Source organism: Anomaloglossus baeobatrachus, chromosome 7, assembly GCF_048569485.1.
Source record: "Anomaloglossus baeobatrachus isolate aAnoBae1 chromosome 7, aAnoBae1.hap1, whole genome shotgun sequence".
NCBI classification, from domain to species: Eukaryota; Metazoa; Chordata; class Amphibia; order Anura; family Aromobatidae; genus Anomaloglossus; species Anomaloglossus baeobatrachus.
Window position 1 is genome coordinate 266,696,993 of NC_134359.1, and position 72,089 is coordinate 266,769,081.

Sequence of the window (72,089 nt, forward strand, 5' to 3'; positions counted from 1 at the left end):
GTGGGGTCCCCTGAAGTGACAGTCGGGTGCGAGTAACCGTACCCATTCCCGCTCGGGCAGCCTGAACCTGGACTGGGGTCAAGGGGTGCTGCCCACTTCTTAGGGGCAGCATCAGGGCTAGGTTGCTTGGGTGGGAGAGCGGAAGACATCCGTCCGTCTGTGATTATTAAAAATGTTTTTATGTGTAACGTTCAAGTGACCTGACAAAAATGCCTATGTTTTATATGTTTACATGTTATTTATATTTTACAGTTTTGAAAAATAAAACCAGTGATGGACGGGCAGCCCGCGGACGGTCTGCATTTCACCAAGGGGGAATGTGGCGCCCTGGACTAGCCAGGTCGTCACAGGTAACACACACACACACACCCCCCCCCACTAGACAGTAACATTATCCAAACACAAAACCCTTGTTGCCTCCCTCCAGGATCTGATGTCCACACCAGGTGGGGCGGAGCCAAGCGGTTGGCCCCGCCCACCGAGGAGTTCACAGGCCTGGAGGTGGGAAAAGTGTCAGAACAGTTCAGGAGGTTGAAGTGAGAGGAGTAAAGTGGAGAGTGTCTGGGTTGGTGGCCCAGGCACTGACAACAAGGTTGGCATACGGTGGTGGCCGTCTGCAGGAGTGGTGGATCGACACGGAACCGTAGGACCGGGGTCGGGCGGTGGCCCGCCGGTACCGACCGGGGAGCGAAGTGAAGCCAGCACACACAGGCAGGGCCATCGGACCCCGACTAGGCTTGGAGTCGCCGTCAACAGTCAAATCCGAGTGTGACAGGAACCCCAGGGGTTTCCTAACAACCAAAGACCCGTTAGAAGGCAACCGTCCGCACCGTGAGGGTATACAGCTACCGCCAAAGGCTAGAGACCCAAGGGCCAGCGCCTGCGGGCAAACGGGCTCCTCCGGCATCCATACACCGGGGAGCGGACTACCGTTGGGGACCCATCGTAGTCAAGACAGTACACAAAGGTGCAGGGAAAGACAGCCGCCATCACCTGTCCGGGGAAAGACACTGCAGCCGGCTGCGGGACCCGTCCATCCAGCCGTTTGGTTTACCGAGGACTTTGTGCATCTCTTGCTGAGTGAGTACACCCGTGCCATCCGGCACTGCGCCGCACTATCCCTGCAACCCTGCACCTCACCTACCCTGCCTCCCCGTCTCACCACCGGGTCCCGGGACCACCAACCCCTACCCACGGAGGGGGAAAACAACATCCCAGCTGCTCCCTACCATCGCTCCCGGGATCCCCGTCACCAGCAGCGGTGGTGCCCATCTTCACCACGACCCGTGGGTGGCGTCACGGACTAAATCCCCCAAACCAACCACCCCTTTCACTCATGGGCGAGGAGCGCCGCTCGAGTCCCCGGATCCGGCCCACCTCTCGAGCCACCGAGCAGCAGCCGCAGCAGTGCCGGACCCGAACGTTAGCGAGCGCAGCGTCCCCTCCGCCTGCGACAATATCTTATTATACTCCAGAGCTGCACTCAATATTCTGCTGGTGCAGTCACTGTGTATAGATATTACATTAATGATCCTGTACAGATTCTGTATTACCTCCTGTATTATGCTCCACAGCTGCACTCACTATCGTATGCTGGATCGTAAGGTGTAAAGCAGGCTTTAGTTGTAGGTTTATTGTAGGTTTAGTTGTAGGTTTAGTTGTAGTTTAAAGGCTGCTTTACACGGTACGACCGATTGTGCAATTTCACAATCGATCGTACCCGCCCTCGTCCTTTTTGCGTCACGGGCAAAACGCTGCCCGTGTCGCACAAAGTCGGTAACCCCTCGTCACACGTACTTACCTCTCGTGCGACAACACTGTGGGCGGCGAACATCCACTTCCTGGAGTGGGAGGGACGTTCGGCGTCACAACAATGTCACACAGCCGCCGGCCAATGGAAGCGGAGGGGCGGAGATGAGCAGGACGTAAACATCCCGCCCACCTCCTTCCTTCACATAGCCGGCGGTGGCCGCGTGCCGCAGGTGAGCTGCTGTTCATCGTTCCCGGGGTGTCACACTGAGCGGCGTGTGCTACCACGGAAACGATGAACAGCTAAATTAAACTATATTATGGAACCTAGCGACTAGTACACGACTCACGATTTGTGAGCGATACTGCGTCGCTAGGAGGTGTCACACAGGCCGGCATCGTCAGCGATGCCGGATGTGCGTCACAAAAACCGTGACCCCGACGATCTATCACACGATAGATTGTCTGGTGTAAAGCAGTCTTTAGTTGTAGGCTTAGTTGTACGTTTAGTTGTTGGCTTACATGTTGGCTTAGTTGTATGTTTCGTTGTAGGTCTCGTTGTATCAAGCTCCCAGAAATTGTCCGTAATCGCCCAGCGAGGAGCCCTGTGACTGTCCCCTCCTGATATGAAGGACCACATTGGCCCCATATATGGGCCTCGGTTAATCCTAACTGCTGTTTCGCTCACTAGTAATAAATTGGCCTCATCTTTGCACCACAGGTAGAATGCCTATAATAAGACTTCTGATGGATTTGTCATCTACTCATCTACGCCTCACAAAGTCGGCAGAGGTGGCTAAGATTGTCATAAAAATACCAAAAGTCATAAGATGTTTGTGCTACTCTGCGTTCCGCAAAGAGTTTATGACGTTTCGAGGAGTTTTCCACCAGAAAAATGGTGAAAATGGTGAAAATTGCTCAATGTATTGTGGACATAGTGTTTTAACTGTATGATATTGATATTTTCTGTTCTTCCCTACAGAGCAGATGATATTATTGAGGAATATACAGAATGAGTGACACTTGAAGTGTCTTTAAATCCCCGGGAAGCCGGTGTCATATTCCCCCCACGCTCCCTCAGGGCTGTCCCATGGATCTGAAGGCAGCAGGACAGCCCCTCATTACATTACCTTGCATTCCTCTGCTGTCTCTCCTTTGCCCCTTCCTAAGTGTGGCAGATGGTAGCTACAAGGAACGGTGACCTATTAAACTGCCATCAGTCACCAGCCCAACTCAAAGACCTGTGTTTGTTTTGCACTGTAAAAACCTGAGCGCTTCCTACAGCTTGCAGCCATTAGCGGGCGGCTCGGCTATCCATCTTTCGTTGGGTTTCAAACATTAAATTAGTTCCCATCGTATTGTGAGCCCAGACCCTCCACTTCTCCGCGTTACTTATACCTCTAGGTTAATGGAAGGGTCGGCAACCATCAACTGTCAGGAAGCAGCGCAAAAGCCCATCAAACCCTCCAGATGGCACATGGCACTTTAGGCAAAAAAAAATAAAATAAACAAAGCAATAATAAAAGCTAAAAAAAATTGGTCTCCATTTTTTTACATATTTCAGTATGGGTTTACATTTTACTCAAAGATTACTTTGTGATCAAATGGAAAACATAAACAGCGCCACCACCAGGTATCTGATGTACTAAGCAGGACATGGCTAAGGAGGGTGCAAAAGTAATATAGCCTGGAGGTCCAAAAGGGGCATCTGGGTTAGAAAACCCAATTTCAAATACCCTACTATGAGCTTTTATATGGGTGTCTTTCTGGACCCTCATGTTTTACTCTGGAAGATCCGAATGTACAGTTAGGTCCAGAAATATTTGGACAGTGACACAAGTTTTGTTATTTTAGCTGTTTACAAAAACATGTTCAGAAATACAATTATATATATAATATGGGCTGAAAGTGCACACTCCCAGCTGCAATATGAGAGTTTTCACATCCAAATCGGAGAAAGGGTTTAGGAATCATAGCTCTGTAATGCATAGCCTCCTCTTTTTCAAGGGACCAAAAGTAATTGGACAAGGGACTCTAAGGGCTGCAATTAACTCTGAAGGCGTCTCCCTCGTTAACCTGTAATCAATAAAGTAGTTAAAAGGTCTGGGGTTGATTACAGGTGTGTGGTTTTGCATTTGGAAGCTGTTGCTGGGACCAGACAACATGCGGTCTAAGGAACTCTCAATTGAGGTGAAGCAGAACATCCTGAGGCTGAAAAAAAAGAAAAAATCCATCAGAGAGATAGCAGACATGCTTGGAGTAGCAAAATCAACAGTCGGGTACATTCTGAGAAAAAAGAAATTGACTGGTGAGCTTGGGAACTCAAAAAGGCCTGGGCGTCCACGGATGACAACAGTGGTGGATGATCGCCGCATACTTTCTTTGGTGAAGAAGAACCCGTTCACAACATCAACTGAAGTCCAGAACACTCTCAGTGAAGTAGGTGTATCTGTCTCTAAGTCAACAGTAAAGAGAAGACTCCATGAAAGTAAATACAAAGGGTTCACATCTAGATGCAAACCATTCATCAATTCCAAAAATAGACAGGCCAGAGTTACATTTGCTGAAAAACACCTCATGAAGCCAGCTCAGGTCTGGAAAAGTATTCTATGGACAGATGAGACAAAGATCAACCTGTACCAGAATGATGGGAAGAAAAAAGTTTGGAGAAGAAAGGGAATGGCACATGATCCAAGGCACACCACATCCTCTGTAAAACATGGTGGAGGCAACGTGATGGCATGGGCATGCATGGCTTTCAATGGCACTGGGTCACTTGTGTTTATTGATGACATAACAGCAGACAAGAGTAGCCGGATGAATTCTGAAGTGTACCGGGATATACTTTCAGCCCAGATTCAGCCAAATGCCGCAAAGTTGATCGGACGGCGCTTCATAGTACAGATGGACAATGACCCCAAGCATACAGCCAAAGCTACCCAGGAGTTCATGAGTGCAAAAAAGTGGAACATTCTGCAATGGCCAAGTCAATCACCAGATCTTAACCCAATTGAGCATGCATTTCACTTGCTCAAATCCAGACTTAAGACGGAAAGACCCACAAACAAGCAAGACCTGAAGGCTGCGGCTGTAAAGGCCTGGCAAAGCATTAAGAAGGAGGAAACCCAGCGTTTGGTGATGTCCATGGGTTCCAGACTTAAGGCAGTGATTGCCTCCAAAGGATTCGCAACAAAATATTGAAAATAAAAATATTTTGTTTGGGTTTGGTTTATTTGTCCAATTACTTTTGACCTCCTAAAATGTGGAGTGTTTGTAAAGAAATGTGACAATTCCTACAATTTCTATCAGATATTTTTGTTCAAACCTTCAAATTAAACGTTACAATCTGCACTTGAATTCTGTTGTAGAGGTTTCATTTCAAATCCAATGTCGTGGCATGCAGAGCCCAACTCGCGAAAATTGTGTCGCTGTCCAAATATTTCTGGACCTAACTGTATATAGTACCAGGTAGGATTTACATTGGTTCTTATACCCATTTGGGACTCACAATCCAATAAAGTCCATCTATAGAGTTGACTTTAATGTGGGGGTTCCACACAATATGAAATGAGATAGAACCATCCAAGGCTGGGTATCTTCTCTTCAAGTACCCCATAATAGGGATGAGCGAACTTGAATATTAAAGTTCTGGGTTCGCAACGGGGCTCAAATTTGAATACGGACTTCTCACGGAAGTTCAGATGCTGAATAAATAAACAAAAAAATAATGTGGGATCCCAACTGTTTTTGATAAGCAGACAAGGTAAAGCAGACAGCTAGGGGCTGGTATTATCAGGGTGGGAAGGCCCATGGTTATTTAGCCCTTATCATCCTAAAAATAGAAGCCGGCATCCACCCCAGAAGTGGCATATCTATTACATGCACCAGTTCTGCTGCTTTACCAGGCTCTGCCACTGCACCAAGGCAATGAGGAAATGGGGGTAAAATTTTTTGGGGTTGATGTCAGCTGTGAATTGACAGCTGGCATCAAGCCTAGGGGTTAGTAATGGAGAGGCATCTATCAGACACCCCATTACTAACCCGGTAAGTGTAAAGTTAAAAAGAAACACACAGGAAGAAATAGTTTATTCAAATAAAGATTCAAGAGAAATTCCATGCATGGTGCTGACCGCGAGTGAACTATGGAGCCTTGTTTTGAGAACGAGGCTCCATAGGAGGTCGATGGACGTCATGGGATATTACACCATTGGATTACGTCGGAACTTCGAGGATTTTTTAAAATTAATAAATTGATGAACGAGGGAGTCTGGAGGAGTCTTTATTCAAATAAACTATTTTTGCAGTGTCTGTGTTTTTTAACTGTACGCTTACCGGGTTAGTAATGGGGGTGTCTCATAGATGCCTCTCCATTACTAACTTCTGGGCTTGATGTCAGCTGTTACTTCAGAGTTGACATCAACCCCAAAGTACTACCCTGATTATCACGGCACCAGGGCAATCGGGAAGAGCCGGGTAAAGCACCAGAATTGGCGCATCTAATGGAAGTGCCACTTTTGGGGTGGTTGTGGGCTGCTATTTTTAGGTTGGGAAGGGCCAAATAACCATGGGTGTTTCTAGCCTGACAATACTAGCCCTCACCTGCCTGCTTTATCTGCACTGGTTATCAAAAATGGGTGGAAACCCACACTGGTTTGTTTTTTTTCACATTTTATTTCCTATTCACATTTGTTTGCAGGGCAATTGTCCTGCTCTTACCCACATTTTGCTTCCTTTTGTAGCCCCCTAGTCCTTACTACAACCACTTTACAGCCCCAAAGTTCGGTTCTCCATTGACTTATATGGAGTTCGGAGTCCGGGGTCAAGTATGGATACCAAAACGAACTTTTAAATAAAGTTTGGCTAAACCTGGTGAACCCAAACATCTGCTCATCCATACCCATAAACTCAAATGGTCTCCCTCTGTGTTTTTGAAGAACTGTGTAATTCCTCTTTTCACCTGCGGTGGCACTGTGGGTGAACTGAACACTTGCTGTCGGAATTTCTCTACAAAGAAGAACTTTACTTACCAGGAGTTCCACAAGCAAGTTACACACAGTGGGGAAAAGATGGATAGTCCAAAGCGAAAAGTCCCTTTAAGTGAGTACATATCTGAAAACAAGAAAAGGGTGCAGTTCTTTAGAGGAAAGAAGTCATTCAAATTATGCTAAATATACTGAAATACACTTAATATACCTAAAAAATAGATATACAATCTACACAATCAGAAAAGCAAAAGACTAACAACTTCTCGAACTAGCTCTTTTTTTTCTAGTTTTGCAATTTTTTAAATCATTCTCAGCATCTTCTTCCGCTTCTGACAGTTACATTTAGAGATGCTGATATAGAAATAATAGCCAAATCTGCAGACTAGAAAAGATAACGACTGTTCCTGTCACTAACTGTCAGGAGCTGTAACTGATGGTCAACAGACAAGAGCTTATCACTTCCACACATCCTACCGGTGAACTCTTACAATACCGGCACAGGGCCGTGACATAGTCATAAAGATCTGGAAAATCTGTAACAGGACCCCCATCCACCAAGCACCTTTTTAACACCTTGTGTTCTTATATGGTAGAGCACGTTTGGGTACCCCAGGGAGCAACTGCTACTAGATGGCCATGATTGGGAAGAATCGGACAAAGACTCAGACATATCCACAGTGGCAATGACATTTTAAGTGGGACTCCACTAGTACATACGGTGAGGATCTTTTGTGACTTATATAGGCTTGTATGGTGAGGGCTGCACCCAGCCATGCACACCTATCTATTGACGTGTTTGGAGAATGCTGCACCAGGAATTGGCAACCGAGGGTCATTGAACCTCCATTCTTCTATGATAGAACCCACACCTATTTTAGAAGACAAGAAAAAATTAAGTGGATTTGTCCTATGAAGAAGCCAAAAAGGCGAAACACAGGATGCTGCACCAGGAATTGGCAACTGAGGGTAAATAGACCTTCCATGATAGAACTCATACTTATTTTAGAAGACAAGTAAAAAAAATAAATGGATTTGCCCTTTGAAGAAGCCAAAAAGGCGAAACCTAGGATGCTGAATGTATGGTTTTATATATATTTATATAGAAGCAGCACACTGTTTTTATATATATATATATATATATATATATATATATATATATATATATTAGAAGTGAAGAATAGGAAGAGATTTTCAAGCATTTTATATCCATCTTTCAGAAAAAAATTTTGAGACGCTAACCCACTGCAAAAAAATCTTAACAAGTGTCCAATTGCATATACTCTAAATGCACATTTACAACTTCACGAACCCCACTTATATTGTTTGTTTTTGAATGAGAAATTTTTTGTCTTATATTTTTCTATTCAAATTTTGGATTTTTTTCACTTGTCCACTTCAGAAGTAAACTAAATAATACTAAATGTGGCTTATAATCTACATGGAGATGTTTTTTGTCATTGATGTGTCTGATAAGAATTTTTGAATTTTCAATCTTTGGATGTAAATAATAAATGGTGGCAAAAAAAAACTTGAAACATTAAGGGACAAATACAGAACATATTTAAGAAAAAAAATGCTTGCAATTTAGTGGTACAATAATTAGATTTAAAACTGTCAATAGATGAAGGGGCAAAAAAGTAAAAAATATGTGTGTCATTGAGCCATAGGGGTACTTTGCACACTACGACATCGCATGTGCGATGTCGGTGGGGTCAAATCGAAAGTGACGCACATCCGGCGTCGCTGTCGACATCGGAGTATCTGAATCCTTTTTACTACGATTAACGAGCGCAAAAGCGTCGAAATCGTATCATCGGTGTAGCGTCGGTCATTTCCATAATTTCGGAAGGACCGATGTTACAATGTTGTTCCTCGTTCCTGCGGCAGCACACATCGCTGTGTATGAAGTCGCAGGAGCGAGGAACATCTCCTACCTGTGTCCCGGCTGCAATGAGGAAGGAGGTGGGCGGGATGTTTACGTCCCGCTCATCTCCGCCCCCTGCTTCTATTGGCCGCCTGCTGTGTGACGTCGCTGTGACGCTGCACGACCCGCCCCCTTAGGAAGGAGGCGGTTCGCCGGCCAGAGCGACGTCGCAGAGTAGGTAAGTGCATGTGAAGCTGCCATAGCGATAATGTTCGCTACGGCAGCTATCACAAGATATCGCATGTGCGACGGGGGCGGGGACTATCGCGCTCGGCATCGCTACCATCGGCTTGCGATGTCGTAGTGTACAAAGTACCCCATAGAGTGTTAGGAGTGTGTCATGGCCTGATGTGATCTCAGGGGGGATGTGGGATCAGAAGGTCAAAGTGTATTGTTGGTTACCGATCTTCTTTAGTGCACACTCATTGTTGGAGCTTATTTAATTCCATCCGGTGCTGAAGGGGGTAACGCTCCCTTCTATCCTGCAGTGATTGAACAGGTGATTGTGACCTCCACATTGATCTAACAGGTAGTTGTAACCTCAGCTACAGCCGCTCCCTTCTGCTATAAATATCGGATACTCACTCCTTCCTATGTCGGTTATAGTTCATTCTATACTATCCTCTTTGGAGGAGAAGCTTATGTGTTCGTCCACATTGCAGCTGAGAAGTTTCCTGCTGGAGAAGCCATGGGGTGTTATTTATTGTGTTTTTCCCCATCTGTTTGTCTTCCTCATGTTACTAGTATCTTGCTGGCATTCATTAGTGAGGGTGAGTTCAGGACCAGCAAGGACCTAGGCATGTGACGGCGTACTGCGGGAGGACCCATCTAGGGACGTTAGGGAGTGCAGGGATCAGCCTCAGGTGAGTATTAGGAGGTGACCCCAATCCCTCTCCCTAGCGCCAGGGCCGGGTTTTCCCTTTTCTGTTGCGTTTCTTCACTGGGAGTCCTCTTGCTCCCAACATGGCATAGACATTCTGTTTGCCGCCATATGGCGCCTCTTTTTTACTCATATTTTTCCATTTACGTACACTTTTATTAAAAAAAATAGTTAAAAATATGCTGAAAAAATACTGAAATTAGTAATATCGAAGTCAGACGGCACTGCAAAGCCCTGTAGAGTTCTTTGGGGTTGCCATATGACGGCACCATTGAAGTTTGTATTTTTCTTTATAAAATTGTTGCTGAAAAACAAAACAAACATTTGGAACGTTTCTGGGTTTCTTGAAGGTTCCCGACGCTGATCATACAAATACCTTCATCATTTTTAATCGAAGCTGCTACATCCACGTCCGGCTGTAAGTGTAATGGGCGGCTATTTATCTAATGAGTCTTCTGCCGAAGATAAACAGCTGGAAGGAGCGGAGAGGCAGACTCGGTTCACACTCTCAAGACACATTTTCCTGACATGATGTAATGTGGGAAAAGAGAGATGCTCAGCGCTGTGATACATAGGAGATTGAGTTTGTCTCCTAAGTGTTTGGTTGCACATTTTATGTCTCTTAAGGCCTGGGATTTCTGCTCATGGAGAAGTGATTCACACCCTAATGAAAATCAAAGTTCTTAATATGTGGCCAAAACATTGTTATGAAAAAAAACACTTCCCACCGGATTTTTTCCGCCTCGGAAGACCCACAAGTGAGACTTTCTCAGGATGCTCAAGTCACTGGGACATGTGGAAAGCATAATGTTGGTGTTTATTTTTTGGGATTATTAATTGTGTTTTACTATAATTTTAAAGGGAAACTACTAAGTAGCATGAGAACCAAACTATGGATTTCACATAGCAAGTCATGATTATGGGTGGCACCTCTCCATTAATTCTCCACCTGGATGTAGCAGCCAGGAATGAAGGTGCCCAAACGTCTTACATACCTATGGGCAGAATGCTTATTTGGCCAACACCTATTTCTGTCAATGTCTCTGTAGTGCCCCTGAGCCACTCAGGGCACTACAAGGAACTGCATCCTCTTGGAGATTCAGGACCTACCTCCTGGGACCTGGCGTACCAGTGCCGATACCACCAAAGCACAACCAAAATCCTAGTTCTACACTTCACACCGGGACTAAGGGGTTAATCAAGTAAGGGGATGGTCGCCTAGAGTTAGGAACGAGTCCCAGGGATTAGCCAGCCTGGTGGGAGGGGACACAGAAGAGAATGGTGGCACACAGAGAGGTATGCGGACATGCTCAAGCTGGGTCCATGCAATGGTGACCCGGGGGCACAGGAGAGAGGTCGCCAGGGCGGGTACAGACAAGTACCGCTGGGACCGGAACACGCATGGGGCACAGGGCCCTAGATGAGACACCAGTTCTACACGGCTTGAAAATAAACCTGCACGGTGTGGACACCTTCATGGACTTCACCGAACCAAATAATCCGGGGGCATCAGCAATAAACTAGGATCGGGTTCGGACACTTACCTCCCCACAGGGTTTGCACTGCCCACCGTACGGAGAAGGAGACTGATACCTTAAAAGGGACAGTCAGGCCCACAAACACTCTATGCTTTGGGCACCCAATCAACAGAGAGTGTCGGGGATAGAGCAACCTGGGTCACTACATTGGCACTGATACTCCATGGGACCTGAACCAGTCATCCACGGGTCGGAGTAAGTAGAGACTGTTCACTACAACCTTGTGTGGTCTCCATTATTGCCCTTTACAACTCCCAGGCACAGCTCTACCTGCGAATGGCCCAACATCATTGCTGCAACCACCACCAGTCCTGGGAGTATGCACATTCCGCAGAGGCGGTTGTACACCCTTAACCGCAACCCGCAGGTGGCATCACGTACACTAACTTTCATCCCTACTTAAAATAATTCCCCTTTTACAAGAGAAGCCCCAGGGCACGGGACTGGGCAACGGCCACTAGAGTGACATTCCCATTTGCAACCGCCCGGGACCGAGTACCTCCTTCCCTGGGCGACACATCTCCATATACTTACATCAGTCTTGTTGACCCCTTGCTTAGCAAAGAACAAAAGGATCAGATCTTAACATTCAGTATTAGTCAAGAGACCCCCTTTATGCATCAGCTTCATTGGGATCATCCGGTTTGGCCATGTTTTTTCTAAGGAGTCTTTTGGATTGTCCCAAGGAGGCTTTTGTAGGCATCACCAACTGTCATGGATCTGGAGAAACTTCAGATTCTTGCACTCTGCCTCCTAACTTCCCTGATGTCTGTGATCAATGTAGGGTGACTCCAGGCATCGACTCACAGACCTGTGGTTCATGGGCTGGCTAGCAATCTCTGTTGGACTGCTTGTTAGTCTCCTTGGTCACATGCTATGGGAGCGCCAGTCACATTCACTCTCCTCCTATATATGCTGGCTGCACTGTTCTTATGGTGCCAGCTATAGCTTGACTATATGTGCCCTGGAGAGGTGGATTTATCTAGGCTTACTTGTGGTCGTGATATTATTGCTGTGTACAGTTGTGGTGTTAACTCTTGTTGTTCTTTTGATGCTGCATTACTTCTCTTGCTTTTCCCTTTAGTTTCTTATTGTTTATCCCTGTGAGTTTGTGTAGCACCCACGGGGCAAGGGTTAAACGTTACTCATCGCCGGGACAGTGATGTCGGATCCAGGGATGTCACAGGTGCCCTGCCCGGCTTCGTGGCCCGAGGTGTACAATAAAAGGGGTAGGATTAGGAGGATGGGTGGTGGAGAGGATGAGGGTAGTAGTGGATGAGGGTGAGGAGGATTGTCTCGTGACGCCACCTGCATACCGCGGCCAGGGAAATAGCTGCCGCTGCTGTCGCTGTCCTCCGGGGTGGATGGTCATAGCAGCCAAGATGGTTATGCTCCCCACAGGTGGAGCGGGCCCCAGGAAGGTTGATGAGGGGAGTGGTGGCCGTTGGCGACGAAGCGCGGGGCGCCAGCACTGGCAATCAAAAGGCTGAGCCAGCTGCTGCGGTTCCAGGGGTTTTACTCACTGTCTTTAGATGCCCGGGAGGTACCAGTCACCTGGTCTAGAGGTACGGGTCTGTGGTGGGCTCCAGCTAATCCCGGTTAAGTTAGATGTAGCCACTGGTATTTTGAAAGTGTCCTTTCTAAGAGTTGCCCCTCCAGGAGTGAGGAACCCGGGCTGTGCATCCTGCTCCAAGCCTCAGGCCCCGTGAAAGAAGAGAAGAAGAAAGTGGTGTCGTGTCGCCAGAACTGAAGTCCCGACTTGACTGAAGATTGTGTAAGGTTGCTCCTACTTCTACCCCAAGTGGTGCCCGCCCACCAGGTGGTTGTCCTAGTGACCGGGAAAGTCCCATGTTTCGTGATGGCCTTCCCCCCAGCCTACCCTAGTCCAGTCCCCAGTGAAAAGGCACCTAAACTGTATGTAACGTGGAATGTGGAACACTTGTGAATAACCCCCTCCTTACCCGAGATAAATACTGCACCTTAAGTGAGATGCTTTACCCTGTGGTGAATGAAGCCACAGGGGCGCCATATTTGCAGAGTGTCTGAGTTTTGGCTTTTCCCTGTCTGTCTCATCTGTATTACCATCACACTCCTGCTCCTTACTTCCATGGGGGCAGAGGGGGAACAGATTAGCTTTACTCAGGAGTGTAGCAAGGCACAGGACTCCAGCATCTCCACCATCAGGGATACTCCAGAGGTTAGGGATAGCCTAGGGTCCCCTAGCGTGAGGGCCAGCACAGCATAGGAGCCCCTTGTCCCTCGCTATCCCACAGCACATCATGACACTGACGCCCTCTCCAAAATCTTTCATTGTGCGCCAATCTAACAGTAATTATTATCTATTATAACTATTAGTATATTCCTTTATTTAGACAAGGAGAAGATGGCAGGAGTTATGTTCCTTTAAGGAGGGTGTGAGATCCATATGGCCTCATGCAGCCATGTGTATAAGACATAAAAGTCTAAAATAGTCTTCAATGAACATTAGTTGAAAATTCTTGGTTATTTCAAATACAATATGTAAAACTTGACTTAGGTCGAGTTCAGACATTCATGTAATGCAGTGCTTGTATATCACATGGAGCTTTGCACAAAACCCGTCAACTATCATGGCGTCTTCAGGCTCTATTCACATTACAGAGTATTGACACTCCGTCCAATGGTTTCTCTGGTGTTTCTGATCAACTCGGTCAGAACCGGCCATCAACCTGTTGTCTACTCATTCTTACACAGGTTAGCAAGAGCTAAACTCTTCTAGCTTGCTTGTTAGAGTTGTTTGATCACATGCTGGCAGGAAGCCAATCACTTCTGCTCCTCTCATTTTTAGGTTGGAGGAAATCTTCTACCTATGCCAACTATAGTTTATGGTGTTATGGTCTATATGTTGTGGTGTCCCAGACTTGCTGGAGAAAAAGTTGCTCTGTACTTAGTGTTGTGGAGTTACCCGTCGTCTTGTTATTTCCACCCTGCTCTTGTTTTCCTCTTTTTCGCTTATTATCTTATACCTCTGTATGTGCATGCTGTGTGACAAAGTTTTGGTTTCTCCTGTTTGTCTATTCTGTGGGTTAATTCACATTCCTGTCTTGGGGGAGGAGGTATAAGATTCACGACTAGACAGGAGCAGGGCCAGGAAGGAGACTCAGACATCCCCACCATTAGGAGTTTCTCTGAGAAAAGGGATAGCACAGGGCCCCCTAGTTTGAGGGTCAGTTTAGGGGCCCCGGTTTCCCATTATGCATAGTCCCTTGTGACAGTGTATGGACCATGATGCATGGAATGGTAGTGGGTCTCCTGACCTGAACTTGACACCATCATATATTCCTTTGAGGCTGTCATGTTTGGGTCAGGAAACCCACAACCAATCCGTGCATCACAGTGTATCCATGGATCGTGTTACATGGACATCTGAATTCAGCTTTAAAGGGGAGAAATCATAAAAAATAGCCTATTGCTTTAATCAGATTTTTGTGTTAAATGTAGTTTTGAAATATTTTGGTAATATTGTGTTTTCTACATTCCATAATCTGTATTAAAAAAAATACAAATCATGCAATATTCACATTGGCCACTAGAGCTTTTTAAGACTCTAACATCCTGTTGTTTCAAGAAACAACACATGTACATAGCTACACTAGTAAGATCATGACCCTGATGAAGTATCTAATTAGTGTGTGCAAAGGTCATTGTGAATGAGAGGGAGCAGAGTCAGATATGACATCACCTCGTGATTCGTGGATTCTGTGTATAGATGTGTGTGTTACCTGTCATTGTAAACCCGGCCCTAAAGATAAGGAACTTGTTGAAAGGACAGGAAATAGGACTCTAAAAAAAATACCCAGTGTCCAGTGTGAAAATTACAAAATTACCATTTTTTTTCTTACTAAAGATTGTGATATAAAAAAAATTGGCAAGTTATAAAATATATAAGTATGTAATACAAAATCCTGATTTAAACAATAGGTTATTTTTCTAATGGTAGCTTCTTTTTAAATGGGTTAATCACTACTCAGAATCCCTTCTTAATCACTATGTTTTCCCAAAATAAAAAAATAGCAGCTATACTCAGCTTCGGTGCAGGCGCTGCTCCAATGTTGTCAGCACTCGCTCTGCCGGGGCTCATGTGACATTGTTGTGTCACCCAATCTCTGTGGCTAATTAGTGGCCACTTCACTGTTTACTTCTTAGGACAAATCAGTCATCTGGAAGAAGTGAACGAGCAGCCGCTGCTCTGAATTTCTCTGGATGTCAATTAAGGGACAGTGAAGTGGCCCCTGACTGGCTGCAGGGATCATGTGACATTGTTCGCCAGCTAAGAGTCTGCGCCGACACCACTGGAGAGGCGCCTGCACTGGAATAGAGCACAGCTGCTATTATTTTACTTGGGGGAAACGGTGATTGAGAAGGGGTAGTACTAGTAGCGGGCAACCCTGTTTAAGGTGGTCATACATAGCTGTCAGATGGTAATCCCATTAATTTTGCCAAATCGGTTAACTTTTAATTGTGTATCGGAACCTCCAGATGCAGATTTCGAGAATAAGAAAGATCAGGCAGTTGAATTTCAGTGCTTACTATATTATATATATATATATATATATATATATACACAGTGCCTTGCGAAATTATTTGGCCTCTTTGAATTTTTCAACCTTTTCCCACATTTAAGGCTTCACACAAAATAAAAATTTAAATTTTATGGTAACGAATCAACAACAAGTGGGACACAATTGTGGACGTGAACGAAATGTATTGCTTATTTTAAACTTTTATAAAAAATAAAATAACTGAAAATTGGGGCGTGCAATATTATTCATCCCCTTTAAGTTAATACTTTGTAGCGCCACCTTTTGCTGCGATTACAGCTGCAGTCTCTTGGGGTATGTGTCTATCAGTTTTGCACATGGAGAGACTGAAATTCTTGCCCATTCTTCCTTTGTAAACAGCTGGAGCTGAGTGAGGTTGGATGGAGGCGTTTGTGAACAGCAGTTTTCAGCTCTTTCCACAGATTCTCGATTGGGTTCAGGTCTGGACTGTGACTTGGCCATTCTAACACCTGGATACGTTTATTTGTGAACCATTCCATTGTAGATTTTGCTTTATGTTTTGGATCATTGTCTTGTTGAAAGACAAATCTGTGCCCCAGTCTTTTGCAGACTCCAACAGGTTTTCTTCAAGAATGGTCCGGTATTTGGCTCCATCCATCTTCCCATCAATTGTAACCATCTTCCCTGTCTCTGCTGAAGAAAAGCAGCCCCAAACCATGATGCTGCCACCACCATGTTTGACAGTGGGGATGGTATCTTCAGGGTGATGAGCTGTGTTGCTTTTACGCCAAACATATTGTTTGGCATTGTGCCCAAAAAGTTCGATTTTGGTTTCATCTGACCAGAGCATCTTCTTCCACATGTTTGGTGTCTCCCAGGTGGCTTGTGGCAAACTTTAAACAACACTTTTTATAGATATCTTTGAGAAATGGCTTTCTTATTGCCACTCTTCTATAAAGGCTATATTTATGGAGTGTACGACTGATTGTTGTCCTATGGACAGACTCTCCCACCTCAGCTGTAGATCTCTGCAGTTCATCCAGAGTGATCATGGGCTTCTTGGCTGCATCTCTGATCAGTCTTCTCCTTGTTTGAGATGAAAGTTTGGATGGACGGCCGGGTCTTGGTAGATTTGCATTGGTATGATCCTTCTTCCATTTCAATATGATCGCTTGCACAGTGCTTCTTGGGATGTTTAAAGTTGTGGAAATCTTTTTGTAACCAGATCCGGCTTTAAACTTCTCCACAACAGTATCACGGACCTGCCTGTTGTGTTCTTTGGTCTTCATGATGGTCTCTGCGCTTTAAACAGAACACTGAGCCTATCACAGAGCAGGTGCATTTATACGGAGACTTGATTACACACAGGTGGATTATATTTATCATCATCCATCATTTAGGACAACATTGGATGATTCAGAGATCCTCAATGAACTTCTGGAGTGAGTTTGCTGCACTGAAAGTAAAGGGGATGAATAATATTGCACGCCCCAATTTTCAGTTTATTCTTTTTTATAAAAGTTTAAAACAAGCAAAAAATTTCGTTCAACTTCACAATTGTGTCCCACTTGTTGTTGATTCTTCACCATAACATTAAAATTTTCATCTTTATGTTTGAAGCCTGAAATGTGCGGAAAGGTTGAAAAATTCAAGGGGGCCGAATACTTTCGCAAGGCACTGTATATATATATATATTTTTATTATTATTATTATTATTTTTTTAATATAAATAAAAACTGAAAAATATAGCGAATCAGAATATTGGTTGCACTAATTTTCTCATCTCTAATGAGTGCCATAAAGGTAGCAATAATTTGCCAGAAACTGTGATGTATTTCTGGTGCAATTGATTTCCTCAGGTTGAACACAATGGTTTATGGAAATTTATGAAACTGACTAAATGAACTTCAGTTGTTGCCCACAGCAGCCAATCACAGCACAGCCTTCATTTCGTATTCTGATTTTGAAAATTTAAAGCTGCTGTGATTGGTTGCTATGGGCAACAAAGACAGTTATTTTTTAAAACTGTTTGTTGTGACCAGATCTGAACTAATCCTGATGCCCCTTTTTGTGGCTTATCCAATACACAGGACACTATGATGTTCTACATGTGGTAGCCCATTTCACAACCCTACAAAGACATTCATGCGTACTGTAAGAACACAAGTCAAAAAAAGCAATTCCTAAAGACCTAGGTCTCAAGCTGTGTGACTCTAGAGGCAGCTGGGGAGCGAAAAGGCCAAACACATTAATCGTAGACCTTGCCAGTGATCTTTTTCCAGATTAATTGTAAAGTCATTTCACTGTACAAGTGAATGTGCTAATCCTATTTATATAAGTGGAGTTGACCTATTTCCCAGCCGTAGGATGCTGCTTTACCATGTATCAAAAGAAAGAAGATCTAAGACAGAGCCCTTGTCATTGTTCAGCGACCGGTCTATACCTCACAATGGCCACCTACGTCAGAGCTTGGCTAGCGCCAAGACCTCGTATTGAAGCATCCCTTTAGAAAAGCCTACATGAATCAAGCCTGCTTTCATAAAACAAACCATGTCCTCAAAGCCTTGGTCAGTCCTTCCCTACCGACAGGTGTCCTCCGCCTTCTTTTCAAGTTCCCATCACGAGAAGGTCTACACTTTTGATGGATTGCTTCTTATTTCAATATGAATGGTCATCTCCGCTTGGAACAGCCTGTTTAGCTGTGGTTTGTTAAGCTGACTCCCCGGTTTGCCCCCTTTTCTTTTCCATGCTCCATTTTTGGCTGGAAAAAAAAGCAAAGTCGTTAACAGGGGGTAGAAAAAAAAAAGACTTTTGCTTTGACAACCAACGCTTTCCTCCAAATGTGTTCGGGAGAATGGGAGGAGGAGCGAGGAACCAGTGTGTGATATCAGCTTTTTGTCTAAGATTTACTGTGCAATTGTCTCAAGAGGGAAGGAAACAAAGAGAAATGAAAAGAGAGAATCTTGCCGGGAAATTCTCTGTTTAAACAAGTAATGCTTGGTAAAGAACATTAAGAATGCTCCAAGGGTTCTTTATTCTCCATAACGGAAAACACAGAGCATGAATCTTCATCTGAAAGTCATGACAAAGCTTTACATAGGTCTCCGTCGTTGTCGCCTTCAACCGGGCTCTTCATCAGAAAGAACCTATTGATATTGCGCATCAGAGAATTAATTTTTGACCTCATTTGGATTAATTCTCCAACATTTTATAACAAAAAATAAAAAGAAAATTGAAATAATAAAATGATGATAATAGTATGTTTAAAAATTTGTATGCCCTGGTGGATTTTACTTGTTAAATAGTAAGCAAAGTTTTAATTTTTTAAAATAGCAAAAAATTTAATATATTTGTACAAAAATGGCATACGCCAGAATTTGCAACTTTTTGAAACCAGGAAACTAGCACCAAAGCCGTAAAACATGTTCCCGAATGTGTGCTGGTATATGCTACGTCTGATTAGAATAGAATTCTTTGATAGAAGCCATACTTCTTTTCTGATAGAAGCCATACTTCTTTTCTGATAGAAGCCATACTTCTTTTTTGATAGAAGCCATACTTCTTTTCTCATAGAAGCCATACTTCTTTTCTGATAGAAGCCGTACTTCATTTTTGATAGAAACCATACTTCTTTTCTAAAAGAAGCCATACGTCTTTTCTGGTAGAAGCCATACGTCTTTTCTGATAGAAGCTATACTTCTTTTCTGATAGAAGCCACACTTCTTTTCTGATAGAAGCCATACATCTTTTCTGATAGAAGCCATACTTCTTTTCTGATAGAAGCCATACTTCTTTTCTGATAAAGCCATACTTCTTTTTTGATAGAAGCCATACTTCTTTTCTGATAGAAGCCGTACTTCTTTTCTGATAGAAGCCATACTTCTTTTCTGATAGAAGCTATAATTCTTTTCTGATAGAAGCCATACTTCTTTTCTGATAGAAGCCATACTTCTTTTCTAATAGAAGCCATACTTCTTTTTTGATAGAAGCCATATTTCTTTTTTTATAGAAGCGGTACTTCTTTTTTGATAGAAGCGGTACTTATTTTCTGATAGAAGCGGTACTTATTTTCTGATAGAAGCGGTACTTCATTTCTGATAGAAGCCGTACTTCTTTTCTGATAGAAGCCATACTTCTTTTCTGATAGAGGCGATACTTCTTTTCTGATAGAAGCTAATCTTCTTTTCTGATAGAAGCCATACTTCTTTTCTGATAGAAGCCATACTTCTTTTCTGATAGAAGCTAATCTTCTTTCCTGATAGAAGCCATACTTCTTTATTGATAGAAGCCATGCTTCATTTTTGATAGAAACCATACTTCTTTTCTAAAAGAAGCCATACGTCTTTTCTGGTAGAAGCCATACGTCTTTTCTGATAGAAGCTATACTTCTTTTCTGATAGAAGCCATACTTCTTTTCTGATAGAAGCCATACATCTTTTCTGATAGAGGGCATACTTCTTTTCTGATAGAAGCCATACTTCTTTTCTGATAGAAGCCATACTTCTTTTCTGATAGAAGCCATACTTCTTTTTTGATAGAAGCCATACTTCTTTTCTGATAGAAGCCGTACTTCTTTTCTGATAGAAGCCATACTTCTTTTCTGATAGAAGCCATACTTCTTTTCTGATAGAGGCCATACTTCTTTTATGATAGAAGCCATACTTCTTTTCTAATAGAAGCCATATTTCTTTTCTGATAGAAGCCATACTTCTTTTCTGATAGAAGCCATACTTCTTTTCTGATAGAAGCCATACTTCTTTTCTGATAGAAGCCGTACTTCATTTTTGATAGAAACCATACTTCTTTTCTAAAAGAAGCCATACGTCTTTTCTGGTAGAAGCCATACGTCTTTTCTGATAGAAGCTATACTTCTTTTCTAATAGAAGCCATACTTCTTTTCTGATAGAAGCCATACTTCTTTTCTAATAGAAGCCATACTTCTTTTCTAATAGAAGCCATACTTCTTTTTTGATAGAAGCGGTACTTCATTTCTGATAGAAGCCGTACTTCTTTTCTGATAGAAGCTGTACTTCTTTTCTAATAGAAGCCATACTTCTTTTCTGAAAGAAGCCATGCTTCTTTTCTCAAAGAAGCCATACTTCATTTTTGATAGAAGCCATAGTTCTTTTCTAAAATAAGCCATACGCCTTTTCTGATAGAAGCCGTACTTCTTTTCTGATAGAAACCATACTTCTTTTCTAAAAGGAGCCATACTTTTAAGGGGACAAGTATTTGTAATATGGCATACCACAATTGTTTTCTTGCAAATCTCTATGGAAAAAAGTTTCATGCCAAAGAGGTACACTATGAATCCAATGCGGACTTTCCGTACCACTATATGGATCCCTGCAACATAGGAACATAATATGACTGTGTGCAAATAGTCAAAAAGCACCATACACATTTAATGAAGATTAGCCAAACCTGCTGCCCCACAACCCTGAAGAGATCATAACGAGGAGAGAAGAATTGGACAGTTGGAAATTCAGAGGCACATTCTTTTTTCAAGTGGAAATAAGGCTTTGCCAGACATCTCTCGCCTTTTTTTCTTTGGGGAAATTCAGCCAAAATCTTATCAGTATGGCCAGCATTACCCTGGGTGTGTTTCATCCTCTTATGCTGATTAGTACATCCTTCTGAATAATGCACCTGCCAGACGAAGAACTCTGACCACCCTCCTGGAAAATGTCTGTTGTTTTCACATGAAAGGCCCATTCATCTGTTGACTTGACAAAGTAAGATGACTAAAGCTGACCATATACATAAGATAACTGTTGACTGAATGTTCATTGGGCAGACAGGTAACTTTCCTGATTCCCTCACACACATGAGTACTGGGCTTGGCTAGACGATCATGTGCTTTCCACAAGGAGAGTCACAAAAAGTCACTGCCAGACTTCCCTAAAAGCGAAAAGATCCCATGTTGAGATTTCAACGAGCCAATCCTCTCCCCTATCTCTGTTCTGGGAGAGCTGAAATACTTCGATACACATAGATGGTTGGCTTTGTCCAAACTGGATTTCATCTAATGAGTATGGTGGCCTTATCTTTACAACACCACAAACTACTATAAAAAGGGTTCTATATGAACCATAGCTTGGAGGTCAACAAATACAGTTGGGATGGGGTTCTTCTGACCAGAATCACATCTGTATGAAGTTTTGGTCTAGTCTCAAAAACTTTCTGATGATGAATTGGCTATAAATACAACTAACCCTCATGTGAGGAACATTAGACTGTAAAGATGGTCAAACAATGTAGATGAACATTAGCCAAATTCACCGATGTTGAGGGACAAGCTGACCATCTAATGTGTTAAGAGTGTCATGGCTCATCCCTGATGCCAATTATCATGGAAAAGATGAATTGACCATGTTGGATTTCGACATGCCCAATTCTTTGTTATCATGGGAAATAATCCACCATTCAGAGATGTTTGACAACAACCTATTCCCGAGAACCCATACATACTCAGCTGAATTGAATGTATATGGTCAGTGAAAGGAAATGTTACCCAGATAAGAGCTTAGCTGACAGAGATGGGAAGGTGTATGGCTACCTTAATGATATTATTCACTCATAGAAAGGGGTCCCCAATGATTGGATCTTAGGAAAATCAAGCACAGATACTCTGCACCCTCCCTTGATCCAGCACCGACTCGCTTCCATTACTCCTATCTCTGTGTTTTTGGCTGCAGCGGTGATATCATTTTAACAGCGCACATCACCGCTGTAGCCAATAACTGAGCTCAAAGCATCTACATTGTAAGATGCAGCAGTGATATGCACCATCAACATGACATCATGACTTCAGCCAAAACACCAATTAGGAATAGCCGTAGGGAGTCGACAAATACAATGTACTATCCATTCATTTGGGGAGCACTTTTTTAAAAGCTGAAAACCCCTTTAGGCCATTGCCATGCCTTGGATTTGATCCAGAAGCCTTCTGTGCTGTGGTCTATTTCCCTCTCCACTGAGCCATAATCAGGTCCAGTCACGATCCTGGTTCTTAACACTTTGTTTGTGTGTTTATTGCCTTGTTGCCAACAAGTGTTTCCAATGTTGTAATTCAGTCTACTCTGTTACCCGGCAGGTATAACTATTTAAAGCTTCCCCAGGCTTGCATTTCCCGCTGGTGATATTTCTAAAGTGGACCTTGCCTTAAAGCTTGTCTGCCAAGTGTTTCTCATGGTAGATTGTACTTTTGGCTGACCATGTTTTTACTCTCCATCTTCCCCCGGATTCTTTAGGAAATACACGGAACCCTCGATGGCCACTTAGGAAGAAAAGGTCCTATTGGACATCTGAGTCTTCAAGTTAGGGTTGTTTCTGTCTGTGCAGGGTCCTTTAGGGACTGCGCAGCTGGGATTTCTACTCTGTACAAGAACTGGGGGGATCAGCTGTAGTAGTTTTGAGTTAGACCTTACTTTACGTTACGCTACACATGTTAATACTCATAACAGCCGTACTGCGAACAGACATATTAGGTGTACAGTATTGTGGATTTAGCTATTTCTTTTAAATTCCAACCTTTTACTATTCTAGAAAAGTATTTTATATAATTGCCATCTAACGTCACTTAAGTATTGTAGGAATGCGAACCACGAAATAAAGTTGCACACAAAGGAAAAAAAGACTTTTCTATGTTCCAGAAATCAACAATCACTTGAGTGACAGATAATGTGATTGTGTAGGCTGGAAAGTCTTTAGAACTCCTGCTCTACTTTCTATACAAGCAATTGTTTTTCCCTTTTGCAAAAATACATATCCTCGGGGATGGGTTGGACTCCTGGTAACTGTTTTTCCGGTAACAACCAAAGCAAATATTCCTACCATATTATAAATCCAGCAAGCATGAACTTAACTCTTTTACTCCCAGTTGACAACGTCTGCTCGAATACCGCAGAGGATTAGTGGAGGCTCTTGAAAACATGTTTTCATTTACGAAAAGCATTCAGCCATATAACAGCTTAAGAAATACTTAACAGATCATCTAAAAGTAAAACTAATTGAGAGATATAGAAATAATGATTACATTTTTGTCAGTCCTATACCGTAATTTATATTGGACTACCTGGCGTGGTGGGCATATATTTTTATAAGTCCTTTATATTGATTAAAGAAGCTTTATGATGAACTACAATGTAAGAACCAAACCCCTTCTATTAGGTCAGAAGACCCTAGTAGGGCATTTGACAGCAAATTGTCTAAAATTGTCTTCTTTTGTGGGCCAATACTTGGCAACATGGGCATATGTGTAGCGGCAGTGTCATGATTCTAATTGGTGGTGCTCTGCTCTCCTGCAAAGCCGATGCTTGGTTTTGTATTATTCTCCAGGAAAATGGTTGTTCCCGGTCTCGGGTCCTGTGGGATGGGCCTGTTGGTTGGAGCCTCGTTCTGGGTGATTGCTCTGCTTTATTTTAGAGCTACTTCACCCAAATGGTGCCAGTGATAGCTCCTGTTTTTCAGCAGTTATTGCTGGCTCCCGTATGTGACTGTCTTGATCTTGTCCCACTACATAGTTCCTAGTACACTCCTCCGCCTATTTCCCTGACCCTTACTTGACTCCCAGACCCCCGGCTTGTATCCTGACCTCGGCTCCGCTCTCTCCCTTTGTACCTGACATGTCTTCCTGGCTTTCAGACACCCGGCTTATATCCTGACCTCGGCTCTGCTCTCTCCCTTGTAACTGATGTGAATTCCCGACTCCTGACCTTTGGCTTGTTTGACTACTCCTGCACTAATGTATCGGGGGCGGGGGCCAGTTTCCCCATCGCGGGGGCTGCTCGGGGAGATCGTGCTCAGATCTGGTGCCTTCTCCTTGGTGGCTCGAGTGGGCCAGAACCGGGGCTCGACCAGCGCTCCTCGCCCACGAGTGAAAAGGGGGGGGAATTGGATTTTCGGGATATATAAAGTTCGTGACGCCACCCACGGTTTGTGGTGATGGTGGGCACCACCGCTGCTGGTGCCGGGGTTCCCGGGAGCGATGGTGGGGAGCAGCTAGGTGTTGACCCCTCCGTGGATAGGGGCTGTTGGTCCCGGAGCCCAGTAGGAGGGAGGATTCCGTAGGATGGGTTTGCAGGGTGCAATGTTACAGTGCAGCGCAGCACGGTGCCGGATGGCACAGGTGTACTCACTCAGACACAGATGGACAGAGTCTCTGGTAAACCAAACGGCTGGATGGACGGGGCTCGCAGCCAGCTGCAGTGTTCTCCCTGGATGGGTTGATGGTGGCTGTCATTTCCCTGCACCTGTGTTCTGCATCTTGACTCCAATGCCTGGGCACCGGTAGTCCGCTCCCCGGCGTATACGTGCCGGAGGAGCCCGTTTGCCCGCAGACGCTGGCCCTATGGATCTCTGGCCCTTGGCGGTGGCGCTTATCCGGAACGGTTGGGCTGTTGCCTTCAATCGGGACTTGGGCGGGAATGAACCCTTGAGGTGCCGACCGAAATCAGTAAATTTGACTAAAGGTCGGCTTCAAGCTTAGTTGGGGTCTGAGTACCCTGCCTGGTGCTTGGCTCCAATCGGCTCCCCGGTTCGGTACCGGCGAGCCACTGCCCGACTCTGGTCCTACGGTTCCGACCGTCACCAACTCCTGCAGACGGCCACTACCATCTGCCTACCTTGCTGGAAGTGCCTGGGCTCCAACCCAGACACCAACAGTTTCACTCCTCACTCTCTACTGACCACAACTGGACTGACTACTGTGTTTTCCCGCCTCCAGGCCTGTGAACTCCTCGGTGGGCGGGGTCAACCACCTGGCTCCGCCCCACCTGGTGTGGACATCAACCCTGGAGGGTGGCAACAAGGATTTAATGTGTGACTGGTGTGACCTGTCCAGGGAAGGGGGGGTGTATGATGTTGTGTCTGTGACTACCTGGCTAGGCCAGGGCGTCACAAATGTATCTAGCGACATAAAGTGTTCTAACATCATACTTCACCTCCACTAGTGTATCTAGCGACACCTAGTGTTGGAGCATCACAAGCAGCAATGTTAATGAGGTCATGCGCCCGACGGTGCCCAAGAGCTCCTCTCTATTATAAATGGCACATGGTATGTAGTGTTCTTTGACATATTAACCAGTGGATTCCAGAAGCTTCAGTCTACACCCATGGTCATGGAAAGCTCATCATAAGCTTCATGCCTACTTAACTTTGACTTAAAGAGGTTTATCCACTCCCTTTTGATCCTCCATCCGGTTGGGCATGTCTGCCGCCGGTCTCCTCTTCTTCTCTTCCATCAAGGTCAGCACTTTACAGCTGAAGCCTATCAACCATGCCAGAAGACAAGAAGAGAAGACTGGTGGAAGACATGGCCTGCAGGATAGAGGAGCAGCGGACGAACTATCATTATGTGAGTACATGTTATTCCTTTTTATTTTTTTATTACACTGCGGCCATATGTAAAGTTTAAGGGTCAGCAAACTCCTAACACTCCTATGAAACAAAAAGCATCTTAACCCTAAAATGGTAGGAGGCCAACCAGGTCCAGTGGCATTTACATTGGTTTTCTTCTTCCTGACACCAGTCATCACCTGGGCTTTTACAATGATGGATAGAGTCTTTCCGCACTTCCAACTAAATACAGCCATGCTATGTAACGCCGGGGATGAGAGGACCCCGACGAGCAACGCAACACAAAGGGTACACAAGGGAAATGGATGGCCCTGGCACTAGGGAAAGAAGAGAGGGGTCACCTAACACTCATCTGAAGCTGATCCCTGCACTCCTTAGCATCCCTAGACATGTCCTTCCCCCATGCACCGTCACTTGCCTGGGCCCTCTCTGGCCCTGACCTCACCTAGACTAGGGTGTGAAGGCCAGCAAGGCTCTACAATAAAATAACCTGAAGCAGGTATAGAATGGGCTATAGCCGGCATAGGAGAGAGTAAGGAGTGAGTTTATATAGTGGAAAGGTGTGGCTGCAGCTGAGATTAACAGCTACAAGTCAATTTCAGCAGCATAGACAGGTTTTCTTTGTCTCATGGCCAGTGTGAACATTCGCTTATAACGTGCATGTGTACCAACTCACGCCCTGGCTCATTTTTTGTTTTTAAGGATAGAAAGTAGACCTTAACCCCTTCAGTCCTGAATGGAATTAAATACATTCCTACTCAGGATAAGCGATGAGCAGATTCTAAAATGGATCTGCGATCAACCAAACTCTGTGACCTTCTGATCCTCGATCCCCCTTAAGGTCTCAGCAGGGTGCGACACACTCGTGACATGCTAATTACGGTGCGCTGGTAAAAGTGAACCTTCGCTTATGATCTCCTATCTGGACTGGGATGTAGGATAGTTACTTCATGCCATTAAGTAAAACAAGACCCAAGCACGAAGCTCCCTGAGTAGCATACAATTGATTCTCCATGCAGTACCATCTCTCCACGCCAAAGTTGAATTGGATGGAAGATCAAAAGTTGAGGAATTCTTCAAGGAATTGTTCTTTAAGTTCTAGCTAGTATAATCTGCAAGTCTGTGCCAAAGTAGAAATGAACATTTAGAAAAAAGATCAATTAAAAATTTAGAAAGAGGCTTTCATCTCCGATCTGCGTCATGATCTTAAAAGATCTCTTCTTTGGAACATGTTGTTGCATAAGGCTGTACGATCAATAAGTAAAAGTCAGAATGCCTCTATCACATTCATTGTGCCCTATCAAGCCCGTCTTTGTATTGAGAAGCTGGGGCGTGATGAGCCTCATGGTGAAACTTGGCATGGGCTGTCTTTATAGCCGGCGGGTAAAGGGGGATCAAAAGTGTCCAGGTTTTACTGGAAGAGCGAAGGTCAGGGTCAAGGAGGTATCTGCATAGGAGGTATCTACTAACAGAACTCTGGGGCCAAACATCCAAAATCTTAACATGACGTAATTTACTAAGTCCCACCAGACTCCCATTAAGAAACTTTTCTTCCTCTGATTACATTATCACATGTGTTTCCTCCTATGGAGACTTGTTACCGACTTAACGTTTCCTACATATGAAATCTCCAGGTGCCCCTATAAAATTTGACTTTATTGCCATCTACAACGGAGTTTTCGGCTTTTTTTTTCTTGAGAAAAATAGAAAGAATGCGCTTGGTTGTCACTTGCTCTTTGCTTTCCAAAGTCTGAACAATCAATTGGTCACGGCTTCTTTCGCTCGTTTGCCGTATTCAGCAGAAAACAGAGGGGATCTTAGAAATTCAGCCTGAAAGGCCATTGATGGTGAACATTGTGTACAAGTGAACAGATGGATACGTCATCCGGGTCACAACTAGGAGGGGCTGAGCACCCAAAGTAAGGAATCAACCATAATTGTTTGCTGCGGTTAGAATAACAGTTTGGATACATTAGTGGCCCGAAACAGTTGCATAGGGGCCACATGTCACCCTTGGCATGCACATGCCCCCCCCCAAGTGCAAACAGTATTGTGCTCTAGAGGAAATAGGGATGCCATGGCATTACAGGAGCTTGATACCAGGACCTGGGGTAAAACAATATCAATGAGTCATACCTTTTTAACAGGAGTCACTTAATTAACTTTGATTTTGGCACCATACAATATATTTTTTTCTAAATTGGCCTACAACCCAGTCAATTGTTAAGACATTGCCCCCGACCTATCCAGGACACAAAATCTGTCCCTCCACAAAACTCCCAGAAATTAATTATAATTTTTAGGTATAATTTTTGGCATATTTTTATGTATAATTTTTAGGCATAATTTTTAGGCATATTTTTTATGTATAATTTTTATGTATAATTTTTAGGCATATTTTTTATGTATCATTTTTAGGCATAATTTTTAGGTATAATTTTTAGACATAATTTTTAGGCATAATTTTTGTGCATAGTTTTTACACATAATTTTAGGTGTAATTTTTAGACATAATTTTTAGGCATCATTTTTAGACATAATTTTTAGGCATCATTTTTAGGCATAATTTTTAGACATTTTTAGGCATAATTTTTAGACATTTTTAGGCATAATTTTTAGGAATAATTTTTAGACAACATTTTCAGGCACAATTTTTAGGTATAACTTAGACATAATTTTTAGGAATAATTTGTAGACATTTTTAGGCATAATTTTAAGACATGATTTTTAGGCATCTTTTTAGGCATAATTTTTAGGCATACTTTTTAGGAATAATTTTTAGGCATCATTTTTAGACAAAATTTTCAGGCATATTTTTTAGGTATAACTTTTAGACAAAATTTTTAGGAATAATTTTTAGACATAATTTTTAGGCATATTTTTTAGACTTAATTTTTAGGCATAATTTTTGTGCATAATTTTTAGGCATGATTTTTAGGCATCATTTTTAGACATCATTTTTAGGCATAATTTTTAGGAATAATTTTTAGGCATTATTTTTAGACATAATTTTAGGCATAATTTTTAGGCATCATTTTTAGACAAAATTTTTAGGCATCATTTTTAGACAAAATTTTCAGGCATAATTTTTAGGTATAACTTTTAGACATAATTTTTAGGAATAATTTTTAGACAATTTTTAGGCATAATTTTTAGTGATAATTTTCAGGCATAATTATTAGGTAGAACGTTTAGACATAATTTTTAGACATAATTTTTAGGCATATTTGCTAACTAGTGCCTCTGAGGTACCTGAAGCATACTTGCCAGCAACCACTATTTTTCCATCAGGCCATAGAAAGGGCTTAACAAAACCATGCTATAAAATGGGCATTTTTTGGGGTGTCTCTGGACTTTTTCCAGCCATTCTGCTCCTCCAAACAATATGTAATAAAGATTTTTTTTTCATCCGTATAAGAACTGCTAGACCACTGTGGCTTTGCTGAAGCTTAAAATGCAGCCTAGAAAAAAAAAAGAACAAGTAGTTCTTAGGTCACGTGGCATTTTGGTGGATGTCAGTTCATCTGTAGCTTATCAGCAGTGAATGGCAATGTTTGGCACAGAACTAGAGTAATCAGATGATATTCAGCATGTGTGCTGCACTACTGAGAATAGACTCCGAAAATAAACTGCCAGGGTGTCCTGAACAAAACAGCTCAGTGTAGATTGGCAAAAATTGTGTAGGGCAAAATGTATAAGCATTGTGTCACAAATGATACCCAGAAAATGGAGCACATGTAGTGCCAAATGTATTATATATTTTGTGTTATAAAGCTAAAGTCGATTAATGAACTAACTTTCCAAGTGCACTAAATTAATTATCTGTAGTGATGCAGAGCTGCACTCACTATTCTTCTGGTGCAGTCACTGTGTGCATAGATTACATTATTTATCCCATACTGATCCTGAGTTACATTCTTTACTATGCTCCAGAGCTGCACTCACCATTCTGCTGGTGCAGTCCATGTGTACATACATTACATCCTGTACTGATCCTCAGTTACATCCTGTATCATACTGCAGAGCTGCACTCACTATTCTGCTGGTGCAGTCACTGTGTACATACATTACATTACTGATCCTGAGTTACATCCTGTATTATACTCCAGAGCTGCACTCAATATCCTGCTGGTGCAGTCACTGTGTACATACATTACATTACTTATCCTGTACTGATCCTGAGTTACATCCTGTATTATACTCCAGAGCTGCACTCAATATTCTGCTGCTGCAGTCACTGTGTACATACATTACATTACTTATCCTGTACTGATCCTGAGTTACATCCTGTATTATACTCCAGAGCTGCACTCACTATTCTGCTGGTGCAGTCACTGTGTACATACATTACATTACTTATCCTGTACTGATCCTGAGTTACATCCTGTATTATACGCCAGAGCTGCACTCACTATTCTGCTGGTGCAGTCACTGTGTACATACATTACATTACTGATCCTGTGTTACATCCTGTATTATACTCCAGAGCTGCACTCAATATTCTGCTGGTGCAGTCACTGTGTACATACATTACATTACTTATCCTGTACTGATCCTGAGTTACATCCTGTATTATACTCCAGAGCTGCACTCACTATTCTGCTGGTGCAGTCACTGTGTACATACATTACATTACTTATCCTGTACTGATCCTGAGTTACATCCTGTATTATACGCCAGAGCTGCACTCACTATTCTGCTGGTGCAGTCACTGTGTACATACATTACATTACTGATCCTGTGTTACATCCTGTATTATACTCCAGAGCTGCACTCAATATTCTGCTGGTGCAGTCACTGTGTACATACATTACATTACTTATCCTGTACTGATCCTGAGTTACATCCTGTATTATACTCCAGAGCTGCACTCACTATTCTGCTGGTGCAGTCACTGTGTACATACATTACATTACTTATCCTGTACTGATCCTGAGTTACATCCTGTATTATACTCCAGAGCTGCACTCACTATTCTGCTGGTGCAGTCACTGTGTACATACATTACATTACTGATCCTGTGTTACATCCTGTATTATACTCCAGAGCTGCACTCACTATTCTGCTGGTGCAGTCACTGTGTACATACATTACATTACTTATCCTATACTGATCCTGAGTTACATCCGGTATTATACTACAGAGCTGCACTCACTATTCTGCTGGTTATATGTCTGTGTACATACATTACATTACTTATAGTACACAATAAATCCAGATTTTCATTTTATCTGATATTTTATGCTAACTCCTCAAGCCATTAATTTCAAAAAAGGAAGAGAATGGAGTAATTACACATATTGTGAATGCAAAAATATAATTTATTCAAGACACCAAACAGAATTGAAGACAAACATTTGACATGAATTTAAAAGGATGCAGTGTTACAGTGTGCTGAAATACACTATGATGCGGAGGTTTTACACATGCTGTTATGGTTATTGTACAAAAGAATAAAATCATGTGATAAATGCTGATCTTAATGCAAAGTATGGTCATATAGATTTTGCACAATTCATTTGCCGTGGGGTAAATACTTATGTCTTTATCAATAATAGTGGCTCATATTAGTTCCATACGTAATTTTATTGACATATTTATACCTTAATTGCAATCCTATAGCCTGCCTGGTGAATGTATGAGTTATATGCTTCCTATGGACTGTTATCCGGAGAGAGGTACAGTCACTATATGGACAAGTGCCAGTATGTCCCTATTAGAGCCCCCTGAGGAAGCGTAGGCGAAATGTACATAGGGGTGGAGGTGGAAGCACTGCTGTATCACCAACGCTAACATGGGTAACAACTACTATTTTATGCTGATGTGATTATATGGGCCTGCATTACCAGCTCCCATTAGTGCATGGTCAATTTTTCCTTATTGCATCCCTGCTTATGCATATCTAATTAGCACACTGATCCATACTCATAACCTGCAGAGGATGTCTGTTGAATGGGATAGGTGTAATAGCTAATTACTCCATTCTCTTCCTTTTTTGAAATTAATTACATTACTTATCCTGTACTGATCCTGAGTTACTTCCTGTATTATACTCCAGAGCTGCACTCACTATTCTGCTGGTGCAGTCACTGTGTACATACATTACATTACTTATCCTGTACTGATCCTGAGTTACTTCCTGTATTATACTCCAGAGCTGCACTCACTATTCTGCTGGTGCAGTCACTGTGTACATACATTACATTACTTATCCTGTACTGATCCTGAGTTACTTCCTGTATTATACTCCAGAGCTGCACTCACTATTCTGCTGGTGCAGTCACTGTGTACATACATTACATTACTTATCCTGTACAGATCATGAGTTACATCCAGTATTATACTCCAGAGCTGCACTCACTATTCTGCTGGTGCAGTCACTGTGTACATACATTACATTACTTATCCTGTACTGATCCTGAGTTACTTCCTGTATTATACTCCAGAGCTGCACTCACTATTCTGCTGGTGCAGTCACTGTGTACATACATTACATTACTTATCCTGTACTGATCCTGAGTTACTTCCTGTATTATACTCCAGAGCTGCACTCACTATTCTGCTGGTGCAGTCACTGTGTACATACATTACATTACTTATCCTGTACTGATCCTGAGTTACTTCCTGTATTATACTCCAGAGCTTCACTCACTATTCTGCTGGTGCAGTCACTGTGTACATACATTACTGATCCTGAGTTACATCCTGTATTATCCTACAGAGCTGCACTCACTATTCTGCTGGTGCAGTCACTGTGTACATACATTACATTACTTATCCTGTACTGATCCTGAGTTACATCCTGTATTATCCTCCAGAGCTGCACTCACTATTCTGCTGGTGCAGTCACTGTGTACATACATTACATTACTTATCATGTACTTATCCTGAGTTACATCCTGTATTATACTCCAGAGCTGCACTCACTATCCTGCTTGTTGGAGTCACTACGTACATACATTGCTAGGTTTTAATTAATCCTGAGTTACATACTGAATTATCTTCCAGAGCAGCACATTACATTACTTATTATATTCTGATTCTCAATTATATCCAACATTGCACATACATACCAGGCTGTCTCCTCTTCAGCTTTAGACTCCTGCAATTAAGAATTAAGGGACCTTTGGTTTCATCATGGTCACATGACTTTCATGTCACAAAGGTCCTTAAGCAGCCTTCCTATATCAGGATAGAAACACTGGGGCCCTTAGGAGAAGGGGGGCCCTGTAAAATTACCCAGTTTGCTCTCCCATCCCTCTAATGCCAGTCCTGCATACCAGCTTGTCTCCTGTTCAGTTCTTTTTTTGACTCCTGCAATTAAGGGACCTTTGGTTACGTCATGGTCACATGACTTTGATGTCACAAAGGTCCTTAAGCAGCCTTACCATATCAGGATAGAAATGCTGGGGCTACTAGGAGAATGGAGGTTCTGTGAAATTGCCCAGTTTGCGCTTCCTTAATACCAGTCCTCCATATCAGTCTGTCTCCTGTTCAGTTCTTTTAGACTCCTACAATTAAGGGACCTTTAGTTGCATCATGGTCACATGACTGTGATATCGCCAAAGGTCCTTAACCAATCCTAACCTCAGAATACAAACATTGTGGTCCCTAAGACAGTGAAGGCCTGGAAAAATTGTGCAGTTTGACTCCCCATAACACTGACCCTGACTGTAACTAGGGCTTATTTTTGGAGTAGGGCTTATATTTCAAGTATACTCCAAATATCTTATAAAATCATGCTAGGGCTTATTTTTAGGATAGGACTTATTTTTTCAGAGAAATACAGTTCAAAAGTGGACATGCCCTTTAAATGTATGTATTAAGCTGACATAATCAAAATGATGACTGACGACTTAACCAATCCAATCGTGGCTCCAGGACACGATCTTGTCTTCTAGACCTTATTAGTTGTGGTTTGGAAGCAGTTAATCTTCTTTTTTCTGCCGCCATCAGCATTTTATCTATCAGCGGAAGAATGCTCCGCTCTTGATAATGCAGAGAGATCAAAGACCACGATTCTTAAAGGGTAATTGTTACCTCGTGAGTCAGACATGGCGTAAGTCAATATTGGATTTGCCTTGATGGCTCTTGGTACAGTCTGATCGCTGGGTATATTTGTGCCAAGATTATAAATTCAGCTGCTCTGGGATTTAATCTGCGTCCATATGACTTTAAATTGCGCTATAGACTTTGTACAGGCCGATCCATTTACACCCGTCAGCTATTCAGGGCATACATCAAAGACTCCGGATCCCTTTGTGTTCTCATGTAGCCGTGGATCTGACCATACATTTCTGATATACGGTCTGAGCTCCTGGAATGTGATTATTGTATAACATCTGCCGGGTACGGTAAATGCAATGTGTACTGACAAGTCGGAGTTAATTGTGCCGTGGAATGAAAAACAGGAAAACAGCAAGGATCTGCCAGAAATCTTATAGGTTTGTGGTAAGGAAAAATACTGCAAAAACAAACAAGAGAAAGCGCCACTCTTATCCACAGGCTGTGCCTGGTATTGCAATGTGGCTACAGCAGCGGTCACTGCTGTCCTGCAGCTCTACGCTCTTTGGATCCATTGAGGGTTCTTGACTAAGCATTTTGTGCCCCTCATACACATTAGACTAACATTGTTTGAAACTGATTGACAGATTCTGTATGGGGGCTATAGATCTGGCATTTCCGGTTTTGGACAGCCAAACCTTTGGTACTCCCTGAGATGGGAAGCCAGAGATGTTCAACAGTGGTCTGTCAAGGAGAGCACAGGAGAGCAGAGCAAGAGCTCTGGTGTATCAACCAGTCTGTCGTGCAGGCACCACTTCAGAGACACCGACTTACTCACCGCCCAGGATGGGTCATATCCTACCCTGCACTTCCCCGACTATGCACGTGTGCTGCTGTCTCCTTCCCTTCCAGGGCCCAGTACATGCTGCACCCAAGACGTGCGCGCGTACTGGCCATCCTCTGAAAGAGTCGGTGTGCCATTTCCCGGAAATGCCTCTCAACCTATGGCTGAGAGACACTGTGTATTTAAGGCACCTTTCCATTAGGGGAGGTGCCTGCGCAACACATTCAGAATACCAGTCTGCCTTCCCATACCTGCCTATCCCTGCCGTGCCCACTATTCCTGTCCAGCTTGCCTCAGTCACCCTGCCTGTACCTGTATATTCCTGAGTCCATCACCTATCCTGGGGTTAGCTGCCACAGTCCCAGTCACTGCCCTGGGAGTGGTACCTGGCATTCGCCTCAAGGTGGGTGCTTAGTTAAGCCCTCTCACTAAAGGGTAAGCCCAGGTCCACTAATCCAGCTTGCTGCCCTACACCGGCTGCAAGCGTTACACAGTCGGTGGAGATAGTCACCAGCTGAACAATTAGCTGAACCAACAATTGGCCAACAGCTATCTATGTGTTCTCTAGAGATAAGGCGTGGCCAGTGGGTCTCTCATAGAGAACACAGGAGCTCTTGGTCAAGAGAGCTTCCCCATTTATGGGAGAAGTGGGCGAGATGGTTGCCGGCTGAACGATTGCCAAACCACCCTTTGGCCAATAGCTATTTAGATTGTATGGGGATACATAGGCTGGTTTCACATCTCCGGTATTTTGCCGGATCCGGCACAAATGCAGTACAGTTACATTCATTTACAATGGAAGCGTGACACCATGCGGACACATGCGGTTGTGTATGAAGCATGTGTCCGCTTAGTGTCGTGCTTTCATTGTAAATAAATGTAACTGTACTGCATTTGTGCCGGATCCGGCTTCCGGCAAAATACCGGAGATGTGAAACCAACCTTAAAGAGGTTGTTCACTACATAGAACCTTAGGATAGGTCATCAATGTATGATTGGCCAGGGTCCGACACCCAGCACCCCCACCATACAGTGCTAACCACCGAGCCACCGTACATGGCTAACCATTGATCCACCATATAGTGCTAACCACTGAGTCATCATGCAGGGCTAACCACTGAGCGGCCGTACAGTGCTAACCACTGAGCCACTTTACAGTGCTAACCACTGAGCCACCATATAATGCTAACCACTGAGCCACAATGCTGCCCATGATAATAAAGGTAATAGCAGAAGCGCCATACAATACTAAAAATAATAGTCTTATAAAGCTTAAAGCTTATAGTGACAGTATAATAGTGCCATACAGTGTTTGACTACATTGATTTCTGCCACTTCTATCACACTGACGTTGTATTCCTCTGCAGCTCCATTTTTGCTCCTAGACCACAGAGGAGCAATTTTTAATGATAGTCTCCTTTAATATGAAGCTATCTTTTTATTTGTTTCATCATTATTTTTTTTGCACATACAGGTAAAAAGAAGAAACTTTGTAATATATGTTATTAGAGACATCTGCTTCTTCCTCCTCCTGGACTGATCTTTCAGTCTCTAAATTCTCAGTTCACGGGTAAAATGTGTCTTCAGTGAATACAGATTTTCCCATTACTGAGATAGGAAATGGCAGTTGGTGCTTATAAAGTTCTATGAAGAATGGTAACTGTGGTTTCAGGAGAACTTGCAGCACAATGTCTGTCTCCGCCCCCAGCTCCTCCTCCTCCTCCATAGAATTATATAGGCACCAACTGTCATTTCCAATCTCAGTAATGCCTGAATACAGATTTTACCCATGAACTGAGAGCAAAAGATGAATCCAGGAGGAGAAAGTGGGAAATTTCTCTCTTAGGATTTATTTACGATTGATTTATGAAATAAAAATGAAATTACTCTTTAAATTTAGAAGATTCTTGGAAATGGGTCATCCTGTGCTTATTATCTTCTAAGTCGGAAAGGAAAAAAACTTAAAAATAGCAATAGTTCCTATGTGAATTACAACCGTCCTCATATGTTTCCATCACACCCTGTAACCTGCTGACATTGACCAGATATTAAAAGAACCGAAATCCGGCCGCCATCATAAGAGGCCACAAGTGTCCCGAGATGAACGCCTTCCATGGTATAGGAGGTCACTTCTCCAAATGGAGCCCCGTTCTGCTTCTTGTGCACAGGCCCCGCTGGGGTTACTGCAGGGACAGTGATCTTCGCGTGACTCGCTCCTTCTTACTGGTTCCTTCCAAAAACAAACTACATGTTAAGAAAATAGACTGGAATTACAAGGACTTTCCAACCCTCTGGAAGACAATACTTCACCCCAACATAACTCTTTTAGACCCCCGGACTTGCTGATAAGAATGTTTTTGTATATAATTAATAGAAAGCATTAAAATTCTGGAATTCATGGAAACATGAAGGGGCCGTGCTTGAGAATTTCTTCACTACGCAATTCATCACGAATAGTGATCTGGCTTCTAAACCGAATGGGTAAGTTGTAAATTGCAGCACCATATGGTGGAAATCTTCCACTTTTCACACTGGCCACTAGGGATTGTTTTAGACTCATTCTTTCTGTCCTTTTAGGAAGAGTTTACAGCAGTTTCCTTATCAGCAGAGGCAGGATTATAATGATTGATAACACCTCTATACACAGCTGATAACACAGAATCCTCCAATCATCCCCTCTCTTACCTTTGACTTTGAACATACTCATTGGATGCTTCAATACAAAATAAATAGTCATGGTCTGTTCATTGTGGCTATGTACATGTGTTGTTTCCTAAAACAATCAGGAGAGGCAGGATTATAATGACTGATAATATTTCTATGCACAGCTGATAACAGAGGATACTCTAATCATCCCCTCCCTTACCCTTGACTTTGCACATGCTCATTGGATGTTTCAATACAAAAGAAATGGTCCTGATCTGTACATTGTGGGTATGTACATGTGTTGCTTCCTAAAACAGTCAGCAGAGGCAGGATTACAATGACTGATAACACCTCTATACACAGCTGATTACAGAGGATTCTGTAATCATCTCTTCCCATAACTTTGACTTTGCAGATGATCATTAGATGCTTCAGTACAAAGGGACTGTTCATTGTGCCTATGTACATGTGTTGTTTCCTGAAACAATCAGCAGAGACAGGATTATAATGACTGATAAAACCTCTATACAAAGGTGATAACAGAGGATCCACTAATCATTCCCTCCTTTAACCTTGACTTTGACATGCTCATTAGATGCTTCAATACAAAATAAATGGTCGGGGTCTGTCATTTTGGTTATATACCTGTGTTGTTTCCTGAAACAATCAGCAGAGGCAGGATTATAATGACTGATAACACCTCTATACACAGCTGATAACACAGAATCCTCCAATCATCCCTCTCTTACCTTTGACTTTGCACATACAAAATTACAAAATATTAATACAAAATAAATGGTCGTGGTCTCTTCATTGTGACTATGTACATGTGTTGTTTCCTAAAATAATAAACAGAGGCACGATTATAATGACTGATAATATTTCTATGCACAACTGATAACAGAGGATACTCTAATCATCCCCTCTCTAACCCTTGACTTTTCACATGTTCATTGGATGTTTCAATACAAATAAAATGGTCGGGATCTGTTCATTGTGGCTATGTACTTGTGTTGTTTCCTAAAACAGTCAGCAGAGGCAGAATTACAATGACTGAAAACACATCTATACACAGCTGATAACAGAGGAATCTCTAATCATCTCTTCCCTTAACCTTGACTTTGCACATGCTCATTAGAGGCTTCAATACAAAGGGACTGTTCATTGTGCCAATGTACATGTGTTGTTTCCTGAAACAATCAGCAGAGACAGGATTACAATGACTGATAACACCTCCATATGTGTCGCCCTGGGCAAGCCAGGGGACACAGGTCACAACACCACCACACCCCACACTCCAGGTAGGCACATCTGCTAACCAGAAATCCTTGTTGCCTTCCTCCAGGAGTCTGTTGATGCACACAAGGGGGTGGGCCAGGCGGTTGGCTCCGCCCACCAAGGAGCTCACAGCTCTGGAGGCAGGAAGTTGTCAGGCAGTTAGCTCAGGGACGAGCTTGAGTAAACAAGAACTGTCAGGGAGGAGGAAGTGGAAGGAGTAGCCCCGGCAGGGCTAGAGTAAACAACAAAGTAGTAAAGGAGGAAAGCAAGAAGTGGTGACAGCGCAGAGAGTGTGCCAAGCCTGAGAGCCCAGCTTTGTGTAGGGCTAGAACAGCAAGGTCAGCGACGGCGGTGACTGTCCGGAGGGGGACCGTTTGGAAGTTCCTGGAAGGACCCCGTTGGCTGTGTGCCCGGTGGTCTGGAGCAGTGTTCCAAAGGACAGTCAGCACCAGGGCAGGGGCCTCTCGGACCCCGGCAAGGCTAGGAGTCGCCAAATTTGCCGAATCCGTCAGTGAAGGGGACGTAGATTCCCCCAACAACCAAGTCCCGATTGAAGGCAACAGTCCAACCTGTACAACAGAGGCACCGCCACCGCCAGGGCACCAGTCTCTGAGGGCCAGCGCCTGCGGGCAAAGTGTAGTGCTCCTCCGGCCCAGCTTGAAGCCGGGGAGCGGGTTACCGGTGGGGACCCATCGCAACCATCCGTACATACAGGTGCAAGGAAGAGGGACATCACCGTCACCTGCCGGGAAAGCAAAGCAGCCGTCTGTGGGACCGTCCTACCAGCCGTTGGTTTACCGTACAAACTGTGTCCGTGTCTCAGGCTGAGTGAGTACCACAGTGCCGCAAGGCACAGCGCTGCCCCCGCGTCCCTGCGCCCACCAGGCCCTGCACCTCACAAGCCATCACCGGGTCCCGGGATCACCAACCCCTACCCACGGAGGGGCAACACAACACCTGGCTGCTCCCCATCACCATCCCCGGGATCCCCGCATTGAGCAGCGGTGGTGCTACACATCACCACAACCGTGGGTGGCGTCACGGACATTGTCCCAACATCCCAAAACCCCCCTTTCACTCACGGGCGAGGAGTGTCGCTCGAGAAACCCCGGGATCCGGCCCACCGCTCGAGCCACCACTGAGCAGCTGCCGGACCCGAGCAGAAGGGGTGAGCGCGGTGTGCTGACACCCTCCTCCCCGCCCGCGACACATACACAGCTGATAACAGAGGCTCATCTAATCATCCCTTCCTTTACCCTTGACTTTTCACACGCTCATTAGATGCTTCAGTACAAAAAGACTGTTCACTGTGGCTTTGTACATGTGTTGTTTCCTGAAACAATCAGCAGAGGCAGGATTATAATAACTGATAACACCTCCATACACAGCTGATAACAGAGGCTCCTCTAATCATCGCCTCCTTTACCCTTGACTTTGCACACACTCATTGGATGCTTCAATACAAAATAAATGGTCCAGGTCTGTTCTTTGTCGCTAAGTACATGTGTTGTTTCCTGAAACAATCAGCAGATGCAGGATTTCAATGACTGATAACACTTCTACACACAGCTAATAACAGAGGATCAACTAATCGTCCCCCCTTTACCCATGACATTTTCACACGCTCATTAGATGCCTCAATACAAAAGAAATGGTTGGGGTCTGTTCATTGTGGTTTGGACACATTCACACCAGCGTTTATGTTGTGGATTTTTTGTTACCATGGGCTTTTTTGTAAAATTTTTAGTAAAGTTTTTTTTCCCATTCATATGAATGGGTGGAAAATGATGCAAAAATACTTAAAGAATTCACCAACTGCTTTAAAACAAATTGGGCAGCAGCCCAAAAAACATAAGGAAAAAACCCATAGTGTTTGAATGAGATTTTAGGAAACTCATTTATTTTAATGATGCTGTAAAATACAAAAAAAATGCATGGAAAAAAAAACGCTGTATAAAACTGCATGTGAACATCCCCTTATTTTTATGCAGCATCTCCCTGTATATAAACTGGTTATTTAAACAGTAATGAGCGGTGTTTCTCTGCAGGAGTCAATGTGTAAAGCCGCGTCATACACAAACCATCTGCATCAATGCGTCTCAGAACTTCCTACAATCCCAGACAGAAGACGCTCATTAGAATACACTGTCTGTGGAGAAACAAGGCTTTGTCCTTTGTTATGTAGCCAAGGTCCGCTCCAATGTCAGACTGTCAGCTCTGTGACATCACAGCCGCAGATTAGGCTCCAATACTTCATTACCTAACTCGTTAACCACTCATTAAGAAGAAATAGACAACAAAAATTACTTTTAGCCCTTACATGGGACTGCATCATGGAAAATAAATGTGATTTTAAGTAACGGTAAAAAAAGTGAGCAGAGATGTAACTGTGGCACCCCTGAGGCTTCAGTCGCCACAGAGTACTGCACCTCTTCCAGAGGTGCAGTATTCATCCCGGGTAAGGAGGAGGTCATTGCCGGTAAACACCACAATCCACCAAAATACATAGTAAGTTGCCCTCTCACCGGGACTGGGTTAGGGTAGGGTCATTAGGACGGTCACCACAAGGTATGGGACCTCCAACCAACTAGTTCAGCAACGACAGAGACTCTTCTGGGGAGTAGGCGACACTCACACACACTGAAACAGTTAAGGCCGCTTTACACACTGCGATATCGGTCCCGATATCGCTAGCGTGGGTACCCGCCCACATCTGTTGTGCGACACGGGAAATCGCTGCCCGTGCCGCACAACATCGCCCAGAACCGTCACACTACTTACCTGCCCGGCGACGTCGCTGTGACTGGCGAACCGCCTACTTTCTAAGGGGGCGGTCCGTGCGGCGTCACAGTGACGTCACTAAGCGGCCGCCCAATAGAAGCGGAGGGGCGGAGATGAGCGGGACGTAACATCCCGCCCACCTTCTTCCTTCCGCATAGCGGCCGGGAGGCAGGTAAGGAGAGGTTCCTCGTTCCTGCGGTGTCACACGGAGCAATGTCTGCTGCCGCAGGAACGAGGAACAACCTCGTTACTGCTGCAGTAACGATTTTTGAGAATGGACCCCCATGTCACCGATGAGCGATTTTGCACGTCTTTGCAACGATGCAAAATCGCTCATCGGTGTCACACGCAACAACATCGCTAATGCGGCCGAATGTGCGTCACAAATTCCGTGACCCCAACGACTCAGCATTAGCGATATCGTAGCGTGTAAAGCCCCCTTAAAGAAGTTGTCCAGTTACCAAAACTGATTTTTTTTTTCTGATAAATCTTGCTAATATGTGCCCCTTAACACATCTATTATGTTTTTTCAGCAAAATTACCTTTCATTGTGCACTAGCAGCACATGCTCATTGCTGGCTCCAGCTCTGATGGGGTTAATCTCTCCTCTGACTTCCTGTGTTCAGTTCCTACAAGTCCCAGAATTCTTTGTGGCTCTAGGGCGGTGTCTGGCTTATCTAACACACCCATTGTGTCTAATACACCCATTCTGCTCCCACCCAAACCCTCCTCCCTGCCTCTTCCCAGTGGATGCACTGAGATCATCAATCACACAGAGACAGCAGCAGCTCTGCACAGCCAGGGGAAGAAAGTGTGTGTGCGTATATACAGTGTGTGTATATACAGTGTGTGCGTATATACAGTGTGTGTGTGTGTATATACAGTGTGTGTGAGAGTGTGTATATATAGTGTGTGTGTATATACAGTGTGAGTGTGTATGTGTGTGTGTATATTCAATGTGTGTGTGAGTGTGTATGTGTGTGTGTATGTCATACTCACCTGTCTGCAGGGTCCCGGTGCCATGCCTGCTTCCAGCCCCTGTCTCGGTCCCGCCGCTCCGGCTGTGTGCAGTCTCCCCGGTGCATGCACGAAGCTTGCAGGACCTGGCCGTGGATCACCTGATGCAGTCACCTGACGCATCAGCTGATCGTAGTCTCGCCGGCTTTTTCGCGCCCGGCCGGCTATCAGCTGATCCTGCCGTCAGGGGACTTCATCAGCTGGTTACCGGCAGCTCCTGCAGTGATGGGCCAGGATCAGACTCCGCTGCAGGAGCTGCCGGTAATCAGCACAGACGTGAGTATTTTTTTTTTTTGCACTGATGCATCTGCTGATTGTATAATCGGCTTTTATGCAATCAGCTGATGTGTGATGTGATTCAGGCACTTGATCCTGACACATCATCTGATCGCTTTGCCTTACAGCAAACCGATCAGATGATATTGGATCCGGATTGGACGGCGCAGGACCCTAACCCAGGATTACTGCGGAGGGGGGTTTATTTCAATAAAGATGGAGTCACTAATTGTGTTGTGTTTTATTTCTAATAAAAATATTTTTCTGTGTTTTGTGGGTTTTTTTTTTTTTTATCATTACTAGAAATTCATGGTGGCCATGTCTAATATTGGCGTGACACTATGAATTTCGGGCTTAGGGCTAGCTGATAATATACAGCTAGCCCTAACTCCATTATTACCCGGCTAGCCACCCGGCATCAGGGCAGCTGGAAGAGTTGGATACAGCGCCAGAAGATGGCGCTTCTATGAAAGCGCCATTTTCTGGGGTGGCTGCGGACTGCAATTCGCAGTGGGGGTGCCCAGAAAGCTTTGGCACCCTGCACTGTGGATTCCAATCCCCAGCTGCCTAGTTGTACCCGGCTGGACACCAAAATTAGGCGAAGCTCACGTCATTTTTTTTTTAAATTATTTCATGAAATTCATGAAGTAATTAAAAAAAAAAAAGGGCTTCTCTATATTTTTGGTTCCCAGCCGGGTACAACTAGGCAGCTGGGGGTTGGGGGCAGCCCATACCTGCCTGCTGTACCTGGCTAGCATACAAAAATATGGCGAAGCCCACGTCATTTTTTTTTTCTTTTTGGGTAAAAAACTGCATACAGTCCTGGATGGAGGATGCTGAGCCTTGTAGTTCTGCAGCTGCTGTCTGCTCTCCTGCATACAATGAACATTTTGAATAAGGAAATGACATCAGACCTTTTTTATTTTTTTCATCATCAATCTTTAATGGCATTGTGCACTGATTAAAAACGCAGTGAGCAAAAACGCAGCAAAAAAGGCACCAAATCGTGGCAAAAACGTGACATGCAGCACCGCAGGTGACAGAGCAGAGCACGTTGGTGACATATTCTGCTCTGACACATAGTGTGCTGCATGTCACTGTATCCACTCTGGGACTTGTTGTGCAGGTGACCGGATGATACATGTCACTAACTGCCCCACTCTGTGATTTCTGCTGCATAGTACCAACTGTATACACTCTCACCTGCACAACAAGTCCCATAATGGAGACAGTTAGTGACATGTAGCATCCGGTCACCTGCACAACAAGTCCCATAGTGGAGACAGTTAGTGACATGTAGCATCCGGTCACCTGCACAACAAGTGCCAGAGTGGAGAAAGATAGTGACATGCAGCACACTATGTGTCAGAGCAGAGCATGTCACTGTCTCCACTCCGCTGACCTCACAGCCCGTACACGCTGCGATGGATGCAGGGGGACACAGAACAAGTAATCGGCCAACACTGGAGTCATCTGATTACTTGGGATGAATTGAGCAGTAAAATGCTCTGGTGCTCGATGGGCGAAGCCCATGCCTTTTTTTTTTAAAAAAAATTCATTAAAAATAAAAAAAAAAATCACATTGTTTGTGGGCTCCCGCTGCATTTTCTGTTGCTAAGGGTAACCAAAGCAGCTACTGGCTGCTAGCCCCCGCTGCTTGGTGTTACTTTCACTGGCAATAGAAATGCAGGGAAGCATTTTTTTTTTTATAAAGGTTTTTCCCTGAAAACTTTTTTAAGAAAATGACGTGGACTTCGCCATATTTTTGTATGCTAGCCAGGTACAGCAGGCAGCTACGGGCTGCCCCCAACCCCCAGCTGCCTAGTTGTACCCGGCTGGGAACCAAAAATATAGAGAAGCCCTTTTTTTTTTTTTTATTTCATGAATTTCATGAAATAATTAAAAAAAAAAATGACATGGGCTTCGCCGAATTTTTGAGTCCAGCCAGGTACAACTAGGCAGCTGGGGATTGGAATCCGCAGTGAAGGGTGCCCAAACTTTCTGGGCCCCCCGCTGCGAATTGCAGTCCACAGCCGCCCCAGAAAATGGCGCTTTTATAGAAGCGCCATCTTCTGGCGCTGTATCCAACTCTTCCAGTGGCCCTGGTGGCAGGTGGCACGCTGGGTAATAAGGGGTTAATACCAGCTATGTTTTACCCGCTGGTATAAAGCCCGAGATTCTAAATGTCAGGCCAAGGTTGACCTGGCCATTAAGAATCTCCAATAAAGGGTTTTAAAAAAAAAAAAAGACCACACAGAGAAAAATACTTTATTAGAAATAAATACACAGACACAGTAGGGACTCCATGTTTATTACTCCCTCTCACCCCTCCACGATGGAGAGATTTCTGTACTGACCATGCCAGGAGAGAGCGAGGGAAAAGAGAGCGAGCGAGGGGGGGGAGGAAAAGAGAGCGAGCGGGGGGGAAAGAGAGCGAGCGGGGGGGAGAAGAGAGCGAGCGGGGGGAGAAGAGAGCAAGCGGGGGGGAGAAGAGAGCGAGCGGGGGGGAGAAGAGAGCGAGCGGGGGGTAGAAGAGAGCGAGCTGGGGGGAGAAGAGAGCGAGCTGGGGGGAGAAGAGAGCGAGCGGGGGGGAGAAGAGAGCGAGCGGGGGGAGAAGAGAGCGAGCGGGGGGAGAAGAGAGCGAGCGGGGGGAGAAGAGAGCGAGGGGGGGAGAAGAGAGAAGAGAGCGAGGGGGGGGGAGAAGAGAGCGAGGGGGGGAGGAAAAGAGAGCGAGGGGGGGAGGAAAAGAGAGCGAGGGGGGGAGGAAAAGAGAGCGCAGGGGGAGGAAAAGAGAGCGCAGGGGGGAGGAAAAGAGAGCGCAGGGGGGAGGAAAAGAGAGCGCAGGGGGGAGGAAAAGAGAGCGCAGGGGGGAGGAAAAGAGAGCGCGGGGGGAGGAAAAGAGAGCGCAGGGGGGAGGAAAAGAGAGCGCAGGGGGAGGAAAAGAGAGCGCAGGGGGGAGGAAAAGAGAGCGCAGGGGGGAGGAAAAGAGAGCGCAGGGGGGAAGAGAGCGAGGGAAAAGAGAGGGGAGAGGAGAGAGGGATAAGAGGGGGGCAGGGAAGAGGGGAGGGGGAGAAGAGTGGGGGGAGAGAAGAGAGTGGGGAAAGAAGAGGGGGGGGCAGAGGTGCTCTGTCACCAACTGTCTCCACTCTGTGACTTGTGGTGCAGGTGACAGAGTGCAGACAGTTGGTCCCATGCAGCAGGACAGATGGCAGAGCACAGCGGTGACATGCCAGTGTCTTGCTGCTGGGAGGAGCACACGATCACACTGCCCGACACCGGCCGCTCTCCTGACATCGCAGCAGAGCGGGCGGGTGGACAGTGTGAGCACATACTTACGTGCAGGGGGGTATTCAGCTAAAGACCCCCCCCCCTGTACTGCACACTGCGCCCCGTGCCTCAGCCTCTCTGCAGGACGCTTCCGGCTCCACACTGACTTCCTCCGGATCCTCCCCTCGATGCTGAGCTGTGACGTGCGGTAGTCACCGCCCACAGCCCTGTCACTCAATCTGAGTGGCGCCGGCATCCTGTGACGTACCCGTCTTGTTTGAGAGCCCGGAAATGCCGGGACGTCAGAGGATGCCGGCGGCCACAGCTCCAGGGGGTCATGTGACCGGCACTGAGCGTGCAGGATAGCGCCGCTCAGTGCCAGAACTGGAAACAGAAGCCAATGGAGAAAACGCCTAGAAAGGTAAGTAGAGCTCATACAGAAAATAAAAAAAAAGGGTGAACCACCCCTTTAAGTCAGCAACCAGGGAACAAGTGAGATGTAGGAGAACACGGTCGCTGAGGAGAGAGTTGCACCATAGCTCCCTCAGGACCGGGCGCACACAGAACAGGGTGCAGAGCCCTAGGCTGGTGGGCACTGCAAGTCCTGCCAACAGAATCCGTCGGGCAGAGGATTTCAAGTCTTCTGGCCCACATACAGTGCCCGGGGTACAGCAGTATATGGAGCCAGGAGTCGTGACCATAGGGCGGCACCAGTAACGAACTCGCGCTGCCTGCTATACAGGACGGGAAAAGAACCATTCCCAGGACTCTGGTCCCAGCGTAGCTTCAAGCCGCAGGGACTCACACAACACAGCGCAGTGAGGAAGGATTCACAGAGAAACCCACCAGTTCTGACCTCCGAACTATCCGGGATCGACTGGAGCCCATCACAGCGGAGTCCGGCAGTCCAAAGGCGGTAACATTTCAGTCAGTTAAGAACTTTGATTGCAACCCCTGTGTCGTCCAATATTTCCCACGCCTAAGGGTGGCTTTACACGCTACAAGATCGCTACAGCGATCTCGTTGGGGTCACGGATTTTGTGACGTACCTCCGGCCGCTTTAGCGATCTCGTTGTGTGACACTCCTAGGAGCGATTTTGGATCGATGCAAAAACGTCCAAAATCGCTCCTCGTTGACATGGGGGTCCTCTCCAAATTATCGCTGCTGTCGCTGGGCGAAGTTGATCCTCGTCCCTGCGGCAGCACACATCGCTACGTGTGACGCTGCAGGAACGAGGAACCTCTCCTTACCTGCCACACGCCAGCAATGAGGAAGGAAGAAGGTGGGCGGGATGTTCGTCCCGCTCATCTCCGCCCCTCCACTTTGATTGGGCGGCCGCTTAGTGACGTCGCTGTGACGCCGAGCGAACCGCCCCCTTAAAAAGGAGGCGGTTCGCCGGTCACAGTGACGTCGCCGAGCAGGTAAGTGCGTGTGACGCTGCCGTAGCGATAATGTTCGCTACGGCCGCGATCTCCACATATCGGCATAACGATAGGGGCGGGTGCTATCACGCTTGCCATCGCTAGCATCGGCAGTGTGTAAAGCCTGCTTTAGTTGCACAGCAGCCGGAGACTACAACCCTCAATCTCCCTGTGGGCCCGAGCTCTTCCTGTGTAGACCTATACCAGCCTAGCTGCACTACCATCGGCCCTCAGAGAAAATCCCTTGCAGAGGTGGCTCCCGTTATAGCTGCATACCACAGGTGGTGTCACGAATAACTATTATCCCTATCATCATCCTCCAATTTATTGACACCGCCGGGGTCACGGAACCGGGCCAGGCCACTGTGACATCCCAACCCTACACCGGTCCGGTGACAAGTAACCCCCAAGACCACACGGGCGTGTCATAACGAATACTCGAATACAATCCAAGAGGCAGCGCTGGTATATAGGAAGAGCCTGGGAAGATGTCTCACTGAACTCCACCACCTTATATATAACATCAAAAACGTATTGTAGTCACTAAAATCTATTATACATGGTGCTACACTCTGCACCAGACCTATCATCTATCTAGTTATATAATATGTATTTATTCAATATCTATCTATCTATCTATCTATTTATCCAAGCTCGGATTGGCCCACAGGAGATCCGGAGAATTCCCAGGCACCGCACAGCGGCCATATGGTATGGCGGTATTAGCGGTGTGCCACTGCTGGGGTCATGTGAGCCTTCTCCAGCTGATGCAATCTTCTGCATTAGGTAAAATAACTGTGGTCGTTATTTGGGAAGTGGCACAAAATGAAGGTCCAGAATGTTTCCTAAAATTCGACATGAATTAGATTAATTCATTTACTATTATAAAATAAGACTAATATATAAAGCTGAGAATATGTATGTGTGTATGTATATCCGCTAAAGGAATCCGCACCGTTGCATTTACAATCACAAAATTTTGCACTGACGCCTCATGTGACTCAAGGAACATCATAGACTATGTGTTGACGGGAAAATTTAACCCCACGCTTTACAGTTACTCTCCAAAAAACCTCCATTAAAGTCAATGGAGCTGCGATTTAAAGGTTCTTAATAGGAGCAGTGATTGGTTGCTATAGGAACAAAATAAACAAAATAAACTGTTAGTATAAGAAGCTTATGTGTGAGGTAATAAGATGTCGATGGGGAGACGGATAGAGAGACAGAGAGATAGACAGACATAGGCACAGACAGAGTAAGAGGCATTAAAATAGACAGAGACAGACAGGGAAAGAGACAGAGAAAGAGACAGACAATGAAAGAGGCAGTACCAATTTGTGTCGCCACACAGAGATGCACTCATAAATATATAATACTCTCCAGAATGGAGTCAGGCTACAATGTCAAAACAAAATCAAAAAGAATGTAGCCATGAAGACAATACATTAATAAAATATAACATTTTTATTGAGAATCATAATAAAAACAATAGAGCAAGGGATATTAATGAGACAGACAGACAGACACAGAGACAGACAGGGAAAGAGACAGAGAAAGAGACAGACAATGAAAGAGGCAGACAGACACAGACAGACAGGGAAAGAGACAGAGAGGGAAAGAGACAGAGACAGGGAAAGAGACAGATGGGGAAAGAGACAGAGACGGGGAAAGAGACAGGCGGGGAAAGAGACAGGCGGGAAAAGAGACAAGCAGGGAAAGAGATTGACTGACAGAGATAGAGAGACAGACACAGATAGAGACAGAGACTGATACAGAGACAGACAGAGAGATAGACGCAGACAGACATGGATAAAGACAGACACACAGACAGACACGAAAGAGACATACACACAGACAGACAGAGACAGACACACAGAGACATAGACACAGAGACATACACACAGACAAAGACAGACGGGGAAACAGACAGAGACTGGGAGAGACAGACAGAGAGACAGTTACTATCCCGAGCAACACCCAGGTACTACAGCTAGTAAATAAATAATTTTAGACCATAGAGGGCAGAATCTGCATGTAATTATATAAATGCTTATTATACTTTTAGCCCACGGTGGTGACATTATCATCAGGCTGAGCTGCTTACGAGGCAGATCTTTATGGAAATAATGTGAGAAAAACATAAATTCGAGTGTAGGAAGAGAAAACCACAGGAAGGACTTCAGACAAAGCAGAGACAGACCACAGCCCTCCCTCCCTACAAAAGGCCATCACTTCTAGTCTCAACGAAACAACTGTGATCGGATTTTGTGCATGTGTTGTCAATAGTAGCACATGCCGCCAGGACGGAGGAAGCTCAAATATAACACAATACGAGAATAAAGAGATTAGATATAATTGTTTCACTGAAGTTCGGGAAATGGATTTATTTTACATGTTAAGTTATATAATTTTAGCAACTTTTGGAAAAAAACAGTTCTATTCTTCCTTGACGAAATCGGTCAAATCAGTCCATCATGTACTGTCCATCACATCACTATGTGCATACTGGGCATACAGGCAGACTATGGAGTCCCTATGGGGCTCCTGGAGAGACTGGACTCACGCAATGGGTGGTGGGAACATGGGCAGAAATCCCCCCCCATTAAAGGGAACCTGTCACCAGATTTGTCCCCTATAAGTTACGGCCACCACCAGTGGGTTCTTACATACACCATTCCACCATGCTGTATATAAGAGCCCAGGCCGCTGTGTAGAAGGTAAAAATCACTTTATAATACTCACCTAAGGGGCGGTGCAGTGCAGACTGGTCGAATGGGTGTCTCAGTTCTCCGCGTCCGGCGCCTCCTCTTTCGGCCATCGTTGTCCTCCTTCTTCTGAAGCCTGGCTGCATGACGCGTCCTACGTAATCCACACATTGAGGTCCCACGCAGGCGCACTACAATACTTCGACCTGTCCTGCTTAGGTGCGCCTGCGCTGGACCTCTATGCCGGCTACATTGGATGATGTAGAATGCACCTATCCAACCAGTCTGCACCGCACCGCACCTTAGGTGAGTATTATAAAGTGATTTTTACATTCTACACAGCGGCCTGGGCTCTTATATACAGAATGTTAGAATCCTGTATATAAGAGCTCTCTGGTGTTGGCCGCAGCTTATAGGCCCCAAATCTGGTGACAGGTTCCCTTTAAGTCCTAAAACAAAGGTAAAAAAAATTATCCCTAAAATTATATAAAGTGGATCTGGCATCAAGTCTTGCATCCTTGAGTCCCAAGGGGTCAGGGGTGGGGTAGTGTAAACCACCATTTGAAGGGGCACCGTTTTCATTTTTGGGTCTCCTCTTCTGTTTGTAGACCATTGACCATCACTGTCCACAGCAAACTTTACGGTTTGGGTTATTTCACCAAACAAGATGAATATTATAGCTTATTTTCGAGACTATCCAAAAAGTTGATAATTCCCTTTGTTGGGTGATTTGCATTCCACCAAAGGAGGTGAATAGCTTATTTACGAGACTATCCAAAAAGTTGATGAATCCCTTTGTTAAGTGATTTACCCCATGGGGTTGTCTATATTCAGTCTCATGGGCCTTGCTATAGCTTCTGCTTATTATTTTGGCAAAACATGGACTCATCATCGGCTTCTACTGTCAACTTGGGGTTCAGGTCAACCTTTCACACGCACAAGGTCTGCAAGATAACATTGAGAGGCATCACGTACCATAGTTCGGGCACATTCATATTCATATGCTTCAAGTCAATAGTATGTCTGAAGAGGAGCATCCTAAATGGCTGATTTCAGTGGGACCAGATGACTATCTGTGAATGTGGGCTTCCCAATTCTCCTCAATAAACTATATCAGAGGTGAGAAGAATTAGACATTTCGTATGGATACTTTAAGACTTGCCCAACCTCCCTCACCTTTGGGTGGCCCTTGTCCACAGGCACCACAAAAATGGCAAGTATCATGTTGGTTACCAGCCTCGGTATAGCGCCACCATTCTGCACATGTGGTGAGAAGAATTAGGCATTTCGTATGGATAGTTTAAGACTTGCCCAACCTCCCTCACCTTTGGGTGGCCCTTGTCCACAGGCCCCACAAACATGGCAAGTGTGATGTTGGTTACCAACCTTGGTGTAGCGCCACCATTCTGCACATATATTTGGATTGCAAGTCCCTCCTTTTGGGAATATATGGTTGGGCACCTATTAAGGAGGTTGTACTTTTGACATCTTGTTTCCCATGTATTCTCCTATAGGTAATATATTCTTTTTTTATCGTCTTCTGTTCTTATTCCAATATTTTTAATAATTTTACCCACGATTACGTGTGGGATCTTAATATCTAAGCAACATTTTGAGTACATTACCAGTTTCGATGAGACTGGATGTGTATGGAGGTCCCTAGACTTTCCCTCAACACTTGGTGTCGGAAGAAAAAAAGGATTGGGCATTGCGATTGAATATCTCCAATAATTCTCTCCCATGACATCATCTATGGAGGGAAAGTTGGTAAACCCTCATCCTTTTGTTCTCACTGAGATAAGCCGCCTGAGGCACTTGCCTAAAATATGAGGAATGGGAAGATATTTTCTTTTTTTTTTCAGATTTTAGATCTGAATGTTATCTTATCACATTCAGTCCTCAGGGACTGTGATGTTTGTAGAAACTAATGGCCATGAAGACCTACCCTTCTAAAATGGCTTTATTAAAGTGACTAATGATCCTAATGATGTAACTGTATATGGGTGTAATATATATAGTTATATCTAGACGTATTGCACTGCTGACCCCATTCCACCTCTTTGCTATGGCACTGCAGCTGTGCGTTATCGAGGGCTGCACATTGCCGGGTGGGCACAAATGACTCTAATAAAGGCTTCCATTGTTTTATGTTGAATAGGAGCCATGTGTTCTGCTAAAGCCCCGCTTGCTGCTAACAAGCCCACCACACAGCGCACACTGAGCATGAGATTAGTGTTTCTATCACCTCGAATTTAGCTATGGACCATTTCCCTTGGTCGTACAGAGGCTGGTGCACGGTGGGAACAGCCTGTTGATGGGAGGTTGCACCTACAGCTTCAGACCATTGAGTCCTACAAGGCTCCGCGGCACGATAATCGGATTCTCATGCTACTGCCTGAGCCGATGCGTAGGGATCATGTGACCAAGGGCACAGATTCTGGGAAAATGTCAGGGCTTAATACTTGTAAATATGAGGTGCTAATGACTTCAAACAAAGCCAGAAATCACATGTAATTGTGACAGCGGGAATAAAACGCATGACTCCAGCGGGAGCTGACGATGGAGAATAGTTCTCGGAAACGTGAAAATAGAAGATTGGAAGGGAATTTTTATTTTTTTTTTAATTTTATTGTAAAATAAAATTTGAGTTGTCCTCTCCTATCAGGTAAAAATTATACTTTTCTTGTTTTTCCGGAAAAACTGCATGGCTGTCATGCTAGGTACGGGGGAAGTACCAAGCGAGCCGCGAAAGGTAAGGGAAGGGGGAGATGGCGACCCCTGACCAAACCTACTGCTGGTCCCTGGGGTCCCTCACCACCCTAGATAGGTTCTGCACCTATATGCCGAGCTGGATACCTGACCCTAGGTATCCCTAGTGCTGGACCTTAAATAGGGAACAGGTGGGATGAGCTCTTCATCAACCCCACTAAACACTACAGAAGATACAAGGAGGACACATGGGGGGAAAAACATAAAATACTTATCTACGGATGACACAGGCAAGAGTTCAAAAACAATATTAAAGCTGAGTACAAGCCACCTGCTTGCAACCAGAGCTGGAATGAACTGAATAATATCACCAGCACCAGTCCTGGGCAGAAGGGAGTATTGAAGCACCCAGAGAATACTGATGATCAGCAGCTGGGTGGAAGGTGAGCTCCTGCTGGGTCCAACAGGGGGAGAGATAAATACAGCAGGAAAGCTACCTATACCAATGAATACTGACAGCAGGAACAAGAGAAGGTCAGGGACCATTTTGACACACCGAGAGCAATACCGCAGATTCAGGATCCAGGATGTGGGGCACCTGAAACAACGGATTGAGGAGGCCTGTGCTAGCATTTCTTTTGCGGTATTGCTATCAGTGTGTCAAGAGTGGGAGAAGAGAATCGCGTTGACAGTTCAACACATTGGGCAGCACTTTGGGCACATCCTTTAGTGGGTTACTGTCGTTGCTCCATGTCACAAACGTGTCAATAACTCGATAATGAATAAAGCTACGTTAATATTGAGCACACCATTGTTTTTTGTGCACTTCTCTATGTGTTTGATGTGTCACATGACTCCCTTCCCATTGAAAAAAATTAAAGTTGAATTCAAAATGGCGGCTTTGCAGATGGCCACCATGGGTGTCTCCTGGCCTCAAATGTTTGGCCCCTCCCATGTACTAATATGCCACAAACAGTAAAGTGATACCAGCAACCACTGCTATTTTATCAGGGTGTGTCCAAACTTATGGCCCACCCTGTATATTATAGAAAAGGTTAATATATATACTGTACCACTACAAGAGTTTGTATATATTATGGGATACTATGAGTAGATAACCCAAATATAAATACTGCCCACACTTGGATTTTGGATACTGTATGTTGCAATAACCTTAGACCACAAAAAAGGCACACTGCATAATAAGGCTGTTAGTAGTCTAAGCAATGAAAGAATGTGAGCCCAGCAGCCAGCATCAAGGCGTATCTTTTATTATTGTTATTATTTTATGAGATACACCTTGACGCTGGCTACTGGGCTCACATAAATCTGGCCTTTTTTATGTGCTGTGTCTCAATTTTTTAATTTATTTCCTTAGCAGTAATGCAAGTCCGAATTCCTGTATTCAATGCTTGCATGCCTTAGTGCGGCTGTATATATGTTAGAGTACATTTCATGTTCAGTTTGAACCTGTTCACATTTGTCTATTACGAAGTGCAGTCAGTTTTCTCATATTAGATGTCTCTGTTTAGTTACCTGACCACTTGAGCAACCCACCTAAGGTGGTTAAAGTAAGTGAGTATACATACTATGAACAAAAAAAGGGTAGAATGGTTAAAAATTATTCAAAGAGGTCCAGTTTTGTACCTTATTTTATTCCCGCTGTTCCCCTGAACACTTTTTTTTTCCTTTCTTAAAATCCGCTATGTGGTTCCAAAGTTATGGGACTTTTTATTTAATGCTAATTTTCAGGCTAAAGACACGCCCCCACAGAGGCATGTGAGCCACGCCCCCTTGTAAAGTCCTTAAAAGTGAGCACTAAATATAAAGGTCCATATCTCCGGAATAGTATATGGCAGATTTAAAAAAACTAAAAACTGCAGAATTCTCACGAGAGTGTCAGGAATACAAAAGAGCAAAAACTGGGGACACTTTACGTGATGATGGGTCCTCTTTGAAATTGGACAATCCCTTTTATGAAATAAATTATAAGGAGTAAAAGGAAGGTAGAAATAATGGAAAGGGAGGAAAGATGGTAACTTACGGAAGATTGGGTATAAGGAAGAACTGTAAGATATGGGGAGTGGGGGGATAAATGAACAAAAAAAACATCGTGTAAAAGGGCAAAGGAAAAATATGGTATCCCGTGGAGTGTAGTAGTGTAAAGGCCGCTTTACACGCTGCGATATCGTGACCGATATCGCTAGCGTGCGTACCCGCTCCCATCGGTTGTACGACACGGGCAAATTGCTGCCCGTGTCGCACAACATCGCCCGGACCCGTCACACTACTTACCTGCCCTGCGACATCGCTGTGATCGACGAACCGCTTCATTTCTAAGGGGATGGTTTGTTCAGTGTCACAGCGACGTCACAGCAGCGTCACTGAATCGCCGCCCAATAGAAGTGGAGGGGCGGAGATGAGCGGGACGTAACATCCCGCCCACCTATTTCCTTCCTCGTTGCGGGCGGCCGCAGGTAAGGAGAGGTTCCTCGTTCCTGCGGCGTCACACATAGCGATGTGTGCTGCCGCAGCAGCGAGGAACTACATCGCTAGCTGCAGCAGCAGCGATATTCGAGAATAGGGGGGCATGTCACCGATGAGCGATTTTGAACGTTTTTGTGACGATTCAAAATCGCTCTTAGGTGTCACACGCAACGACATCGCTAAAGTGACCGGATGTGTGTCACAAATTCCGTGACCCCAACGAGATCGCTTGAGCGATGTCGCAGCGTGTAAAGCGGCCTTAAGATATCTTTATAATAAAAATCATGTCTAATTGCAGTAACAATAGTATAACGTGAAAATATATATCTTAGGTCTATTAGTTGGGGTTGGGGGATAAATGAATAAAAAAAATCGTGAAAGATAGCAAGGGAAAAATATGGTATCCCATGGAGTGTAAAAATCATGTCTAATTGCAGTAATAATTAGTATAACGTGAAAATATACATCTTAGGTCTATTAGTGGGTGGGGGATAAATAAGTAAAAAAAAAATTGTAGAAAAATATAGTATCCCATGAAGTGTAGTAGTGTAAGGTATCTGTATAACAAAAATCATGTTTCATTGTAGTAATAATTAGGATAACATGAAAATATACATCTTAGGTCTATTAGTTGGTGGGGGGTGGGGGGATAAATGAGTAAAAAAAATTGTGAAAAAGGGGGAAAATATTGTATCCATTGGAGTGTAGTACTATAAGGAATCTGTACAATAAAAATCAAGTCTAATTGTAGTAATAATTAGTATAACATGAAAATATACATCTTAGGTCAATTAGTGAGTGGGGGGTGGGGGAGGGATAAATGAATAAAAAGAAATTCTGGAAGAGAGCAATGGAAAAATATGGTAACCCATGGAGTATAGTAGTGTAAGTAATCTGTACAATAAAAATCATGTCTAATTGCAGTAATAATAATATAACATGAAAATATACATCTTGTGGGGGGATGAGTGAGTAAAAAAAAATTGTGGACGAAAGGGAAAAATATGGTATCCCATGAAGTTTAGTAGTGTAAGATATGTGTACAATAAAACTCATGTTTAATTGTAGTAATAATCAAGATAACGTGAAAATATACATATTAGGTATATTAGTGGGTGGGGGGGAGGATAAATGAGTAAAAAAAATTGTGGAAGAAAGCAAAGGAAAAATATGGTGTACCATGGAATGGAAAAATCATGTCAAATTGCAGTAATAATTAGTATAACATGAAAATATACATCTTAGGTCTATTCGTTGGTGGGGGAGTGGGTGGATGAATGATTAACAAAACAATTGGTGAAAAAAGGGAAAAATATGGTATCCCATGGAGTGTTGTAGTATAAGGTATCTGTACAATACAAATCATATCTAATTGCAGTAATAATTAGTATAACATCAAAAGATATATCTTAAGTCTATTAGTGGGTGGGGGGTGGGGAGATAAATGAGTAAAAAAAAATTGTGGGGGGGGGAGGAGGGAAAAATATGGTATACTATGGAGTGTAATAGTGTAAGGTATCTGTACAATAAAAATCATGTTTAATTGTAGTAATAATTAGGATAACATCAAAATATATATTTTACGTCTATTAGTGGGTGGGGGTGGGTAGATAAATGAGTAAAAAAAAATTCTGGGGAAAAATATGGTAGTCTGTGGAGTGTAGTAGTGTAAGGTATCTATACACTAAAAATCATGTCTAATTGCATTAATAATTAGTATAACATAAAAATATACATCTTAGGTCTATTAGTTTGTAGGGGAGTGGGGGGATGAATGAGTAAAAAAAAAAAAATTGTGGAAGAAAGCAAGGGAAAAATATTCCATAGAATATCATATTCCATGGAATGGAAAAATCATGTCTAATTGCAGTAATAATTAGGATAACATCAAAAATATATATTTTACGTCTATTAGTGTGTGGGGGGTGGGGGGGGATAAATGAGTAAAAAAACAAAATTGTGGGAAATATATGGTATTCTATGGGGTGTAGTGGTGTAAGGTATCTATACACTACAAATCATGTCTAATTGCATTAATAATTAGCATAACATAAAAATATACATCTTAGGTTTATTAGTGGGTAGCTGTATTCATGGGCGCAATGTTGTGACTCCAGAAGGACAGGTGTGTGTGGTGCAAAGGGACCGGAATTCATTTCTGCAGCTGATCGGAGCATCTGGCACCCAATGCAGACCGCTTTAACAAAGCCAAGGGATGTCCCCGGTCTCCCAGGAGCAGCTGGCCCTGAGCTACCAGCTTTGTATGAGAAACAGAGTCTGCGAAGGTTCACGTCTCAGACACGTCGCCCGTCGCCGCTTCCAGTGTCATGTGGCGTATTCATTAGATGGCTTCCCTCTACAAGGAGTTAAAGCCGCAGCTGGCACCAGCATTATCTGCCTGCGGGGTAGATCTCAATTACCGGCAGCGTAGGTGTAAGCCGTATACTGATATCCTATCAGCGCCTAATTACGTATCACATCGAGATATGAGAATGAGGAAAACATCAATAAATTAACCCTTTAATGAGATCATTTTTTTCTTCGCCTTCTTCCTGTAGTCGCTTATATTTTATTTTTTTTATTCCAAGACCTTTTATCCATTTTCTATATTTGAACTTACTGCTGCAATACCTGACCTGTCCTATGAACAAGGGGGGCGCTGTTTGCAATAAAAAAATAAAATAACCACAGTTGATTTTAGAACCATAAAAATTATCGAATTTTTGTTGTTTATTTTCTACTGTCATCTAGGGAAAAGCTTTGCAAATTTGCATTTGGATAACACTTAGCACCTGACCGCATTCGACTGTGAGAACCAAGCGGCCGAGATTTTTAATGATCCATCTCCCCCAGCTGTGAGAAATGTATGGTTTCAATAAAAAAGGAAATGCCTGAAATTTAAAGGAATTTCATAATATGGTTGTACATGATGCCTGGAGGGTCTGGAGTCTGTTTCCTAATGAGCACGTTATGGAGGGTATTTACTTACTAAGAGGGACACATAATCCTAATTTTTAGAAGATCATTTCTTTGTAGGTTTTAGTTAAAATTCATGAAACAAAATCTCTTTGATATCCGAGGCATAATTGTGGTATATACAGGACACTTAAAGGGGAAGTACAGTCAAAACAACCTTCTGATGCTTGAGTAGATCATGAAGTCTGTGACCTAGGACCACTGAGATTTCCAGAATTAAGGGGTGTATATTTGACAGGGGAGACTGTAGTAAAATTGTGTAGCATGGTACGGATGCCGGGCCGTGGGGTCTCCGCACTCCTACTCCAGAGAGAGTCAGTATGTGCAGGTCTTTGGGTGGGGTGTGCACCTCTACGGGTAGTCCTGGGGTCGCTGCTACCTCTAGGTCTCTGGGATTCTTGGCAGCTCATGTCTGTTGCAGCTGCCGGAGGCGCTTTACCTGCCTAAGAGGGTGCTTAAAGGGCGCTGTTGTGACCTCCGCCTTAGGTGGTGAGGCTTCACTTGCCAAGGCGCCAACTGGGCCCATGGGTCCAAGTCCCACAGACTTTTTCACATTCCCAGGCTCCCGGGTCGCCCCTCCTTGGCTTCGGTGGTCAGCTGGGCGACCCAGTCCTGCCAAGTACGATGGCTGCGACTGCTACGGGCCCACAGACTGTACTAGTGACCATCCCTGGGTTCACAAGTCGGATTACTGTCTATCTTCCTCTGCTTTGGAAACAAAAATGGCACCAACCTGCAGTGTTCGGGGAGTCTCGATTTTCTGGATGGAATCCTCCAGGGTGGGGCCTCTTCTGGTTCTTTCTCCCGTTTCTTCAGGGAGGAGAATCGAGAAGAGGCCCCACCCTTCTTCAGGGCCATCGCCCATTCCCCAGCAGCTTCTTTGGAAGGACGGTCCCTCTCTGCTGCAGCCACCAGGGGTGGGCACCTCTGAACACGGGGGCATTTCTTATTCCCAAGCTTCTGAGCACATACAGTGTCACTCACTTTTCCCTCTGTACCAGCCATGACGGGTAGGGCTTGCAGTCGGTCCCATATCCTGCTATCTTTGTTTGAACAGCCAGTAATCCTTGCATGTTTGGTTTCTTTCCCACAGCCCCTCTTGAAGGGCTGTGCCGAGAATAACCGTGCTCGCAGCACCACTTGTAGGATGGTTTGGATGCTGGGCCATGGGGCTCCGCACTCCTATGCGAGAGTTAGTGTGTGTGTCAACCTTCAGGTCGCGTGTGTGACACTTACTATTAACTTTGGGTTGGTGACACCGAGGTTCTCTTGGCAAACCGAAGTTGATCAATTTATTTTCCTTCTCACCATTATGTCAGACATGGCCTGACTCCTACGGTTCTGCTGCTGTTTTCTCTGGGGTACTCTCTCGGTCTATCCCTGCTATCTTGGAACTAGTTCACAAGATGCTGGGCACTCTTAGTCTCTCCACTGTCCGCTTATGGGCCCGATGGCTGTTTACTCGGAAGAGTTCCCTGGACCCGTCGGGGTGAGCCGTAGGCACTGGACATTCAGAAGGTTACCTCAGAGTTCCCTGACTGGCCCTTACTCCATGCCACATCTAGTCCACGAGCCCTACTGAAGAACTGACTCCACACAAGGCCCGTTTCTCTAACCAACCCACTGACCATCTGCCACTCCTACTCTTATCATACCATACCTAGCATCTAACCAAATGCCGCTCCTACCTTATTCTTGGTGTCCTAGGTGTCCTAACCTATCCTATCCTATCCTGGTCCTGCCTCTGCTACATCGTTGACCCATACTTCACTTGCAGCTACAGCAACACTAACAGCACATTTGCTATCTAAAACACTTTACTCTGCCAAACAGACAATTTAATATAAAACAGTATTGGGGGGGGGCTCAACCTCCGACAACAATTACACCGAATTTTGCAACTTTTTAAAAAGTCACAATTGTTGAATTAGGTGAAAACATTGAAAATCACTAAACTTCACCCACGAAATAAAAAAAAAACAGGTGAGTACATAAATTTATGAATTAGGCGGAAAAAAAACATAGCATCACTAAACTCCACCCACAAAGTGCAAAAACAAAAAAAGGCGAGCACATATAAAATGGACTAAATAAAAAGCATAAAACTGGAATAGTGAACTGGGGGAAAACAAAAAAGGCACAAAATACACAAAACTAGACAAAAACAGGCACAAAGGCGATGATGAATCAGAGTATTAAGGTCAAATTCCCAGTAACAGTTGTTTGTGCAAACTCTCCAAGAACATCTGGCAGTCTCCGAGAAAAGGGGGGACCCATCAGACTCCTGGAAAGGAAATCATACAAGGTTTTTCTAAATATTTAAAAAAAATATATAAATCTGACAATTGTTATGTGCATTTTTATTCAGTCCGCCTGAGCCAATAGTTTGTTCATTCCAATAGTCCTTTCTTCATTGTTAACTAGTTTTTGGCTCAGTGAGATTGGATGGAGACGTCTGTGAGGAGCAATTTTAAAATCTTGCCACAGATTTTCAATGGGATTTGGGTCTGGACTGTGACTGGGTCATTCACACACAGGAATATGCTTTAATCTAAACCATCTATTGTAGATCTGGCAGGATGTTTAGAGTCGTTGTCCTGCTGGAAGGTGAACCTATGCCCCAGTCTAAAGTCTTTTCCAACCTCTGACAAGTTTTCCTCCAGGATTGCCCTGTATTTAGCTCCACCCATCTTCCCATCAGTTCTGACCAGACTCCCTGCCCCTGCTGAAGAAAAGCCTCCCCACAACATGATGGGCTACGGCTATTTTCCAAAGAAGAGTGGGCAAAAATGTTAGCCTTTAGATCTGCAATGATGGTAGAGACAGACTCCAAAAGACTTGCAGCAGTAATTGCAGTGAAAGGTGGTCCTACAAAGTATAGACTCACTTGGCGAAAATTCAAATGCACGTCACAATTTTCAGATTTAATTTTTGAAATATTTAGAAAACCAGGTATCATTTCCTTTACACTTCACAAACACTTGCTACTTAGTGCTGGTTTATCACATAAAATCCCAAATAAATACATTTAAGTTTATGGGCGTAATGTGAAAAAATGTGGAAATGTTCACAGGGTATGAATACTTCTTCAAGGCACGGCATATGTGTGTGTATATATATACAGTTAGGTCCAGAAATATTTGGACAGTGACACAAGTTTTGTTATTTTAGCTGTTTACAAAAACATGTTCAGAAATACAATTATATATATAATATGGGCTGAAAGTGCACACTCCCAGCTGCAATATGAGAGTTTTCACATCCAAATCGGAGAAAGGGTTTAGGAATCATAGCTCTGTAATGCATAGCCTCCTCTTTTTCAAGGGACCAAAAGTAATTGGACAAGGGACTCTAAGGGCTACAATTAACTCTGAAGGCGTCTCCCTCATTAACCTGTAATCAATGAAGTAGTTAAAAGGTCTGGGGTTGATTACAGGTGTGTGGTTTTGCATTTGGAAGCTGTTGCTGTGACCAGACAACATGCGGTCTAAGGAACTCTCAATTGAGGTGAAGCAGAACATCCTGAGGCTGAAAAAAAAGAAAAAAATCCATCAGAGAGATAGCAGACATGCTTGGAGTAGCAAAATCAACAGTCGGGTACATTCTGAGAAAAAAGGAATTGACTGGTGAGCTTGGGAACTCAAAAAGGCCTGGGCGTCCACGGATGACAACAGTGGTGGATGATCGCCGCATACTTTCTTTGGTGAAGAAGAACCCGTTCACAACATCAACTGAAGTCCAGAACACTCTCAGTGAAGTAGGTGTATCTGTCTCTAAGTCAACAGTAAAGAGAAGACTCCATGAAAGTAAATACAAAGGGTTCACATCTAGATGCAAACCATTCATCAATTCCAAAAATAGACAGGCCAGAGTTAAATTTGCTGAAAAACACCTCATGAAGCCAGCTCAGTTCTGGAAAAGTATTCTATGGACAGATGAGACAAAGATCAACCTGTACCAGAATGATGGGAAGAAAAAAGTTTGGAGAAGAAAGGGAACGGCACATGATCCAAGGCACACCACATCCTCTGTAAAACATGGTGGAGGCAACGTGATGGCATGGGCATGCATGGCTTTCAATGGCACTGGGTCACTTGTGTTTATTGATGACATAACAGCAGACAAGAGTAGCCGGATGAATTCTGAAGTGTACCGGGATATACTTTCAGCCCAGATTCAGCCAAATGCCGCAAAGTTGATCGGACGGCGCTTCATAGTACAGATATTCAATGACCCCAAGCATACAGCCAAAGCTACCCAGGAGTTCATGAGTGCAAAAAAGTGGAACATTCTGCAATGGCCAAGTCAATCACCAGATCTTAACCCAATTGAGCATGCATTTCACTTGCTCAAATCCAGACTTAAGACGGAAAGACCCACAAACAAGCAAGACCTGAAGGCTGCGGCTGTAAAGGCCTGGCAAAGCATTAAGAAGGAGGAAACCCAGCGTTTGGTGATGTCCATGGGTTCCAGACTTAAGGCAGTGATTGCCTCCAAAGGATTCGCAACAAAATATTGAAAATAAAAATATTTTGTTTGGGTTTGGTTTATTTGTCCAATTACTTTTGACCTCCTAAAATGTGGAGTGTTTGTAAAGAAATGTGTACAATTCCTACAATTTCTATCAGATATTTTTGTTCAAACCTTCAAATTAAACGTTACAATCTGCACTTGAATTCTGTTGTGGAGGTTTCATTTCAAATCCAATGTGGTGGCATGCAGAGCCCAACTCGCCAAAATTGTGTCACTGTCCAAATATTTCTGGACCTAACTGTATATATATATATATATATATATATATATATATATAGCTATATAATATACAGCTGAGTGTCTGTATGAATGTATGTACAGTATGTATGTATATGTGTGTACAGTGGTACCTCGCTTAACGAGTAACCCTCTTAACGAGAATTTCGCTTAACAAGCAAAGTTTTCTGTAAATTTGTAACCCGCTTTTACGAGAAAGCTTTGCTGTACGAGCGAAATCCTCACCGCACACACTTCCGGTTCCGTACATCCACCACACTCTGACCCGCACTTGCAGTCCACACAAACACACACATGTACGCACAAACACACACAAACACACACGCACGCACACACATACAGTATTATGCTCACCTTACCTTCCGTTCCACCGCCGGCTTCATGGTTCTTGTAGTTCCCGGGTACATCACGACGTCCTCGCGGCGAACTACAAGACCCAGGAGGCCTGCGATGGAATGGAAGGTAAGGTGAGCATATAATATAACATAATATGTTTCGTTTCATCGCCGGCCTCCTGGGTCCTGTAGTGCGCCGCTGCGCTCCAGTCCACGCTGTGTATCTGCAGCCATAGCGACGAGGGAGGAACTTCCTGTCACCGCTAATGAAAGGCAGAGCGCTGGCCAATCAGAGGCAAGCGGCTCTGCCTTTGACATCAGCGCTCTGGCCGGAAAGTTCCTACCTCGTCGTTATGGTAACGCGTTACACAGCCCGGCCCCGTACTAGAGAACAGCAAGTCCCAGGAGACCAGCGATGGAACGGAAGGTAAGGTGAGCATATAATATGTGTGTTTGTGTGAGTTTGTGTGTGTTTGTGTGAGTTTGTGTGTGTTTGTGTGTGTTTGTGTGTGGTTGTGTGTGGTTGTGCATGTTTATGCATGTGTGGAATGACAGAATAGGGGACCAAGATGGGACATTTTAGAAGTTGTGGAACGGATCGTCAGCATTGCAATGATTTCCTATGGGAAATCTTGCTCTGCTGAACGAGTAACTTGATTAACAAGCACAGTCCCAGAACGGATTGTTCTCGTTAAGCAAGGTACAACTGTATATCCTGTAAAGGAATCCGCACCGTCACATTTACAATCACGAAATTTTGCATAGACGCCTTATGTGACTCAGGGAATGTGATAGACTATGTTTTGAGAGGAAAATTTAATCCCGCACTTTGCAGTTATTCTCCTAAAAATATGCTAACATTAAAGTCAATGGAGCTGGGAACAGATCTGTTATTATAGACTCCTATTATGGACAGAGAAAGAGACACACAGAGAGACCCACACACACAGAAAGAGATATACACATACATAAAGAGACACACATAAAAAGACACACACAAAGAAAGAGACACACACATAAAGAGACACACACAGAAAGAGACACACACAGAAAGAGACACACATACACAGAAAGAGACACACACAAAAAGAGACATACACAGAGACACATACAAAGAAAGAGAGACACACACACAGAAGGAGACACACAGAGGCAGACACACACAGAAAGAAACACACAGACAGAAAAAGACACATACACAGAAAGAGACACATACACAGAAAGAGACACACATAGAAAGAGACAGACACCAAAACACATACACACACAGAAAGACACACACACAGAAAGAGACGCACTCACAGAAAGAGACACACAGAAAAAGACACACACACAGAAAGAGAGACAAAGACAGAAAGAGACATATACACAGAAAGAGAAACACAGAAAGACACACACAGAAAGAGATACTCAGAGACACACACACAGAAAGAGACACGTACACAGAAGAGACACACACTGAAAGAAACACATACAGAAAGAGACACACACTGAAAGACACACACACAGAAAGAAACACACTCACAGAAAGAGACACAAGCACACAGAAACTGTTTGGATTTGTGATGTATTATATTGGTTGTTTTGACAGTTACCCTAGATATTTATCAGGTGGCCTACAGAAATTGCATATCTGTGCTATTGAATATAAGATGGGAAATGCATCTATAACTTTACTTTTTTTAGTTTTAATAATAAAATTTTTGTCTGTTTACTTTGTCACTTTTATGTGCAAAATAATTTTTAGTTAACGCATTTTATTTTGTAATAGTTAAGAATAGTTACTAACTTGGGTAACGCCGGGCAATACAGATAATATATATATATATATATATATATATATATATATATATAACATATGTGTGTGTGTGTGTGTGTGTGTGTGTGTGTGTGTGTGTGTGTGTAGGGTTCACGGTAGACTTCTTCCTCGTTCAGTGTTTGTACGGCACTCTGCACTTTTTAGGAGCACTTAAGGAAACTTTTTCCCACGAGTTTTGATGGCATAGAAGAAGGTGTATCTGCTTTTCTACAAAATGGACACAAAAACCATCCACAACCCAGTATTTATGGGCAATTACCAGCACAACGCTGTGACTTTGTCACAAAAATAGAAGAATGTCCCATATCAAAACCATCTGTTTCTCAAGGGCGAAATGCACAAACACAGCAAAATGACTGTACTACCAAGTAGGTGGTGAGCTCATGGCCTCTATTGGTATCCCAATAAGGGAAATATTAGAAAATAACATGTGTCAGGGATTTCCTTTTCCCACGGAGCACAAAGGATTCACACTGGCATCTACCCAGTTGGCAGATACAGATCAAGCCTTTTTTGCTCAATGAAATTTAATGAATACACTTTGAGTGCACTTCCCGAGTTCTCCTGTACAATCGGAGGGCATATTAGTGTCTAAAACAAGCTCTTCAAGTTTCTACGGAGACGGGGAAGCTCCACAATGGCCCCGCACAGATCTCCTCATTAGCATGCATTTATGTATCTCTGGCTGGGCCCGGATTAGGTCGAGGTTCCCAGCATTCACTTATTTCGCCCCAATACCTTTCTGGAAGGGATGAGAAATCAATGCATTGCTCTGATGTCTACTAAAAAGACCACTTTAATTGGGACCCGAGCCAGAGTTAGCCAGAGCCATTGTCGGGAGCATTCCGGAGAGTTGTTCATGAGCGATACATGACCATTCACCAACAAAGAAGCCAGTGTACCAGCCAATCTTACTATTCTCTCATTAACATAGCAAACCTCTTAGGAAAAATACAAAAATCCAGTATATGAAATGCACATGAGGGTAAAAGCCGAAGACTTGTTCTCACCGGAGTCTCTGGGATGTGAGTGACACGTCCACCATAATGACAAAACCCCCATAATGCTAAAGTCTTCATCTTCAGTAGTAAATCTGGAGCGTTATGTCACAGAGTGATTTCTTACAAGTGGATCGGACCCCTGTATTTGAGTACCAGTGTTGCTACATGAACTGTCTGAAGCTTCTCCTGGCTATCATAAGATGGATGGATGGATGGATGGATGGATGGATGGATGGATGGATGGATGGATGGATGGATGGAATAATAACCCTAACCCTAACCCTAACCCTAAATGGATAGATGGATAGGTGGATGATGGATAGATGGAAGGATGGATGGTTCGGTGGATCGATTGATAGATGGATGGATAGATGGCTGGATAGAGGGTGGATGGATTGATAGATAGAGATGGATAGATGAAGGGATGAATGGATGGACAGATCAATGGTTCGATGGATCGATCGATAAATTGAAGGATGGATGGATGGATAGATGGATGCATGGATGCATGGATGGATGGATGGATGGATAGATGGATAGGTAGATGATGTATAGATAGATGGATTGATGGTTCGGTGGATCGATTGATAGATAGATGTATGGATAGATGAATGGATAGATGGGTGGATGGATGGATTGATAGATAGAGATAGACAGATGAAAGGATGAATAGATGGATGGATCAGTGGTTCGGTGGATTGATCGATAGATGGCTGGATAGATGGATGGTTCAGTGGATCGATTGATAGATACATGTATGGATAGATGGATGGATAGATTGGTAGATGGATGCATGGATCGATAGATGGATGGATGGATGGATGGATGGATGGATCGAAAGATGGATGAATGGGTGGATGGATAGATGGATGTGTCGCGGGCGGGGAGGAGGGTGTCAGCACACCGCGCTCACCCCTTCTGCTCGGGTCCGGCAGTTGCTCCTGGTGGCTCGAGCTGTGGGCCGGATCCCGGGGTGTCTCGAGCGACACTCCTCGCCCGTGAGTGAAAAGGGGGGTGTTTGTTGGGGTTATAGTTCGTGACGCCACCCACGGTTGTGGTGATTGCACCACCGCTGCTTTGGATGGGGATCCCGGGGATGGTGATGGGAGCAGCCAGGTGTTGTGTTGCCCCTCCGTGGGTAGGGGTTGGTGATCCCGGGGCCCAGTGGGGTGCAGGGGCGCAGGGGCAGCGCTGTGCCTTGCGGCACTGAGGTACTCACTCAGCCAGTAAACACGACACAGTTCTCGGTAAACAAACGGCTGGTTGGACGGGTCCCTCGGACGGTTCACGGTGCTGCGGTTCCCTGCAGTTAGCGGTGACGGTCTCTTCCCTGCACCTTTGAAATGTCTTGTGGTATCGGTGGATTCCCTCCGGTTACCCGCTCCCCGGCTGCAATCTGGGCCGGAGGAGCTCTACACTTTGCCCGCAGGCGCCGGCCCTGGGAAACTGGTGCCTTGGCGGTGGCGGTGTTTCCCCGTTGTGGTTGGACCTTTGCCGTCAATCAGGACTTGCTTGTTGGGAGATCTACGTCCCCTTCACTAACGGATTTAGCAATTTACAGCGACTCCAAGCCTTGCTGGGATCCGAAAGCCCCTGCTCTGGTACTGACTGCCCTTTGTATACTGCTCCAGGCCCTGGATACACACAGCCTCCGCGGCCCTTCCAGCAACCTCCAGACAGTCCCACTGCAGATCTTCACCGCTGTCTGCTGACCTTGCTGTTCTGGCCCTACACAAAGCTGGGCTCTCAGGCTTTCTTTCCTTCTGTCACTTTACTGGCTTCTCTCCTTTACACTTCTCTACTTTCACCACTTTCACTTCTCTGTTTACTCTAGCCCTCTGCTAGACTTCACTCTGTCTTCACTCTTGCCCTCCCTGGGCTAATCTCCTGAGCTCCTCTGCACTCTAGCCCTGCCTGGGCTAATCTTCTGTTCACTCTTTCATGTCCCTAGCTGGACTGCCTGGTAACTTCCTGCCTCCAGAGTTGTGAGCTCCTTGGTGGGCGGAGCCAACCGCCTGGCCCACCCCCTGGTGTGCATCACAGACTCCTGGAGGGAGGCAACAAGGATTTCTGGTTAGCAGGTGTGCCTACCTGGAGTGTGGGGTGTGATGGTGTTGTTATCTGTGTCCCCTGGCTTGCCCAGGGCGACACATTCCCCCTTAGCAAAACGCAGACCGTCCGCGGGCTGCCGTCCTACACCGGTTTTATTTTTCTGTAAAAGGGGATAACAAGGGTTAATCAAACATAAATAACATTTTTAATCATAAACTCTTCCCAAAACGGGAGGCACATTTACTTTAAACGTTGCAACGGTGTACGGTCACGGTTTCCGCTCTCTCCCACCCAAGCAACCTGGCCCTGATGCTGCCCCTAAAACCCAGGCAGCACCCCTTGACCCACAGTCCAGCACAAGTCACCCGAGCGGGATCTGTCCTTCCCTCCAGAGGGTAGCCACCGGTCCCTTTGGTGGCTGGGCCCTGGCCTGCTCTGCTCAGGGCCCTCCCTCCAACCTGCCTCTCCGGAGGCGGCATTGCGGAAACGGTAACGGTACCCAACATATTTACAAGCCACTAACGCTTGTGGTTGCCCTGCAGAGTTCACGGGCTTGTCCATGGCTAGTTCCCATGCATTTTTAAACGGTCCCCACGGGGACAACGGTGCCGGCTCCTGCCGGTTGCTAATCACTGCAGACAATCAGGTAAACTTCGGTAAATCATTTTTCATTTTCAAAACTTTCAAACAAATAACTCAGTGGTGGTCCCAACGGGGGACGGTGCAACGGGCATCCGCTGCCCTACTCCGGTCCTGCTGCTGCTTCCTCCGAGGGAGGGGGTGCAGAGCTCACCTTGCTCTCCGGGCTGCCCTTCAGCTTTACGTCCAGGGCAAACCACCCCCTCTCTCCGCAGTGCCGAGTGTAACGCACCATGTCCCCTGGTATTAGGTTGCGGCCAGGATGCTCCTCGGGCAGATGGGCATGCACATCCCGCCGGGCTACAAACACCTCGGCCTCCAGGCCCGGTTCGTATATGAACCCGTAGCCCCGGCGGATATCGAAGCGCCGCACCTGCCCCTCGTAGAACGGGCCCCGGACACGGAAGGTCGCTTGCCGCAGGTTCTCCTTTTCCCGGATGGCTCGGGCTACCAGCTCGGCTTTTCTTCGCTCCCTCTCCGCGATTTCCAGGCCCAGCTTGGTCGGCTCCCTGTCCCAGTATGGCTCCGGCGCACGGGTTGAGCCCCGCGGGACATCCAGTACGTTACCCACTGTCAGAAAGGTGGGCGGCGTATCCCGCGGTGTCATGGCCTTGGGCGCTGCCTTGCAGCAACAACCCGGCGCCACCTCAGCCGAGGTGTGGGGGATGGGCACAGGGGCTTTCCGCAGTTGGGCCTTCGGCTCGGAGCGGGTCATCGGCTCCGGCTCGGGGAACTGCTCGGGGACTGTCTCTGGCACAACCTTCAGGGCCTTCCATGGCAATGCCTCCGGTTTGCTTCGGGCTCCGGCTACAGGTCGGTCCGCTGGGGCGGACGGGCTGGGTATCGCTACCGGTTGCGGTGGTAGCGGGCCTAGTGGCGGGGTCACGGCCTCCGATACGGGTGGCGAAGGAGGCAACGGGGGGAGAGGGCTTGGACCGGGTCCCTCAGCCGCAGCGACCGGTCCCTCCGGGACATAGGGGCGTAGGTCACTCACCCTCCCTTCCTCCGCTTCCTCCTCGCGTCTCCGCACGGCTGCCAAAACGTCCGCCATGTCGGTCTCCCACTCCTCCAGGAGGAACTGCATTTTGACCTGCAGCCTTAGATGGAGCTGCGCGGTCCGGATCTCCACCCACGCTGCGGTTCCCGGCGCGGGGGCCACGGTGTTTCGGGACGGCATCCACATGGTATCTCCACTGTTTGCTTCCAGGAACGGTATTCTGGCAAGGTCCTGGCGTCCCTGCTTTTATAGCGGCGACTACATGCCGCCAGCCGCCATCGCGTCCCCCTTAGCTCTTTCCGGCCCCTCCTCTCTCGGGGCGGGGTTTTGGCCTTCGCGCCTCTACTGCTCGAGAAGACGCTCGAGCGGGAACTTTTCGCGCCAAAGATGGCGGCTTCTGAAATTTTTCTGCCGGATGCCTCCGGCGGTAACAAGGCGCACCTCTACCTGACGGCAGAGCGGTAAGATCCTGTTCGTGACGCCAAGTTGTCGCGGGCGGGGAGGAGGGTGTCAGCACACCGCGCTCACCCCTTCTGCTCGGGTCCGGCAGTTGCTCCTGGTGGCTCGAGCTGTGGGCCGGATCCCGGGGTGTCTCGAGCGACACTCCTCGCCCGTGAGTGAAAAGGGGGGTGTTTGTTGGGGTTATAGTTCGTGACGCCACCCACGGTTGTGGTGATTGCACCACCGCTGCTTTGGATGGGGATCCCGGGGATGGTGATGGGAGCAGCCAGGTGTTGTGTTGCCCCTCCGTGGGTAGGGGTTGGTGATCCCGGGGCCCAGTGGGGTGCAGGGGCGCAGGGGCAGCGCTGTGCCTTGCGGCACTGAGGTACTCACTCAGCCAGTAAACACGACACAGTTCTCGGTAAACAAACGGCTGGTTGGACGGGTCCCTCGGACGGTTCACGGTGCTGCGGTTCCCTGCAGTTAGCGGTGACGGTCTCTTCCCTGCACCTTTGAAATGTCTTGTGGTATCGGTGGATTCCCTCCGGTTACCCGCTCCCCGGCTGCAATCTGGGCCGGAGGAGCTCTACACTTTGCCCGCAGGCGCCGGCCCTGGGAAACTGGTGCCTTGGCGGTGGCGGTGTTTCCCCGTTGTGGTTGGACCTTTGCCGTCAATCAGGACTTGCTTGTTGGGAGATCTACGTCCCCTTCACTAACGGATTTAGCAATTTACAGCGACTCCAAGCCTTGCTGGGATCCGAAAGCCCCTGCTCTGGTACTGACTGCCCTTTGTATACTGCTCCAGGCCCTGGATACACACAGCCTCCGCGGCCCTTCCAGCAACCTCCAGACAGTCCCACTGCAGATCTTCACCGCTGTCTGCTGACCTTGCTGTTCTGGCCCTACACAAAGCTGGGCTCTCAGGCTTTCTTTCCTTCTGTCACTTTACTGGCTTCTCTCCTTTACACTTCTCTACTTTCACCACTTTCACTTCTCTGTTTACTCTAGCCCTCTGCTAGACTTCACTCTGTCTTCACTCTTGCCCTCCCTGGGCTAATCTCCTGAGCTCCTCTGCACTCTAGCCCTGCCTGGGCTAATCTTCTGTTCACTCTTTCATGTCCCTAGCTGGACTGCCTGGTAACTTCCTGCCTCCAGAGTTGTGAGCTCCTTGGTGGGCGGAGCCAACCGCCTGGCCCACCCCCTGGTGTGCATCACAGACTCCTGGAGGGAGGCAACAAGGATTTCTGGTTAGCAGGTGTGCCTACCTGGAGTGTGGGGTGTGGTGGTGTTGTTATCTGTGTCCCCTGGCTTGCCCAGGGCGACACAGATGGATCGATGGTTCGGTGGATCAATTGATAGCCACCGATGGATAGATGGATGAATGGATGGGTGGATCGATAGATGGATTTGCATAGAGCTTGTGAAACCAAGAAAACTTTCCTATGTATTTGCCTAGGTTCCCTCTTAGGTGGGGAGTGCAGCACTTAGAAGCTCTTGAGCTTTTTAGCACTGTTCTTGATTCGCTGGTCTACTAGAAGCTCTAACAGTGTCTAAACCGATTTAGATGAGAGTGGTGTTCGCCCAGAGATCCAGGTGGATCCTATCAAGTGAGTAGGCCCAGGTTGGCCATCAATGATATTCCCCCAA